This window comes from Jaculus jaculus, chromosome 14 (assembly GCF_020740685.1).
Source record: "Jaculus jaculus isolate mJacJac1 chromosome 14, mJacJac1.mat.Y.cur, whole genome shotgun sequence".
NCBI classification, from domain to species: domain Eukaryota; kingdom Metazoa; phylum Chordata; class Mammalia; order Rodentia; family Dipodidae; genus Jaculus; species Jaculus jaculus.
Window position 1 is genome coordinate 37,731,837 of NC_059115.1, and position 65,242 is coordinate 37,797,078.

Genomic DNA, 65,242 nt, shown 5'->3' on the forward strand with positions numbered 1-65,242 from the left:
GCACAGGGACCACTATGGTAGAGGTGGCAGAAGTAATGTAAGAGTCAGTGCTTATAATACTGTCTTCCAGCCGGGCGTGGTGGCGCACGCCTTTAATCCCAGTACTCAGGAGGCAGAGGTAGGAGGATCGCCATGAGTTCAAGGCCACTCTGAGACTACAGAGTTAATTCCAGGTCAGCCTGGACCAGAGTGAGACCCTACCTCAAAAAAAAAAAGAACCAAAAAAAAAAAATACTGTCTTTCAGACACAAAGTGACCATGATAGATATAACCTCACAGTGGCTGATGCTATCTACACAAGGCCTGCAGAATAGAAGGGGTCCAAAAATGATGACATCAAAATAGACCAGGGGTTGGAAAGAAGGGATTCAATGGAGGGGAAGGTTGGGAAGAGGGCCAAAGAGCAGTGGGAGGGGATTGTGTGTATATGTATGGAGAGTGTCAATAAAAAGTTTTTTAAAAAAATTTAAATGAAGGAACTGGAAAAACTAGCTTAGTGGTTAAGGCACTTGCCTGGAAAGCCTAAGGTCCCAGGTTTGATTCCCTAGTATCCACTTAAGTCAGGTGCACAACTCCATGCATCTGGAGTTTGTTTGCAGTGGCTCAAGGTCCTGGCCCATTCTCCTCCCCACCTGTCAAAATAAACAAAATATTTTTAATGAAAATGTTCAACATCCTTAATCATCAGGGAAATGCAAATTAAAACAACTGTGAGATTCCACTTTAATACAGTCAGTATGGCAATCATTAAAAATCAAATTAAAATAAATGATGGCAAGGATGTAGGAAAAAAGGAACTTTCATTCACCGCTGGTGGAAGTGAAAACTTGTACAACCACTAAAGAAATCAATATGGAGACTCATGAAAAAGATGAAAATAGAGCTACCAACTGACCCAGCCATTACTCTACTGGGCATCTACCCTAAAGGCTCCACTCTTCACTGCAGAGATGTCTCCTCAACCATGTTTATAACTGCTCAATTCACGGTCACTAAGAACTGGAATCAACCCAGATACCTATTATTTGACAAATGGATAATGAAGATATGGTACATAGACACAATGAAATTCTACTCAGCAATAAAGAAAAGTGATATACAGAAATTTGTTTTAAAAAATAGATGAACTTGGAACAGATCATACTAAACAAACTCACACATGCACAGAAAGACAAACATCACATGTTCTCCCTCATGCCATTCCTAAACTGGAACAGCTTGATTTCAGGCATACCTGACAGGAAATACAAGGGACAGATAATAGGGATAGAAAGGCATTGAGGGAGGGGAATGGGATGGCAGGGGGAAACATATCCACAAAGCTAAATCCAAATAAACTGGTACCATAGAAACCTTCTTCCTGGAGATCAGACTCAAGGATATAACCCATAGTAGGAGTATGGTGGAAATAAGCTGGTAAGAAGGACCCTAGAGAAGGTGAGATGAAGTATAACCCTAAACGTTTGGCTCTAGTTTGTAACCCAGTACCAGAAATTGGTTACAACCCACATTGAGCTATTGATTGGAGAGATTTACAAGATCCCCAAAATAAGACAGGCTTCTGTCAAAGCACTTGATTACCTGCTTGAGGTAAATAGTAAGACCCTATTGCTGAAGACACCACAGGCTGCTGACACAGAATATCAAGAGATCTGGCTGGAATCTTGAAGGCAGCCAGTTCTCAGAATATTAGCCTGTATAATGCTGGGTAGTGCTACATGAACTACTGGGGGAAATGGCCAAGAATATTGTGAGCAAGCAGAGGACCCTGTTATATGAAACCAACCAGCCTGACAAGATGTACACACCTGTGCAATAAGACGTACACACTTGGGCTGGAAGGATGGCTTAGCAATTAAGGTGTTTGCCTGCAAAGCCAAAGGACCCAGGTTTGATTCCCCAGGACCCACATAAGCCAGAGTCACAAGGTAGCGCATGCATCTGAAGTTGGTTTGCAGTGGCTGGAGGCCCTGACATGCCCATTCTCTCCCTCTCTTTCTCTCTCTCAACTAAATAATTTTTTTTTAAAAGATGTACACACTTGTGCAATAGTGGCACCCAGCCTAGGTGTACAGCCAATGGCTTTCTGATTGGCCAAGAGATCCACTTAGTAGAAAGGAACTCATTGCTGGAACAGGGAACCAACTCAGAATCCTATGGAGACCAAGATTATGGACTCCAATAAGAAGTTCCCACTAGTCTGGCCAAAAGAGAGGCTACACCCATCAAAATCTCTAAATTAACAATGCTCATCCCCTTTTTAACCTATGCTGATACCACTCTCCATAGTGAGAACAGAAGACAACTAAAATCTACCAAGACAAGACAAGATAGCTAACTCCCTGGCAGGAGGTGAACCACCCTTTGCACATCAGCCAGGCCCACAGAGGACCTGGCTAGATGAGCAAGAGTGCTGCTCCCATGGTGCGCCTGACAACCTGCAGCAGGGCAATGATACGGAGAATGCTCACAACATGCCAAAGCAGAAACCCAGAAGTTGCTGAGAGCTGAACACTATAGTAGACTTAAGCCACACACCGAAGTTCAGGGAATTTTGTGGAAGAAGGGGCGAAAAGCGTCTAAGAGCTACAGGGTGGGAGGGAATATCCAGAAGCATTGCTTGCTCGCAAAGTCTGCTGGCCTGGGTTTGAATCCCCAGGTACACAAAGTGGCTCATTTATCTAGAGCTTGTTTGCAGCAGCATGAGGCCCTGCCATGCCCAACTTCCTCTCTCTCTCTCTCTCTCTCTCTCTCTCTCTCTCTAGTAAATATATTTGTTAAATATTATAAGAGAGAGGGATGGGGAAACGGCACAACAGTTAAAGGTATCTGCTTGCAAAGCCTGCCAGTCCAGGTTACAGCTGCCTGGCACGCCCATCTTCCCTCTCTCTCTCTCTGTCTCTCTCTCTCTCTCTCTTTGAAAATAATAAAAAAAAATTAAGTTTTAAATGAAAAGGAGATGGAGAAACATCACCCAACATAGATACTGAGTATAGTGATGGTGGCCACAAATAGATGAATTACAAAAATGGTCTGTTTCTAACTCTTGGGTAGATTCCCAGCGTAGGTTCTGTTCATTGCAACTGCTTCCTCAGAAACCCACCCCAGCCTCATCCCTCCCCAGGCCGTCAAGGTTGCAATGTGCGCTGTGATGGGCCATTCTTAGCTGGAGAAAACACTTCCTGCCTCTTCTAACCTGAAGCTCATTTATGCACTGCCAAGCCATGTACACCTGCCCCCTAGCCTCCATCCCTGTTTTGGATATTATTAAAACCAAGACCTACCGAGTTCTGGGCTGAGAGAATTTGACTTCTTTTCTCCTTGAAATCTGTTTTGAAATTGATGGATGTGGTTTTTTTTTTTAAAAAAAAAAACAGACAATGTAAATTAGCTTCAGAATGACTGATTTTTCTGGAATTCTGAAAAAAGAGATAGTGTTGCCCTATTAAGGTGTCATCTATCTGCATACAATTTGAGTCAAAAAGAGAAAATCCTTATCAGTATCTTATTATATATTTCTCAAGCTGGTGCCAGGAAACACAGTAATTTGAGACAATATCATCAATGCTATGAATCCAGTGTAATTGTATTCCAATGACAAAAGGAAAAAAATGTCTCTCTACACGCTTGTGCACTGTACCATCTGCACTATAAGAATAGAGAATTTTAAAATCAAACAGCCGCTTATTATATCACTGGGAACTTAGTCATATGTTTCTTAAACATAAAACATGAAAAAGATATCAGCTTGACAGCTTACTATTTTCTATGATCCACCCACCTCTTACTGAACACCTATGAGGGGCAGAGGACTAAAGTACCTGCCTTGCGGATTCCCCTTGTTGAATCAATCCACTTAACCAGCCTTTCTTACAGAAGAGCTAATGGTGCAGCTCAATAGTGGAAGAGATGGGTAGTGAATGCCTAATATTATGATGCTTTGAGGGGTTTCTTTATTAACTTAGGATACTCCTACCCCAGCCTCCCAAGTGCTGGAAATACAAGTATGCACCACTATGCCCAGTTTTTTGGGTGCTGGGGACTAAACCAAAGATCTTGGTAACCATGTTATCAACTCAGTTACCAGCCAGTCCTTTCAGTTTGAAGGGACAAAAAAGCAGGTTCCACAAAAAATTGCAGCATAACCTTTTTATTTAAAAAAAATCATTAAATAATTTTAAATGCAGTACAATAAGATAATTATCTGACTTAGCACATCTAACATTTTGCCAAATTTTGCTTCAGTCTTTTGTTGTAAGAAATAAAATACTAATGTTAAGAGCCATCTTCTGCCAAGCATGGTGGCACACACCTGTCCCAGTGCTCAGAAGGCAGAGACAGGAGGATTGCTGCATATTTCAGTTCCTCCAGAGCTACACAGTGATACTGTCTCCACACACACACTCACTCACTCCCTTGTCCCACCCTCCATACCAACACCTAACTCTGCAGTTTGTGGACTGTACCTTCAGGATTTTATATTTATACTCGTAACCATTTTATTATATACGTATCTATCTAGAAATAATGAATAATAGGATTGTACCATGTCAGTTTCTTTTCCTTCTTTTTTAGATTTTATTTTTATTTATTTATTAGAGACAGAGAGAGGGAGAGAAAGAGAAAGAGAGAAAGAATGGTACACCAGGGACTATAGCCACTGCAAACAAACTCCAGATGCATGTGCCACCTTGTGCATCTAGCTTACATGGGACCTGGAGAATCAAACCTGGGTCTTTAGGCTTTGCAGGAAAGCACCTTTACCACTAAGCCCTCTTTCCAGCCCTCTTTGTTTTTTTAAGTTTATGCTTCTTCAAATATTGTTTGTTGATTCCCATTCATCCTATCCCCTGTCCCACTTCCCCCCAGTTAACCTCTCCTGGTATTTTCCTTTCTTCTGTTTACTTGTCACAGGCATCCTTTTGCCCATCTTCCCTTCCTGCTTCTAATCTAGACAGACAGATAGATAGATAACTTTAAGCTAAGACCTGTATATCACATAAAACATATGATTTTGGTTTTTCTAGGTTTGAGCCATTACACTTAATATGATCGTTTCTAGATACATCCATTTTCCTTCAAATTTTATTTTTCCAAGTTGGATATGGACTAGATGTCAGTTTGTTTGTTTTTTTTAATATTTTTTGTTCATTTTTTATTTATTTATTTGAGAGCGACAGACACAGAGAGAAAGACACATAGAGAGAGAGAGAGAGAATGGGCGCGCCAGGGCTTCCAGCCACTGCAAACGAACTCCAGAAACGTGCGCCCCCTTGTGCATCTGGCTAACGTGGGACCTGGGGAACCGAGCCTCAAACCGGGGTCCTTAGGCTTCACAGGCAAGCACTTAACCGCTAAGCCACCTCTCCAGCCCTCAGTTTGGTTTTAAATGCCAGATTTTGGAATAGGTTCTTTCACTCAGCACTACATTTCTGAGATTTACTCATGTTCATGTAGATCTAGTTCATTCACTGTGACACATTTTATTATCAATTATAATTTTATTTATTCATCCCCCATTAATAAATTTTAGTTTGTTTCCACATTTCACTTTACCTTATTTGTGATTACTATAGCTACAAGGTATAATTTTACTGTCTTATTTAAATTTTATGAACCCTGATTTTATTACACTAATTTAAAAAATTTTAAATATGTTTTAAAAAGTCTTAACTTGTTTGCTTTTGTCAGTCTTTCTTATATATCAAGGTTACCTGAACAATAATGTAGAAGTGGTTCCCAATTTTACTAGAGATTGTTAAGACTGTCTCCAGATGGTGGCACCAATTTACACTCCCACCAACCTTGCACAAAAGCTCTCGTTTAGCCATATCCTCACTATTCTTGATGTTATCACACTTCCTACGTTTTGCTAATCTGGGTATGATATAATATCAGTTGTTTTAATTTTCATTTGTGAGGTTTACTCTTTCTTTTCATTTGAATAATGATCATGTACTCTGCTCATTTTTCATCAGGTGAGTTAGTCTTTAAACTTATTGATGTGTTAGAGCCTTATTTATTATTTATTATTATTTATTAAGCCTTGGTTGCTTTGTTTTTTAGAAAGAGAAAGACAGAGTGAGAATGGGAGCACCAGGGCCTCAGCCACTGAAATCAAACTCCAGATGCCTGCACCACCTCGTGGGCATGTAAAACTTTGCACTTGCCTCACCTTGTGCATTATGTGGGATCTGGAGAGTAGAACATAGGGCCTTAGGCCTCACAGGCAAGCACCTTAACCACTAAGCCATCTCTCCAACCCTCCTTGGTTACTTTTTAAAATAAAGTGCAAAGACTGACCAAATTAAAATATCCAGGAAAAACTGTTTCAGGAATAGCTAGATCAAGCAGTTTCAATGACATGATCAGAACTCCCTCCTCTTCTCAGCTATACTTTCTCTGGGTGAGCCTAGTTTCTCTAGAAATATCTTCCCTGTCACTAGTTCCTGAAAACCCCACGACTAAATCTTCAGCCTAAGAACCAGCAGTTATTAAGAGAGAATTTTTATTTCACTCTTTCCAGTACTGTCTAGGAAAAGCCCCAGGTTGAATCTCCTTTACATAACGTGGGCCTATCCCTGATGCATTCAACAGTAAGGATAGGGAGATAAATGCACTGATTGGCCGCACCAGAGTCCTGTGCCTATTACCACAACTATGGATAAGGAGGATGGGGAAACTTTTGATCTGACAGATGGAAGGTGAAATCCAAGGTGCTTTTCCAGTACAAGGATTAAAGAGCAGAGAAACACAGACACAGCTTTACATTGCTCAAGGAGGAACAACCCCTCTTCTCCTTTCCCACTCTCTCCCTCATCCAAAATTCTACACTCTGATCCTGCTTGGCCCTCATAGCACTCACAATTATTTGGTGTTAGAATAGTTATTTATTTATGCAATGGCACAATCTCAGTACCATGTTTGCAGTGTCCGTAAGATTGCCAGGCACTTAGTATTTGTTGAATAAAAGAACACATGAGTCAGAAGTACCAGCCTGCCTCTCAGGCTGTGGCAGAGGGGAAAATATTAGCTAGCAATTGATCAGGACATCTAGTAAGATGCTTAAAATCTTCACTGTCATTCCCCACACACACAATGACTGACTACTGCTCTTACAACTCATAATCCACAAAACCCCATGGTAAATACCAGCAATCCCACTGAGGAGGGCTCTCACTGAAATGGGGGCAGGGAAGAGGGAAATGATGGTACCAACACATGATGTATCCATACAAAGTTCTTATTAATAAAAAGCAAATTATTTTTTTAAATTATTTTTTTAAATGTTTTTTAAATGTTCACTGTCTATGCACACAGGAATGCCGAACAACCCTCAACCTCTACCCTTATCAACTTAAGGCTGAAAGAGTCCCTCCTTATCCATAGAGGATACGTTTCAAAATCCCAGTTGAAATATATAAAAATGGTAGATAGTACTCAACCCCATATATACTGTTTTTTCCTATTCATAGCTATGATAGTTTAATTTGTAAATTAAGAACAGTAAATTAATAGCATAGTAAAATATGATAATTATAAAAATATATGTTAGTTAAACTTAAGAATTGCTTATTTTTGAATTTTCTATCGACTATTTTTAAGCACCAATTGACCCTGAGTAACTGAAACTGGGATATGGAAACTGCGAAAAAGAAAGGGGGACATTCTAAATAGATCCTGAGGTCTGTCAGAAGGCTCCCTGCTCCTCACAGGAAGGAAGCGTCTTCTCTATTGGGGACTCACCCAACCAACCTGTTACTACACAGGTGAGGAGCCCCACCTCTAGAGTTTCCCATGCAGTCAGTCTCCAGTGGGCCCATGTGCATTTCTAACAGGTTCCTAAGGTGTGGCAGCTGCTATCTCAGGAACCATATTACAAGAATGAAGTTCTGCTGCCAAGACAGCATCTTCTGTTATCCCAAACCTCGTGTGGCAGTTAAGTCCATAGGAAGGTACAGCCTGCAGCTGCCTAGGAAAGCTGAATCTGCAAGTGATGTTAAATTAGTCCCTGATGAGCCTTGAGTTTCAGGGTATGGTAAGGGTTCCCCAACTCCTTATACTGTGATCCCCAAAGGGTGATCTTCTGACTCCTTGCTTCTGAGTCCCCTGGAGAGACAGGAAAGAAAGAGAGTCTGATTCCCTGTCATCCAGAAATGCTTTCACAGTCACACCAGATTACTGCCCCAACTACCAGACCCACAAGAATTCTGTGAAGAACTCTCAGAACCATGAGATGCAACTATAGAAGAAGCAGATCTGAGTATAATGGAGGAAGATGAGGATTAAGCCGATCCATCTACACCTCATTGCTTGTATCCCATCTGTGGGGCAGATATAATTTGAACTGTTTTACCAATGAGGAACAAAGGCTCAGAAAGGTTTACTGATAAAGAGAAGAGTTGAGATTCAAGCCCACAGGGTTAACTCCAAATTTTGTCTTCTGTCTGCCAAACTAGATTATGAAAACTGAAGTCAGGCTAGAACCAGCAGAAGGTTCCAGGAGCATCTGCATGAGAGGCAGCAGGAAGAGAGGGGCTAGGGAAGCTGTGGTCTTGGGGGCTCCCACTTGTGCAGTGTTCTGGGAATGCTGAGTCAGTGGCGGCCTTACAAGCTGGATCCAGAACTGTGTTTCTACCCAATTTCACATCAAGCTGAAAGCATACCACCCACCCAGACTCAGGGAAAATCAGGTCTACATTTCTCCTTTTTCCTACTTATCCTGGAGCTAAAATACCATCACCTAACTAAGCAACTTCGGATACTTCCCTGACTCTCAATTTTACCAAGTCATGATGATACTGTGTCAACTGAATCCTAAAGACCCTACACAGGCACAGCGTCATCACTGGTCACCATCGCTTATTTCAACTAGCAGCACTTGCCATGAATTTGATACAGGATGCCAAAGAACTATGAGGTTCTATTTTCATAGGGCCTTTTTTTTTTTTTTTTTTTTTAGTTTTTTGAGATAGGATCTTATGTAGCCTAGGCTGGCCTCAAACTCACTATGTACCCAAAGATTACCTTTAACTTTGGGTCCTCCTGTCTCTATTCCCCAAGTGCTAAAATTACCAACATGCACCACCATGCCTGGCTCTGCCCTTAATTTTTATTTATTTTATTTTTGCTTTGTTTTCTGCATTGTGTTTAAAGCATGTAACATTATTTTTTCTGTATCACTAGGCTATTCCAACTCTATTTTACAAAGCACCATGAGAAAAAGAAAAGCAATAGTGGTCTCTGGTGGAGATGAAGGGTATTTGCAACAGTTTTTATAACCTGAGATTGAATACAGCATGTTTTTATGTCCATAATAAAAAATGACCTATTTTCAAAGTTGGTAACTTTTTGAAAGCAAGCCTAAAACTCTAAGGCTATACTTAGGGGCTTTTCCTTGGAGACATGAAAAGTTACTTTTTCCTGTTGGCCACCAGCCCTCTTGCTCTGTGCTCCTCAAGTCACCCAGATAAGCCTGAGGCCAGTGCATAGGGGACATTCTTTGAGATACCATGGTCCACCAAGTCTCATTGTCATTATGTGGAGCACATCACTGCATTTTTGTCCCGACCCGCAGGACCTAGTTATTCATGGGGGCGAGGAGGACCCTAACCTGAAATAAGATGGGCGAGAGAGAGGAAGAGACTCAAGCAAATGTACACTTGTCAAGAGTCCAATTTTATTGAGCCACAGCGGCCTTTTTAAGGGTTAGGGTTAGGGTTTTGGGTGAGGGGGGCGCTGGAGGAGGCAGGTGGTGAAAAGTTACAGAATCTTCTTGGCCTTTGGCCTAGGACAGTTTGCGGTTATTCCAAAAATTCACGGTACAGTTCTCACGTCTCTGCAGTTGCCAGGCAGGGTGTTAATTAGGTGTGGCGGGGTGGGGGGATGGAATCAGTTAGGTATGGCAGGGTGGGGGAATGAGGAAAGGTCAGAAGTTGCTCAGGGCAGAACTTGCTCAGGATAGAGGTTATCTCAGGGCAAAGGTCTGTTCAGGGCTCATCTCCTCGTCTCCAACAGCATTTTCATCAAATACCATTTTCATAATGGAACTACAATATTTAAAGACTTAATACCTGGGCACCTGCTCAAAAGATGCTCAATCTATTGACAACCATTCATCAAAAGGGTCCAAAATATTTGGTGGATTTCTACAAGGGTTGATACACCACCTTGTTTTGTTTTTGCCTCTTTTCGTGAACAGTTTTCCAGTTTTTGCACTTTAACATAACAAAGTGAATGTATGACATATTTTACAATTTGGGAAGCTCTTAAAATTTACCTATGAAATTTAACATATACACTGCCTTAGTCGATTCAAGCTGCTATCACAAATTATCATGGATTGTGTGGCTTAAACAACAAACTTGTTACTCATAGTCCTGGAAGCTGCAAATTTGAAATCAGAATAACAGTGATAATGCCAGTTCTGGTGAGGACCAATTTTTTCCTCACATAGCAGAAAAACTTGAGGTGGCACTTGGGCCTCTTAAACATAGCTTTTATTTTGTTTTGTTTTGAGGTAGGGTCTCACTTTAGCCTGGGCTGACCTGGAACTCTGTAAGGGCCACACTGGCCTCGAATTGCCAACCTCCTACTTCTGCCTCCCAAGTAATGGGACTAAAGAAAGGTGTTTGCAACCACACCTAGCTGAGCCTCTTCCTTGTAAGGGCCCTACCCTCATCACCAGGGCTCCTTTATTAACTTATCATCTCACCACCTAATACCATACTGGGCTGGATTTAAAATGTGACTTGGTGGGGGAGCACAAACTTGCGGTCTATAGCTACACTGAGACACGACTAAAAACGTGTGCATCCTATAAAGAATAAAAGTAGTGATCGCTTATTTAATTACCACACGAGCTAAGCAAAACTGTTACCCGTACCTTCCACAGAAGAACCCTACATGTCTCCCCATGATAACCTCTGCCCCAGGGATGACCTCTGGGTGTGAGGGACCCCATTTGAAAGAGGGCTGAGTATCAGAGCAGGCACCAATAGGCTCTGAGTTAACTAAAGGGGGACAGGAAACAGAACAGGTCTTCACGCGAGTCTTCCACCTGGCGACTGCCTGGGGCCTACAGCCAGTGCTCCTAACAGGGCAGCAGTGTCCGCGGAGGCGGCGGCGGCCCGGGGCTGGTCTTCTAGGCTCTGGTGCTGCAAGTCAGGCCCAGACTCCTGCCGGGACCGGGGAAACCTGGCCTGAAGCGGCCCCTGGCTCTTCAGGTGACAAGTGCAGATTTAATATACCACCACACAGGACGCGGGCTCGATGAGTTCTACTTACAGGTCCTGCACAAGGAGGCCTGCCCGCGCGCGCGGCCGTCCTCGTGTCCCTCGAGGCAGGAATGAAGGGCAGACGGAATGACAGGAAGTCCGCCTGCGCGGCAAGTAGCGCTTGGGGACCAAGGGTGGGGCTCTGCGCGTGCGCAGCAAAAGCGCCTGCGGGTTGGGAGCTCGCTGCGTGGGTGGCAGAGCCTTCCGCCTTGCCCTGGCGAGGACCTATGCCCAGGATAACGGAGCCCCGCTTGTGCTATGAGAAAGTATGCTATGAGCATATTGTCTTTCCACGCCCATTTATTGAATGACAATAAATTTACAAAATGAGTCAGCAATGGGTTGCAATTTGCCAAACTCTGATTTTGCTGGATGGTTGACGGTTGGCATTTAGTTTCTTTCGTTCTAATATTAATTACAAATATTCACGCTCAGATTATGTTATATGTCACAAAGTTTATACATATAATACATATAATATAGTCGTGTGTGTGTGTGTGTGTGTGTGTGTGTGTGTGTGTGTGTGTGTGTATTTGTATGTATTTGAATGGCTACATGAGCAGCAAAGCTCATAAAGGTTGGCTATAGCAGACAGCTTCAGGTTCGCTGAGATGAACTTCCAGACCAGGCACAGTTATGAAGGAAGGGATTTATTGAAGCTTACAGATCCAGGGGAAGTTCCATAATGGCAGAAGAAACTGGCCTGCCTTCACAGGCCCAAGCAAACAGAGAGAAGCACAAGCCTAAAGCCAAAAGCCACAGCACACTTCAGGAACTCCAGCTAGGCACACTTTGCATATCTATAGATTGAAATCTCAAATCTACCACCACACCTTAAGATCCACCCAGTGACACTGCCTCCAGCCAGGTGGCTGCAGATGCAAACTACAAACAAATAAAACACTGAATATATTGGGGACCATCTATTCAAACCACCACACTGGCCTAAAGAGGCAGGAAGCTGATGGAGGTGGGCAGAAAAGTCTGTAAGGGACCAGACTCGAAGTTTTGAGTCACAGGTGCAGTGCCGCATCAGGAACAAAAATGTCAGATGTAGGTCCAGGTGAGAAACCATTTAAAGGGCCAGCCTGAAAGTAGGCTGTAAGGCTCAAGCAGGTCAACTGCATTTGAGTTAGCCCTGAGGACAAAGGCAGCAGTCCTCCACTCTGGCGATTTTACTGGGTGACTAGTTCAAAAGCCTATCCTATCTCAGACCTGAGGTGTTGCTTTTATAATAGCCCCAGGTGAGAGGGTTACTTCTGGTGAGACTGATGAACCCGTGGGTCTGCTGTTTTTGATATGATTTCATACATTCACAGGTGTGTCATTAGTTATTGCACAAACGATCAGTGCTAGCCTATGGCGGGTGTTTACCTGTGTAAACAAAATATAGAAGAATTCCTTCTTGACATTTATACTCAAAGCAAACAAACCTTAGTCTAGACTCTTGCTTATAGAGTAACCAGAGTCAGCATAGCCTGTTCCCATGTATTCAAAATAGACATCAAATAGCAGTCAGAGAGATTCAAAGTCTAAGAGAATAGACAGCAGGAAGGTTCCGCCATGCTGGTTTTGATGAAGGAGCCCTTGGGTCAAGAGCCTGAGAGTGAATTCTGTCCAAGAGTCAAAAAGTAAAGGGGGCTTCAGTTCTATACCATGAAGAGCTGAATTCTTCCAAACAGCTTAGTGAACTTGGAAAGGCTTCTTCTCCAGAAACTCCTTTCAAGCATGCTCTGAGCCTCAAATCCCCTTTAGCACCCTGTTCGTCATAGACCATAATTGTCCCACATATTCACATGATTAGTCATTCAAGCCAAATTTCATCTCCTCACAACGGCCATCCTTATGCATCTAAAAAGTCTTTGATCCCTCTGTCGTTACCACAATTCATTTTTGTCGTTGTTGTTGAGACAGTCTTGCCAGGTAACTGAGGCTGACATCCAAGTCTTGGTCCTCCCAAACGCTGGAACTACATTCTACTTCATTTCCCTTTGTAGCACTCATCACTACCTGGCATGACTGTTTTTCTGCCACCTGCCATCGTTACATCTTGCTGTTAGAACCAAGCCTTTAGATTGTGCTTTCTTTCTCCAAGTCCTGGAAAGTATTTAGCAAATTCTAAATGAAATGAAATGATGAAAAATAGGTCTATGAATAAACAATTATTCATTTTTTGAAAAACTGCATCCCAAAGCAACATAAAATTAGAAGAATTTACTACATCCCTACACTTGTTTTAGAAACTGATGTCATTGTTATACTTTATAATTTTCCACAATATAGCCTGTTTCTTTCTCTAAACAATGGATTTAGCTTGTGTGGTTTTTGAACTGCCTATAAGTGGATTTGTTATTACTGGCTCTTTGCTCTACAATATTCCAGAATGGGTTATTGATTTTTAAAAATATTTTATTTTTATTTATGAGACAGAGAGTTAGTGAGTGAGAATGGGCACATCAGGGACTCTAGCCACTGCAGATGAACTCCAGATTCATGCAGCACCCCTGCCTTCATATGCACCTGATTTACATGGGTTCTGGGGACGTGATCCTAGGTCCTTAGGCTTTGCAGGCAAGTGTCATAACCACTAAACCATCTTTCCATCCCCGGGTTGATTTTTGATAGGTATTTGGGTAGTTTTCCTTATTTGTTTTGATTGGTTGCTTTTTTAAAACTGTTTTCCAATTTATTGCATTGGGCTTTTTTTGTTTTGCTTTGCTTTTAAAAACAATGCTACTATGAACTGTCTTATGTCACCTGGTTCCTTTGTTCAAGAGATTGTTAAACCAGAAGACAGATATAATGGTTAATAATAATTGCCAACTTGACAGGAACTAGAATTACCTGTGAGGGATTATCTTGATTATGTTATTTAAGGTGGGAAAACCCACCTTACCTGGGGCAGAACTATTTCATGGGCTGGGATCCTGGACTGCATTAAAAGGAGCTTATTGATCACAGTGTTCCCAGATCTCTGCTTCTTGACTGTGCACTGACTGAATGTGACCAGTTGCCTCAACCTCTGGCCACCATGCCCTCCCTGCCGTGATGGACTATAACCTGGAATTGTAAACTGAAATGAACTCTCTTCCTATAAGCTGATTTCTGTCATAGCAATTAGAAGGTAACTAATACAACAGAAACTGGAACATATTTTCTGTAGAGGGTTAGATAATACTAGTTGGCCCTTTGGAAATCAGAGTGTCTTTCTGCCTTTGTAGCAAAAAAACAACCTCTATGTAGCAGATCAGCAAGACTGCAGCAATAAAACTTTAACAAAAACAAAAACCATGGCCTACAACTTGCTCACTTTGTTACAGATGAGTTCTTTAGGCAGAGAACTTCCGGGGCCCTTCCTCCTTCTGCACCCCCAAAGCAAACTCAGATGACACACAACACAACCTAATGCTGGGTCAGAGGGCACAAGTACATTCAACCTTGTAGGATAATGCCAAATTGCTCCTTAAAATGGTTTGCACCTACATTCTCAACACTGATAGAAAAGTGCATTTAATACATAGTATACAATTCAGCCAGAGGAGGCTTTATCATCCAATTAATTTTTTCCAATAAAACTTTATTTCTTTTAAAAAATTGCTGGGCATGGTGGGGCACACATTTAATCTCAGCACTCCAGAGACAGAGGTAGGAGGGTTGCTGTGAGTTAGAGGTCAGCCTGGGACTACAGAGTGAGTTCCAGGTCAGCCCAAGCTAGAGTGAGATCCTACCTTGAAATAAAGCAACAACAACAAAAACTGTCTATATATTTATGTTGTATTTATATAAATTATAATATTTTATTTATTTATTTATTTTTATTTGAGAGCGACAGAGAGAGAGAGAGAGAATGGGCACACCAGGGCCTCCAGCCACTGCAAATGAACTCCAGACACATGCGCCCCCTTGTGCATCTGGCTAACGTGGGTCCTGGGGAAATGAGCCTTGAACCGGGGTCCTTAGGCTTCACAGGCAAGCGCTTAACTGCTAAGCCATCTCTCCAGCCCATAAATTGTAATATTATTACAATCCTAAAGAATATTTTAATACTTTAGAGCTTAAAATTGTAGAAATATATGTAACAGACAATAAAACTTTCAAGAATCATCCTAAATTAAATCACTATGAAATCCAGTCATGAGAGAGGAATGGAAAGACCCAGTGCAAGTAGAAAAAGCCATCTAAAGTTTCCAGTGAATGAGGAACTTGTTGAAATGCAAGTTTTCATAGACTTGGCAAATGCCAATGTTAAGACTTCTATAGATCCAACTTAAAAGAGTTACTTCAGGCTAAGGGTGTGGCTCAGAAGTGGAGTTAATGCTTACCACATACCAGGTCCTGGATTACATTTTTAGCACTAAAAATTTAAGAAGTAACTTACGGTGCTACTTTCAAATGTCAATATTTGGGACTAGCAAGATGACTCAGTTGTTGAAGATGCTTGCTTGCAAAGCCTGATTGTCTGGGTTCAATTTTTCGTTACCCACATAAAGATAGATGCACAAATTGGTGCATTCCCTAGCGTGCCCATACTGTTTCTCTCTCTCTCAAATAAACAAATAACATATTTTAAAATGTCGATATTTGCAACAAAAAAAAATGATAGAAAGAAAAGGGGGAAATAAAAGGAAATAGAAACCACTTTAGTATGATCCAGACAGGTTTCCTAACAATGGAAGCTGAGTCTTCACTCCCTTTTCAAATCTTTGTAAACAAGCTTTCAAATAATCAGGCCATTTTCTTTTCTTTTTTAAGACTTAAAGGGATTTTATTAGATCAAGAGAAGAAAAGAGAAGTACGGAGAGCTCCTGCCATGTGGAAGGCAGAGTGGGTAGAGAGCCCACAGGGAATAGGGCACCCTCTGTCTCCCCAACCATAGCCCAGCAGGACCAAGATGAGGCGATTACCAGAGCAGGATCCTGGAAGTTCAGGAAAGGTGAAAAGCCAAAAAGAACCCATTTTCTTTAAGAATCTGATTTGTTCACCAAAAAGGCCCATTCTCTTTCTCTTTCTCAAATGAATAAATATTTTTTTTTTAAAAAGATGGTTTAGCTGGGCATGGTGGCACACACCTTTAATCCCAGTACTCGGGAGGCAGAGGTGGGAGGATTGCTGAGAGTTCGAGGCCACCCTGAGACTACATAGTTAATTCCAGGTCAGCCTGGACCAGAGTGAGACCCTACCTCAAAAAACAAAAACAACAAAAAAAGATGCTTTAGAAAAAGGAGGGGGTTGTGCACCCAGTACTGACCCCTTGGCAGAACTTCTTTTTCTTTATTTTGGTTTTCAAGGTAGGGTCTCACTCTAGCCCAGGCCAACCTGGAATTTACTATGTAGTCTCAGGGTGGCCTTGAACTCACCGTGATCCTCCTAACTCTTCCTCCCAAGTGCTGGGACTAAAGGCGTGCACCACCATGCCCAACAGGCAGAGCTTCTTTGAAGTAGCCTTTAAGGAGATAAACTCCTTGAAAAGGTGATTTTGGAGGATCAGGCTATTGAAAGTGGGCTTATAAAAGTAGCCTCCTTCACACATCCCAAACAGGAACAGAGAATATTCCAACTGGAGAGAGAAAGGGCAACCACTCTGGCTTCTGGACTCGTTATTTCCTGAAGCACTAAGGGCCTTGACACCTGGCAGCTAGGTTCCAGAAGCCAGAAACAGTTCTGTCAACCACTTCCCCTCAACGCTCTAAGAAGGTGCCATTATGATTAGACCAAGAGCTTACCGACATTCCTGTGGGGATATATTTATTCTATCTTGGGACTAGAGACAAATTATTCAAAATACTATCTAAAAGAACTTGAGGTCATTGGTTCAGGTGGGATTACAGGTCAATACTCTCAAGTGTATTCATAGAAAAATAGAACTTACTTCCAAAGACACCATTGGGTATTGGATGTGAAAGGCCGTCAAGCAGCAGATGAGCAGAGGGAGCAGGGGCTCTTCACTCCTCTTGCCAGTAATGAACAGTGCCAGACATAACCCACAATGGCTGGTGATGTAAGGGCACAGGCTTTGCCTGTCACTGCTCTGACCTCACAATCTAAGCATCTGAGATAGGGGTAATAGCAGCACACTGCCCAGATTCTTCTTCAAAGTAACATATATAAAGACTTTAGATAACAATCTTCACCAGCAGTAGACGCAAGCTACACAGCTGGCCAGTCAGGTGAAAATGTGCCACTTGGTATAATGGTGGCTTGATTGTTATGGAGTAAACCAACTTCTCTGATTTTGATGCCTGCTGTAGGGGAGAGAATTCATGCCTGGTACTTAACACCTCCTCAAAAGACTGTGGCTGGGGAGGTCATAAGCCCTAGAGGGGGAAAATAGTACTGTTGTCTGGCTAACATGAATATATGCCCACCAAACTGCCCTCTAAATACTTACTTTTATCCTCATATATTAGTGCTACTCCCATTTATGGTTAGAGAAGCTTCTCCTTTCAGATGGCAGTGACAATAGAGTGTTCAGCACTAAGTGAGACATCTCTTATCACATCCTGCAAGGCTCAGAGACCATCCCAAAAGAGGTGGCATAAAAAAGGTAAGAGCCAAAGGAAGGGGAGGAGTGCTTTGGAATACTGTCTTCCAGATATTAAGAGGCCATCACATTCATGACTTCACAGTGACTTGTATAATATAAGGGCAAAAATAACATCAAAATAGAACAGGGACTAGTTGGAAAGACGTGGTTCAGTGGAGAGGGAATGAAGGGGAAGGGACAAGAGGGTGGTGGAAGGAGATTACGATCAGGGTACATTGTATATATGGAGGTCATCAATACAAAGCTAAAAGAAAAGGATGCTGCTGGCTACATATTCTGGCAAGATGCAGTTCACTACGCATCCACCCTGTCTTCATGAGAATCCTAGGAGTCAAGGTGCTGTGAGCTCTGTAGTTTTACCAACAAGGAAACTGTGAAGGTGACAATTTAACCCAAACCACACATTCAGAAGGACAAAGATGGCAAGCATTTCTATCCAGATCTTTCCAGGGTCAGTCCATGTTATCCCTCTTACAAAGTCTCTATGTAGACGCTTGAGTAACCAGGGTAAGATGGCAAATGTCTGCCGTCCCACCTACTTAGGAGGCTGAGGCAGAAGGATCTGAAGACCTGCCTCAGCAATTCAGTGAAATCCTGTCACACACAAAAAAAGACAGGGTACTGTGGGTAAAATGCTTCTAAGCAAGTATGCGAACCTGAGTTCAGATCCCCAGCACCCACATAAATGGGTGTGCATACTGGATATAATGGTGTACACCGGTAATCCCAGAACTAGTGAGGTGGAGATGGAATCCCTGGGGTTCACTCATTAGCCTAACAGCTGTGTACTACATTCAGCAAGAGAACCTGCCTCAAAGGATAAGCTGAAAAGCGATCAAGGCACCCAACATCAACCTCTACCTTCACACATGTACACACATATGAACACACAAAAATTTTTAAAAATTTTTTTGGTTTATTTTTATTTATTTATTTGAAAGTGACAGAGAAATAAAGAGGCAGAAAGAGAGAGAATGGGTGCTCCAGGGCCTCCAGCCACTGCAAACGAACTCCAGATGCGTGCGCCCCCTTGTGCATCTGGCCAACGTGGGTCCTGGGTGCCAGGCTCCTCCCCAGCGGGCAGATAGTGCTGAGGAGGGACCAGGCCTGCTGGTTCCTCCCAAGGGGTTGAGAAAGAGGGTAAACGTCGGACGACTCAGAACTGGAGAAATCACCAGAGAAAAACCACACTGAGTTGTGAGTCTTGTGGAAGCAGGAACTCACTGTATTGTTACAAGCAGTTGCCTATATAATGTTGGGAACGAAGGCAGGGATTCTAGGATGGGGGGAAAGGTAAGGGCCAATAGTAAACTGTGACTATTGAAATGATAATTACAACTCCTGCATGGAAGTAGCAGGCAAGAAGCCATTAGGCATCTTGCTGAGTCCTAGCTGGCCAGAAGCAGATCACCAAACTTCAGCTAGGCTCAGAAAGTTCCACGAGGCCTCACGCTTGGGCCTCTCAAGGACCCCTTTTGTTTTTGTAAGAGCATTAGTCACCATGGCCCCTGTCTTACGTTGTCCCCCTCTGGGGATATTACCCGTCACTGGGTACCATGTGTTTAGCTCACTGAGAACCCACTCCATGGCCTGTCTTAGGTTATCTCAGTCAGGCTGAGATCTTACCTGTCATTGGTCACATGGAGGGGAGAGAAGGTGGCAGTGGGTCATCTGAGGAACTTAATTCCTGAGTTGCCAGCCTGTGGTAATGTATCTCAACCTGATGGAGTTTTATTGTCTCTAGCTGCTGGTGAATGACTTGTGTAATTTTGTTAATTACACAAGGCCTGGCAGTGAGGATAAGGAGGAGGGGGAGGAGGGGACTAAGTAGAGGGAGGAGGTAGGTAAGAAGCCATGTAAGCCTGTCCACAGTAGGATATCCTGGAGGTCCCGCCGCCTCCTTTCCAAGTCTTCCTGGAGCCTCTTAATCTTGTCCTGGACAATTCCCGATTTATTGGCATAAAAGCATCATTTTTTCCTGTAAAAACAAGCATATGCCTCCCTTTTCGGCCATTAGTAGGTCTAGTCCCTTCCTGTTTTGTAGAACTACCTCAGCCAGGGAATCTAGCTGTTGTTGGAGATAGGTCTCCCTTCAATATAATCAAAAGAGGGCATAGGGAGGACCTCATTTCCAGGAATGATATCTACATCTGGGATTAAGGTGGCTGGGGTACAAAGGCCCACCCAATTGGTGGGCAGAAAGTCATAGGCCATCCCGCCTCTACAAACATAAACCATTCCAGAAGGCAGGCAGCGTTGGGCACTGGGCTCAGTTGTGTTAAAAGAACATAAGGAAGGATGAATGTACCCCACATATATATTGGAATTATTAGGGGAAATAGGGGCCCAAATGCAAGTTCCAGAGGAAACATTGGGAAAAGCTGGACGGGGATGGGGAAGGTGGCTGAGCAATTTTTAAGGTCGTATGGACAACTGTACTGCAAGCAGCTGGGGAAGCCCAAATCAGAGGCAAAGCCAGAGCAGGTTGAAGACCATTTTAGAAACAGTCCTCAGGGGTGGGGCACTCCCTGGAGAAGTGATTGTCAGTGTCCCTTTGTTGGGACAAATATTTTAGGTCTCTCACTGGTATCCAAATGTGTCTTTTTTCATCTTGAGGGAAGACACATCCAAACCTTCCCTGCTATAAGGAGTAGGTCTGGTCCTCTCCAGGCCCTGGTCAATAGGTCCCTCCATCTTCCCCAGATAGAACTGTAGGTAATGGATGAGGACCAATGTTTTTGAAAAGGGACTAATTGTTTATCTTCTTTAGACAAATTTAAAATATTTAGGGTAAATAATGCCTTTTTTAGTTGGTCGTGTGGGGGTAAGGATTCCCCCTTTTGTTTTTGTAATTGAGACTTGAGAGTCTGATTATATCATTCAACGATAGCCTGGCCCCAGGGGGTTGTATGGGATGCCTGTGGAATGTGAGATTTTTCAGGTCTGGAGAAAATCTACAAAGGCCTTGCTTAAGAAGCAGGGGCCATTATCTGTTTTAATTTGGTCAGGTAGTCCAAGGGTGGCAAAGCATTGAAGCATATGGCTAACTGCATGTTTAGGTTTCTCCCCAGAGCATGTGCCGATGCCCAGCAGGCACAGGAAAAGGTATCAACTGAAAGAAAAATATATTTAAGCTTCCCGAATGGAGAATAGTGCGTGACATCAATTTGCCAAAGATGATTAGGGTGGAGTCCTCAAGGATTGCTTCCTGTAGTTGAAGTGTGTGTGTGTGTGTGTGGGGGGGGTACTTGGAGGAAAGGCTGACAGGACTTACAAGTCCAGACAATTTTTTTGAGGTCTTTGACTGGTACCTGTGGAAATTTGTGCTTGAGACCTCTCCAGTTGACATGGGTCAATAAGTGGAAGCGTGTAGCTTCTGTAATAGTATTACACTGAGGCATTGAAGCCATTTTATAAGCCAAATTATTTCCTCGAGAGAGAAATCCCAGTAAGTTTTGATGACCCCTGCGATGTTGAAGAAAAATGGGGTTAAATCTTTGTTTGAGTAGGGAACGAGCTTGAATCATCACAGGAGATATAGGGTTGGAGTCCAGTCTAATAAGGGCCTCAACCAGGTTGGGTAATAAATTAACAACATAAAGGCTGTCAGAAAACAAGTTAAATGGCTCTTGAAAAGTGTCCAAAGCTAGAATGACAGCAAATAGTTCTTTGAATTGTGCTGACCCCTCAACCTCATGGGAGACTAACTTTATGGGCATAGGCTCTTTTTCCTGTTTTAAGGGAGGGGAAACGACTAGGGAAGCCCCCAGGCGCCCTCCATCGGTAAACATGGTAAGAAAGTCAGGGTTAGGTTGAGACAGAAAAAGCCTGGGGGGGGGGGGGCTTCCATTCTAACCTGGAGAAAGAACTCATCCATTTGTGGGGGCCATAATGGCAATCAATTTTACCTAGAAACCCCTCCAGAGCCATAGCAACTCTGTTATTATTTCTCTGAAGCCAGGTGAAATCTGATATCTTAAAGGGAGTGACAATAAGATGAGGTTCTGTGCCAAACAACTGAACAGAGGTGTCTCTGCCCTTGATAATGCAATCAGCAACCTGGTTGGTTATAGAATAAAACTCTGGGGACCCCACCGATTGAGAGGTGGACCCATTGGAGGGGCTCACCTTCCTGGGCCAACAGTGCGGTGCATAATGTTTCCCCAGATAAAATGTAGAGGGAGATGGGCAAATCAGGATTGAACCTCTTTAGGGTTGCAGCATTTATAGCCTGTTGTACCTTAACGAAAAATTTGTTGATGACAAGGGGACAAAATTACCTGAGAGGAGAAGTTAAGATCCTTTAGGAGGTCAAACAAAGGGGACAGCTCTTCAGTAATTATGGGTATCCAAGGCCTCATCCAATTAATTTCTCCCAAGAGCTTCTGGAGTTGAGGCAAGGTGTAAGAATCCTGAATATAAAGTTGTAGTTTAACAGGTGAAGCTGTATCTAGGGTAAGGATCAAGCCCAAGATCTTAAAGGGAGGCACAGTTTGAACTTTCTCAGGAGCTACTTTAAAGCTGTGAGTATGAAGGATAGTTAGACATTGGTGGGTAAGGTCCTGGAGTGTGGAGGAATCTAGGTACCCAAGAATAATATCATCCATGTAAATCTAAAACAGGGTATTGGGGAGATTGATAAGAGAAGAGAAAATGGATGACAGGTAATATTGACAAATGGGTGGGCTCTTAGCCATGCCCTGAGGTAAGACAGTCCACTCAAATCTCCTCTCTGGGCCACAAAAATTAACAGTGGGTACAGAAAATGCAAATTTTTCCGTATCTCCTGGATGGAGAGGGATAGAGAAGAAGCAATCTTTAATGTCAATGATAGTAATATGGTATATATTGGGAATAGCTGGGATCCATGGGAGTCCCCTCTGGGGGGTTCCAAAGGGGATGATGTGTTCATTGGTCTTCCTTAAATTATGTAAAAATCTCCAGGACCCAATAGGCTTTTTTATGACAAAGACAGGAGAGTTCCAGGGACTAGTGGAGGGATGGAGATGTCTGGCCTCCAATTGTTGATCAATAAGTATGTGGAGTTGGTTTAACTTAGGAGAGGCCACTGCTCAAGCCATATAGGATCCCCCAGTCTCCACTGGATTTTAAACGGGGGGTGGGGAGAACTGGGCAGTGGCCCTTAGAATGGGGGATGTTCATTGGAGTAATTGGGATGACATTCCCTCCCTTCCTCAAACTGTTGTTGATATTTATCTAACAAATCATAAAAGGCCTTAAGGTCAGTAGTGATGAAAGCCTTGGCATCTCCAAAGATGTCTTGCCCCAGTAAGTTAGCAGTGAGCCCAGTCACCATGAGAGGGCAGGCTCTTCCCCTGTCCCTACCTGGGTCAGTCCAAGGGAGCCACGTGGCAGTCTCCCAGGAGGTGGATTGCCAGCCAACTCTCAGTAGGAGAGAGCTGGGCACAAGCTGCCAGGAGGGGGGCACTTCTTCCTTTCTCAGGACCGTTCAGTCCACTCCAGTGTCAATGAGAAGTTTGAATTTTTTATTGCCAATATTTAAAATAATTTTGGGTCTAATGCCAGGGACCAGAGGGATGGTCCCATGGGCTTTGATGGTCTCTTTCCCCTTATTTAACGGGGCTGGAGGAAGCCCCGGGAGGAGTTTAAAGGCTTTCTCTGTATGTCAAACTTTGACTGACACTCCCTAACCCAATGAAACCCCTTATTGCATTTAGGGCAGTGGCTGCAAGGGGTGTTGGTCATTCCCCCAGAGTGTGGAGGAGGCTTTGTCTTGTTGGGGCACTCCTTTTTAAGGTGGCCCTCATCCCACACCCAAAACATATTGATTTTTTAGGATTTAACTGTAATGCACAGATCGTAGTGGCCAAATCTCTCTGTTTATTTTCCTGAAGGGCGGAATCACTTGAATTCAGGAGTTCAGTATCATTTTGGATACCATAAAGAAAACGATCTTAAACCAAAAACTAAGAACTTATCAGTTGCTAATCGGTAGATGTAGGGCTGCACTCGGGCATTGTGGCTAGAGTCTCTGGCTCTCAACCTGACACCATCAGTCTTTGCACTGGACTGCTCTGTCTCACTCACTACTGGCCTCAGGACATATGTGTTCACAATACTGAGGCAAGGCGTCTTAGGAGAAGGGAGGAGGTACCAAAACAGTTTTTCGATGGTTCATCTGTCCCCAGTGTACTGGAACCAGTCTGGCCTAGTCAGGAGAGTTTCAAACCCACCACCACACCTTGCAGTGGTACAGCACATTCATATTAGAACACTTCCAATGCTAGAACTCTCTCCTCCACACTATGGCACTCAGTGTTTGAAGAAGTCCATCAGAACTGCCTATGTTCCACAGACAGGACACTGCCATGCCAAAGGCAGAGTCAGCTGTCCTTTAGTATCCCATCAGGAACTAAGTGGGGGCAGTAAAGGGAGGGAGGCAGCCCTATGAAACTCCCCTTCACATTTCTTGTCCCCTGTATCACTGGCAAGGTGCCAGTGATCATTTTTAATTCTTTTTGACAAAGGGTTTTGTGACATAGCCCACACTGGTCTCCAATGATCCTCCTGCCTCAGCCTCCAGTGTCAGGATTACAGGTGTGTTCGAGCAATACACAGCCTAACTATCCCCTCTTAACCACCATGAAGACATGTGGTGCATTACTTAGGACAACACAAAGAATTGGTTCCAGAACACAGATATACTCAAGTAAATAGCCACTTGACTGAGAATGAATGATTGGAAGAGATGGACATAGTGGCAGAACACATTGTGAAATGAGGTTTGATCCCCATGTAAAAGGCATTCAGATGTAAGGGTTGTGACAAGACTACAAAGATTTTAGTTATCAAAATATATAATTTTCCTAAATGATTTTCCCATGTCCTGGGTGCAATGAATATATACAAGCATATAAGGAAGAAACACAGTGACAACTCAAAAAAAGACTCTTTTAATAAAAATTATTCATAAAAATCCTAATAAATCTCAAAGAGCAAGATATTCCTTAGTATATTTATAAAAGAACATTTGGTCCTTTTACAAAAAGCTCCCTTTTAATTTAAATACATTTCTTATTTACAGATTAGACATAAAGTATCATCTATGGCCATCAAGCATATTGCACATTACAGAGAAGCATTTGTGTATCTCAGTAATTTTTCCCAGTTTCCAACTCTTCATTATTTTGTAAAAACAGATTTACTTTTTGTATATATAATAAATAAAAATGAAGCTTGTCTTTACTATTTAACACTAAAACCAAATACTTTTAAAAAAATATTTCTCTGCCTCTCAGAAAGAGGGGAGTAGTGAATTAGAGAGTTCCACAGATACTTTACCAGAGTCTTATCCTAATTCAAGTGGGAGGGTGACCCTGAGCGCTGCAAAGCTGAGCACACACAGCCACTTGCTTGCCTGCTCATGCTCACAAGGGTCCCTGCCCTGCAGGGGAGGCACGAGAGTAGGTGCTCACGGTGGGGATGGAAAAGCAAAGGTTAGTCACCCTGTGGCTAAGGTGATCTCTCAGCCCTACCCTCTGACCGGTGCTAAATGTGAACACATCAAGAGCAAGCTCTCAGAGCCCTGCAGAAGAAAGGAATGTCTGGTATAGAGTCCACATGACCCAAAGTGAAGCACTGTAGTTGGCAGTTAATTAGATCTATTTCATGGTAAGGGAGGGGAGGAGGGATGAAGGACCTCAGGCCGCATAACTACACCCAAACCACACCACTCAACTCTGAACTCTCATACTAACAGTCACCTGACAGACCCCACCCTGATGTGCGTGCCCTTAAATACAAAGAAAATTGCCTGACTGCCTTGTGCAAAGGCCACAATGCAGGATAAGAAAAGCCTGGGCATCTCAGAAGTAGAAGTTCTGTTACAAACACCAAGCTCGGGCAGAAAAGCTAGAAACACTGCAGGGGGATGGAGAGAGGGGGCTCTGAAAACAGAACTCAGTTCTTGACAACAGACAAAGCAATCAGGAACAGTGTTCTGTCATCACATTATCTAGAGCAGCTAAGCCAGGCCTAGCAGGATTTGTTGTGGGAGAGTTGCACTCTACCAAGCAAGCCTAACCACAAAACAGCTTTCTACAATAGTTCTAAAACTTTTTTGAAATTATTTTTATTTATTTGAGAGAGAAACAGTGAGTACAGGCCCACCTGGGTTTCTTGCCACTGCAAATAAACTCCAGATGCATGCACCACATTGTGCGTCTGGCTTCACATAGGCAGAGGGGAACAGAGCCAGGGACAGCAGGCTTTGTAAGCCAGTGCCTTTAACCACTAAGCCGTCTCTCTAGTCTGAGCCGTGCAGCTTTGAACATGCTGACAAATCCTGGCTACTTGTGGAAACACAGGCATGGTCCAGCTTCACAAATGTTACAAAGGATGTTGTCTGTTCCGATTTGAGGCACTTCTGGGCAAAGATCCCAGCAAGGGAATTTCTCTGACAATCCTACTCAGCCCTCCTCTGCCCATTATTTCAGAACACAGAACAGAAGAAACAGCAAAGGCCCTGTAAAATATATCAGTTGCTGACATGATTTTCCGAAAGAATATCAAGTAAGCTTTGAAGTAGGCCTAAAGAAGCTTCTTTTATGACCGGTACAAGACAGTACTCTGTCAGCTGGTCCCACAAATCACTTACTGTGTCCCATCACACTTTAGGCTGAGTAGTCTGGAGGCTCAATAACAAAGATTTATAGGCAATATCTATCTCGTCTTTAGCATCACCAACTAGTCCAAGTCTGGCAACCAGAAGTCAAGGGGGTTGAGGCTTCATATGAAAGACACTGCATGTCTACCAGCACCTGAAATGCTCTGCGGCACTCGAGGCTCCATGGTGCCAGACTCCGGTCTCTGCTCTAAGAAAACATGGAGAAGAAATATCCAAGCTTGCTCGAGTGACAGGTGAGGACGAATACTGAGTGCTTACAGACCTCCATTGCTGTCACAAAAGCCAGACAAAGAGATGGGAATATCAGCAAAGGAGAAGTGAGATGCATGGAGAACTCACTGCCTTCCCTGATTTGTCTTACTACCCCAAACAGGTCAATAAGCCACACACCCTCGTGCCCAGAGAAAAAAATATAGGTGTGCAGAGACATGTATGCTTAACACTTTTACTGCATTAATAAAAACATGTAAAAAAGATAATCTTCTCAAAGAATGCTCTCTTATTTTGAAAGTGCTTAGAGGGTAGTTTGGTTGCCCTGGCCTATTTATTTAGTTATTATTTGTTTATTATTTGAGAAAGAGGGAAAAAAAAGGCAGAGAAAGAGAGAATGAGCATGCCAGGGCCTCCAGCCACTGCAAACAAATTTCAGACACATGTGCCACTGGCTTACAAGCATACTGGGGAGTTGAACCTAGGTCCTTAGGCTCCTTAATCAAGCACCTTAACTGCTAAGCCATCTCTCCAGCCCTCAAAGAAGGCTTTCTATTCAGTAGATGAGATGCTGTTGGTAAAGAGAAGCTTCTGAAATTAAGTCAGAGAGGAACATTTGATGCTTTTTACTTTAAAACAAATTTGTATAGTGAATGTTAAAAGATGGAAGTGACAATTACTGCTAAAAATCCCATTTCTAAAAACACTAAAGCACTGAATGATCCATCTATTTTCAAATACTAACAACTTTCAATAGAGAATAAAATGTCTCCCTTTTGACTAAAAATGCAACAGTTTACAGATGAGGGTTGTGGGTGGTTTTTTTCCCCCAATTATAGGAAGATTAAAATGAAATCATTTTAAGTGTGCAGATTTGGGTAAGATACATGACCATGGGTGTTTTTAAGAACCTTTCCACCCTTTCAACTTGGTATGGTATAGAGAGGCCAGAGTTGGGAAGAAGTCTGTCTAAGTTCACAGAGAAAGCCTTCTAATCAGGCTAAGGATACAGCAACAAAGAAAGAAAGCACTTTACCACAATTTCTTCCTTGTACCTGCCTGGATAAAGTCCCAGGTTAAAAGGCAAAAACTGGCCAATTTCTAGAGTTTTCCTCACCAACATTTACCCTATTCCCTATTGATCCCATTACATGCCAATATAAAACAAGCTAGCTGCAACCACAGCAGTGGCTGTGCCTGACAGCCAATGGCCTAAACAGAAACCCATAAGGCACTAATCTATAGCCTGTATTACACAGGGCAATGGCTCATGGACAGCAGAAATCCTGATCAGTGAGCTCTCCCTGATTAGCTAGTTGGCACTAGACATAGGCAACAAAAACAAAACCCTAACCTAAAGATGGCTGGAACTGAGAATACTTGGTTAAGAAGTATGAGAAAACTGGAAGCTCAAACAAACCTAGTTTTTCCTCTCCCTAAAAGCTACCTGGTTCTGGAACTACAGGAGTTCCTCAGGTATAAGCTCATCTTTAAAGTAAATATGAAATACATTTACTTTAAATCAGTTAACCTCTTATATCTGAGCACAACAACTTCAGAGGACACCTATCAGAATTCTGGTGAGACCATTATACTTAAGCAAAGAACATGTAACACTGTATAAATTACTTAGGGACATAAATGAATAACTGAGTGAATTCTGCACCCCCAATCATGTGATCCAAAAATCATGACTGGATTTCTAGAGGACAGCCTAATAAACCCAATGTAATCAGTAGTGATGCCAAGTGAATCTGAGGGCCTTTGTATAGGAATTCCCTTCCCAGTCCTCTAACGAGGTAGCAATACTGCAAGTTGGCAAGCGATGGCAAAGCACGGAGATTTGGGTTCTACTCTAAGTAAATAGCTGGGTAGAGCAATCCAAAGAGGCACATCTATTGTGCTTAAGAACATCGGCATGTCACAGGAAGCTAATTTCCTTCTTGTTTCTAATTATATCCTTCAGGAAAGAAAAAGGCATTTTATTAAACAGAAGGGAAACACTGAAGTGTGCAAGAGTTACCCAGAGGTGGGTGAGGAGCTAGACAGAAATTTCTACACTGTCATGATGGACAGACTCCACCTCTTCTACCTCCATGGGTACGGGTTAAGTTCAGACCATACTGAGGCAAGCAGGTCAAATCAAGCCAACCATCCGGTCAATCTGTCGCATGTAGATGCTCTTTAAGGGTAAGGAGTATCTCCTCTCATCAGGAACACGATTGCACTAGGAAGACAGAAACGAAAAAAAAAAAAAATGAGTTTTAAATTAAAAATACATGTATTAGTATCTTTGGAAATATGACTGGAGGACCCAATTCACAATCTCTCAACTTGGGCACTAAACATTTGAGTCAAATAACTCCTTTTGGGGAGCTGTTCTGTGAATTATGAGATGGCAGGCCAAGCAGCACCTCCTGGCCTTCCCCACTAGGGGCCAGCAACAATTCCCACCCCTCAGTTGTGACAACAAAAATGTCTCCACACATTGTCCAATGCTACTGGAGGGGCAAAATCACCCCTGATTGAAACCCCCTGATAGAAATTTATTATCTTCCCTTTATAGGTAGAGAAGCAGATCTAAGGAAGCTAAAAGACAACCATAGCAAGTGATTGGCAGCCAGAACTAAAATCTGTGGGCCTTAGAACGTTGCCCAGAATTTCATAAATCACGTTAGGTATCTGAGAATACTGAAGTCTATAGCAGAGCACATAGCTAGCATGCACAAGGCCCTGGGTTCAATCTCTAGTATTTGGGGGGGAAGGAGATAAAACAGGGAACTGTTATTTTTTTTCACAGTTTTGTTCTTACCTGTAGCTCCAACCTAAATGGTTTTTTTTTTTTATTTTAATAGGAGGAACTGGAGATTCCCTGTTCATATTTTTTTTTATTAAAAGCTTGTTACGCCCAAATTTAAGATGTGGGTCTTGAGAATCAGCCAAATGTTTTTTGGCTGGAAAGAACTGTGCACATACTTTCGCAAATATATGCTTATTCCCCCAAAGAACCTTTGCCCCGGAATGTCCACTAGACCCTGCTCCTTACACCCTGCCAGAGGGAGATCCGCAGGCCTACAGTGGCCTCACAAGGCTTCATACTGTTACTGCTGACATCCCTAGTGCCTAAAACTCCTTCCAGGAAGCTCCCACTCAGCTTCCTAGGACCTGTTCAGTGCATTCCTCAGTTTTCTTACAGGTCTTGCCCAACCCCTTATGACTTAGGGTCAGTCTCCTTCTATCAGGCCATGAGCCTCCCAGAACCCAGACCCTCTGACAGGACCTATATCCTAGTGCCTAACGTGAGGTCGGGTCTACTACTGAGTGTGGCAGCTTGAAGGACTTGCCTTCCTGGGTCCAAATCTTAGCTGCATCATGAGTCTCAAGACAGTGTTTCCCTTTATCTGTAGAATGGGACACACCAGAAGTAACCTTCACAAGTTGTGTGGGAAGTGAGTCAATCTAGGTATGTAAGCATTTGGAAGCACTATTGTAAGTGTTGTTTATTTTATGCTTATTTCTCCCTCCCCCTCCTCCTCCAAAACACCTCACTCACTCCATCAATATTGTGTACCTGGCAAAAATCTGCTCTGGCCCATCAATCTAGTTCACATGGTAGTAGAAACCTTCACTAAAGCAACAGTACTGAAAGAGTGCCCTTAACCAAGGCAACTGGGGTGGGAGGAGAGAGGACTTGACAAGAGTAAGTTTGTTCTGAGAAAACAGATGGTGCATAACATATCATAGGACCAGATTTGTGATTTCAACTGGTCCATGTCTTCCCCCTCACTTCCAAAACATCATCTCAATTTAAACCAGCACAATGCCTGTGACTGTCATGGAGGCCTCAGATACTGCCACTTCCAGGTGGCCCCCACTGCGTGTCAGGATCATCTAAGCATGATGAGCGAAGCCCTGCTTTACATGCTCAGGATACCTGCAGTGTTCTAAGAGCATCAACAATTGTAGGAATGTGACTGCTCTTCTCTCTGCCACTGGATGATTTTGCTGGGTGTTTCCATTCACCCCTGTGAACTGGTTCTCTACCCTCCTATCCCTGCTCTGGCACCCAGGAGGGTGACCTGTCCGACTATAGCAGCACACTTATGGTGGAGGGCACTAAGTACCAGCAAGATCAGGGGCAAGTGGGAAGGATTGGGTATGGATGCTGCTGGCTCCCTCCCTGCCCATCACTGAAGACAAATCTGAGCAGTGGGACCTGCCCATTCCACGTAACTCCTTCCAGGTGGCTGTGATCACTCTCTACGCAATCTCTGTAGTGAGGAGTGATGTCGGTGGCACTTTCTGGCTTCTCTACACCCTGATGACACTTGTGTTAATGGCTGCTTCATGAACTCTTGCTGAAGTGCCCAATGTAAAGGCGCTATCAACTTCCTGTTCAGAACTCTGAAGGCCCAGAGTATTTCCTCTTCCTACACCTGCACTGGACAAAGTAACTCACATTAGAACTGGAGTTGATGACTCTGAACTCCTGAGATTTAGGCCTGTGTGCAAACTTTCTCTCCTGGTCCCTTCCTCCATCTTCAGAAAAGAATTCCTTCCAGGGCAATTCCCGAAGATGCTTGTCCACAGATATGATGTGGCCTTCTGTGGTAAACATGTATCTGGTTCCAGATTTGTGTACTGGATTCTCTTCATCAAAGAGCTGAAGGGAGAGAAAAAGGAAACAGATATAACTAGGGCTGGGATATGTCTCAGTGCTAGAACGCTTGCCTCTAACATGCCTCTAGCCTGGCTTTAGTCCCCAGGACCAACCTAAGAAATAAATAAGTAAAACTGCAATGGGTAACTGGGGAACATTTGGAACTAATTCATAGGCAAGTGTCCCAGATACTCCAAGAAAACTGGGTTAAAAAAGGCATTTACTAATTACTCCGGTTCAAAACCCAGGATTGCAATGCAAGATGACTAATTTTGCTAGATGCCTGGACCTGCCCCCACACCCTATGCTCTGGCCAGACTGATTTAGAATTCCCAGGGCTAGAACCCAAGCACAGTAGGTCTATAAAAGCTCCCTGGATAATTTTTACAAGTCCTTCAAGAGTCGCCACAGTGGAATTCTGGAACTATCCCTAACTCACACGCTCCTAGACTAAGTTAGAGATAATGGAAATGCAGACCATATCCCCAGCATCTAGAATAGAACATGTTATATCTGCCAACCTTCCCCTCAGTTCTTGGGGGTGGGGCTTTGAGGCCACAATAACACATGGGCACAGTCCTAGAACAATGGGCTTAGCAAGGAATCAAGGGGTGCAACAGGGGCATCCAGAAAGAACTCCTAACTCAATATGGGACCGGCCAGTGGGAGAGAAGGCAAAAACCAATGCTGAATGATCGAAGTCTCTCCTTACCCATAGGGGGACTTTCAAAACATCCCCAAGATGCCTGAAGCCATGCACAGAACTGAACTTCTATGTACTATAGACCTTTTACTATAGAATCATTCTGTGATAAAGTTTAATATATAAATTAAGCAAATAAGATTAGCAATGATAATAAAATAGAACAATTATAACAACATACCATACTAAAAGTTTTTTTAAGAATATTTTATTTATATTTATTTATTTATTTGCAAGCAGAGAGAAAGAGAGAGAGGAGACACAGAGAGAATGGGTGTCCCAAGGCTTCCAGCTGCTGCAAATGAACTCCAGATGCATGTACCTCTTTGTGTATCTGGCTTTCAGCAGGTACTGGGTCATGGAAACTGGGTCATTAGGCTTTGCAGGCAAGAGCTGTAGCCGCTGAGCCATCTAACCGGCCCAAATTTTTAAACTTATTAGTGACTTTTAAGAATTTTTCATGTCATATATTCAGATTACAGTTAATCACAGTTCTCTGAAACTATGGAAAATGAAATGACATAATGGGGCGAGGGAAAACTGACTATTTTCTAAGTAATTCTTTTTTTTTGTTTGTTTGTTTTTGGTGGGAGTTTGAGGCAAGCCCAAAGACTGACCTTTTTATTATGTGAGACTGAGAGTCAGTGAGAGAGACAGAGAGAATTAGCACCAGGGCCTCCAGCCACTGCAATCAAACTCCAGACCTTTGTGCCCCCTTGTGTGCATGTGTGACCTTGCACACTTGTGTCACTGTGCATCTGGCTTACGTGGGACCTGGAAAGTCGAACATGAGTCATTAGGCTTTGCAGGCAAGAGCCTTAACCACTAAGCAATTTCTCCATCCCTCTTTCATTTTCTTCTAAGATGTGAGGTCTTAGTACATAGCCCTACTGGGTATGGAACTCCTTTCAAACTACTGCCTTCTGCCTTCCAAAGGCTGAGATTACAGGTATGTGCCACCATGCCCAGCTGTACTTGGAAAGTCTTAAGCACAATACTGGTCACTTAACCTAGTTCACAGATGCAAAAATAGGGCTTGGTGTAGGTAACAGAAGAAAGCAGTATTTTCTCATTCCAGATTGACATCTTTCCCATGCACACCCTTCAGAGTCTGCTTCCTTTATACAAGAACCAGCCATTACCATCCTCTAGGCCAATGGTGATGGATGGAAGAGATAGCAAAGCAGCACTGAGCAAGGACACCTGAGATGTGACAATGGTCTTCCCACTGACCAGACTACTTGGTCTGTTACTAAACACGCCTCCTCTGTGATCTGACACAAGACATAAAAGGAGTCTTGAGCCAGGCGTGGTGGCACACGCCTTTAATCCCAGCACTCGGGAGGCAGAGGTAGGAGGATCGCCATGAGTTTGAGGCCACCCTGAGACTACATAGTGAATTCCAGGTCAGCCTGAGCCAGAGTGAGACCCTACCTCAAAAAAAAAAAAAAAAAAAAAAAGGGCGGGAGGAGTCTTGAGCCGTGTATGGTGGTGCACACCTTTAATCCCAACACATGGGAGGCAGAGGTAGCAGGAACACTGAGTTCAAGGCCAAGCCTGGGACTACAGAGTGTCAGATCACCCAGAGCTCTAGAGAGACCCTACTTCAAACACACACACAAGCATGCATGCGCACATACAATGGAGTCTTAAAATGTCCAGACCAGCAGCTCCAAAATCTGCTGTGTACACAATCGCAGCGGCACTTGATGAATTTAGATTCCAGAGTGCACTTTATTCAAAGACACTTACTCAATGCAGAGAAGTCTTAACAAAGGTCCCAGGTTGCTCCATACCCAGATGACCCCAGACCAATATCTGGTGAGCCACAATGACACTAACCATTAGTGCTACAGCTGCTACTTTTCAATCCCCAGCCAAGAAGTTCCAACCTCTGTGCCTTCCAAGTGTTAGTGTGTGGCCAAGGGTGATAGGACTGGTGAGAGATCAGCTACACGCATAAGCACACAGGCACTTCACACGCATGGGGCCAAGGAGAGCAGCAGACAGGAGTCACGCCACGATGCAAGCCCCAGCCCTGCCACAGGGTCATCCCGAGACCTCAGGCAAACCACTTGATCTTGCACTGTGAGCTGTATTCTCCTAACTTCACATAAAGGCTTGAAGGAACAATGACTACATAATCCCAAAAGTATCTCCCAAGTCCACACATATACAAGGACATGCCTGAAGATATGCACATGGACAAAGGCATCCAGGTTGTGGGCCTTACTCAACACCACACACCAAGAGCTATAAATACCACTTCCAGGCTGAGAGTACAGCTCAGCAGGAGAGTACCTGTCTAGCACATAGAAGGCCCTGGGTTCAGTGTCATATATCCTAAGAAATATACTGTCCTCTTCCTCACATCACATTTGAACTGGCCTTCTATCAATCCTTAGTAGCATTTCCCACAGTTGAAGGACATCACCAATATTCTTTTGTCCTGACAAAGCTTGTAACCCTGGAAATGTACAATGTCTAGCACCAAGCAATGACCTGTAAATATTTGTCAGACAGAAGACTGTGCAAATGTTTGCTCTACACAGTACTAAGTAACCTCCAGTTAATGTTGCAACAGACATACCAGATACAAGTATTTACAGGTCTCACTGAGAAAGAAGCTCTCCATCCGGTCCTCTTTAGACTTGTCTATGACATGATGCAGCGTGGCGTACCCACATCTGCAAAACAATTGTCCAGTTAGTCCTGCTTTGGGTTCCTTCACTTATGCTCATTATAGTCAATAGTATTCTATTAGTGAAATATCCACTCAACTTCTCCAATACTACATGAAAGATAAACTGTACTATGTTGAGGGATATCCTATTTTTAGCCCGGGTTATCTATAAATTTGTCTTAGAAGTGGTTTGACTGCTTAATTATCAAGTCAGTTCCAGGCTGAGTGAGGAGCACAGGGCAGGGTGTTTGTTAAAAGAATACATAAAGAGAATGACTGGCAATAAACTTAGAAGGACGGTGCACAGAGCTGATTTATCTTTGGAGATCCCATGGCGTATTAGTGGATTATGCGAAGGAGCTATTCTTGTTGTGCTAAACAAATATGATGTGCCCATCAGGTCACCTTCTAATGACTATGTTGTGCAATGGGCAGCAGTGACTGCTGGATGGTCAGCCCTAAATGGGACATCAACATCGTCCCCTGCAGGGCTCAAAAACATCACATAAAAAGGGGGTAAAAAGAATTTAAGATCCAGAGGAAGGTTATTACATCAACAGTTAATAGGGTAGGAAAGCACTTTCTTCAATGGAATAGTGAATGGTAAGGTGCTCAAGCTCCTGTACCCAATCCCAATGAATCTTACTGGGTTACAAAATAAAGACATAAGTAGAAAGAGGGGCTAGGTGGGAAGAAAAAGAGGATTAGCAGGAGGAGGAGGAGGGTCAAGGGAGATGAATATGACTGAACTACTTTATGTACATGTATTAAGACATAACTAAACCTATTACATAAAATTAGTATATGCTAATAAAAACATTCTAAAAAATGAAATCTGAAAATAAAAAAGCAGTCTACAAAACTGAAATAAAGTTTTTTTTTTTTTTTGGCTTGTTTTTATTTATTTATTTGAGAGCAACAGAGAGAGACAAAGCAGCAGATAGAAAAAGAGAGAGAATGGGCGCACCAAGGCCTCCAGCCACTGCAAACAAATTGCAGATGCACGTGCCCCCTTGTGCATCAAGCTAATGTGAGTCCTGGAGAATCGAGCCTTGAACCGGGACCCTTAGGCTTCACAGGCAAGCACGTAACCGCTAAGCCATATCTCCAGCCCCAAAGTTTTTATACATATGCATACATCATATATAAAAATATATTTTAAAAATTCTGACCATATGTACTTCAAAGCTGACTATGATTATTTCTATAGGTATGGATCACAATATAAATCTGCTACAACTTAATATTTTTTGTGTTGACTAAATGTTTTGATGTCTTATTTGCATAAAAATAAATTCCTGTCAAAGAACATAGTCTGGTGAATCCTATCAGAAAGAAAAAAGGTGGGGAGACAAAAAAGTATTTGCACTACAATGAAGAAATTCTACTATGCCACAAGGTTAACCCCTTCCCCCATAAAACTGACATTAATGGTCTATACTACACATTTAAATGTAAAAAGAATAGTATTTCCCCAGAACAGCCCAAAATAAATCACAAATGGCTAAAGATGTAAAGAGAAAGGAAGTGGCAAACTGACTTGACTTTGGTGTGCTTCTCCAGACTCTGCAGAATATCCATTCCTACATGGAGGTAGAAGGGATTCTTGGTTGCCTAGAGAAAACAGGAGAGAATGTGATCCAGCAAGGGCCTGGGCTAGGAAGACATTTCATCAACAAACACCACAGGCTGCAGATTCCCTCAAGAGTTGAGTCAGCAGACAATGGAAGAAATGAGGCTACAGTCACATCATCGTAAAATAAAGGGTCATGAATGTCAAGACTGAAGTATTCTACTGTGATGGGTTCACTTTAGCTAGGGTGTGGCAATCTGCTGGAAGTTAGAACACCACTTTAACATTCTTTAGCCCCACCACAGTCAGAAATTAAACAATGCCCACCTGGGCTGTCTCTTGTCAGAGAACATTTCTACCCTGCCTCAGAACTCTCTTGGAACTTAAGATGTAGGCACAGGGAACTAGGATCTTGGCAAACTCCAACTGCAGTGCTATGAGGAGGTGCTATGGGAACAACAGTCCTTTAGGAGACAGGTATCTAAGGAGGCTTGCATGCTTCCCACTAATCATGCATGAAGTCAGTGCTGGGGTCCTTTCTCCTGTCCCAGGCTCTTAGGTGGGGTGGTTTTGTTAGGACAAACGTTCTCAAAGCTGGGGAGATGGGTCAGGGGTTTAAGGTGCTTGCAAGGCCTGACGGCCTGGGTTCCGTATGACAGCACCCACAGAAAGCCAGATGCACAAAGTGTCATGTGAATCTTGGGTTCATTTGCAGTGGCAGGAAGTCCTGACATGCCCACACTTTCTTCTCTCCCCTTTCTTTTTCTCCTCCACTCTCTCTCTCTCTCAAATAAATAAATAAATAAATATTTTTTTAATTTCTCAGTAAAAATCACCTTTAACACCTGGTTCTAACACAAACAGCAAAGAAAATAACTAGTCGGTTGGCTATTACTAGATGAGAAGAGCCCAGGCAGGGGGGCAAGGTTATGTAGCAGAAGATTCCTCCAGATGCTATGAAAACAGCCTGCAGGAGGAAGCTGGAAGTAGGAGAGGCAGTGACAGAAACAATGAGACACAAACTCACAGGCACCAGATCTCAGCTTTAGGGAAATTAGTCAGAAGGGAAGCGAGCCATCCTCAGAGTACACACACCTCACATGGTCTACTCTAGGCTCAGAGAGGCTACACCGAGCTCATCTCTTTCTTTCTTTTTTTTTAATTTTTGTTCATTTTTATTTATTTAAGAGTGACGGGGGGGGGGGCAGGCAGGCAGATAGGGAGAGAGAGAGAACAGGCACACCAGGGCTTCCAGCCACTGCAAATGAACTCCAGACACATGCGACCCCTTGTGCATCTGGCTAACATGGGTCCTGGGGAATCGAGCCTTGAACCAGGGTCCTTAGGCTTCACAGGCAAGCGCTTAACCGCTAAGCCATCTCTCTAGCCCTCATCTCTTTCTTGACAGGAATTCACTTAAGCTTTCTCTTCAAGCATGAAGACTAACACTGTTCATAGGATTTCCCCTGATTTTATTTACAAACAGGATTTGGCATGATAATTTTTTTGATAAGCTTGGACCAGAGTACTAACCCTACTATTAGATTTGTAAGACTTGGGGTCCACTTGCCAGGGCTTGCTGAGCTGCACTGAAACCAGATTCTTGGGTCATTAAGAGCTGGCACTGGCTGTGTGACACTGGGTGAGGATTCACACTGTGCACATGGATGACATGCACAGAAGTGTGTGGATGTGGCTTCAGCTGACTAAGAGAGGACATTTTACAGCTCAAGTGACATTTCCTCTGGAACTGTATTAACTTCACCAAAAAAACCTCTACTTTAATATTAAACAAAAACAGTTATTCAGGTGACTCTCTTCCTCTACAAGTAAGAAAAAAAAAATCCTTTGCTGTGAAAAGTTTTCATACAGACCAGGGCTATCTAGTACATTTGAATGTTAAATAAATATGAAACACACTGAGGGTGAAATATTCCCCCTGAATATTTTTTAAATATTTTTATTTATGAACACATACAGAGAGAAAAAGATACAGACAATGGACACACCATGGCCTCCCTACCACTGCAAATGACTCCAGACACATGCGCCACTTTGTGTATCTGGCTTTATATGGGTACTGGCGAATCAAACCTAGGCCAGCAGGCTCTGCAAGCAACTGCCATTAACCACTGAGCCATCTTCCCAGCCCTTGAGTACTTAAAAGAATTGAGAAATAAGCACTATAGTAAACACAAGATTCTTTGTAAAATGTGACTTCAGACACTTTCTGACCTATGGAACCAAGAATAACACTGAGCACAAAGGAGACTAAACTTGGTACGTGGAACTCTACCATGTCACTATGAAACAACAAAGGACTGTTCAGTAAACTCCAGTACCTGGTAGAGGAGATATGTGGATTCTACCAACTCGGGTCTCAGTGGATAGAAGAGAACATCAGGGGCTTGTAGCTGCCAGTTATACCTCTCAGGGAGGGCCCCATAACGTTTCCAGATGGCATAGTAGAAGGCATGGAGGCAGATGGCATCTTCCACATCTCCTATCAGAACCTAATGAGATGACAGATAAATAACCTGAAAATCACATGCAGTTACTTTCCAAGCAGGGTTTTGCATGTATCTTATATGATTGTTCAATACTCTAGATGCTGATTCCACAGAGTCACCAAGACATGTTGCTATTAAGCCTCCCAAAGCCAGGGGAAAATGGAATGAGGGAGTCCCTTTCCCAGTGACCACTTATTCTTGGCAAATGTGATCAGAAATACCTGCAGTCCAGGGAAGAAAGCCTGCAAAGAGTCAATCCAGGTGTTCATAAGCTGCCCGCTAAACATATTGACATTGACGTAGAGTGGGGGATCTCCTTCTCCTTCATTGCAGGCTTCCCGCCTAGAGACCCAAGCAGCACAAATAGGCATAAGCAGATCTGCACTCCTGGTAGTTCCATTTAAAGAAATCAACACTAACTTTTTTTCTAACTCCTTCCTTAAACCCTAGGAGATAGGACTGCCTGTTTATACTAGACTCTGGCAAAAGAGAAGAAAATTCTAAACTAAGCCTTCATAGTATACTAAGATTTCATTAAATTTTACAGAAAGCATTTCGGCAGTCAGGCTTCGGAACACTGCCATGTAACAGAATTGGAATGTGTTGGACTTTATGTGACCAGGAAGCCCAGGTTTTTCTGTCAAGACAGAATCAGTTTCCTGGTGAAGAACATGGTCCCATCACATTAGCCTGAAGGCATCAAGGCAGGACCCTCAGAAGTTCTACTCAATTTAGTTTGGGTTTTTGAAAGCAAAAATGAGTTAGGCATGGTAGTGCATGCTTATAATATCAGTACTCAGGAGGCGAAGGCACCAGGACAGTAAGTCCATGGCCAGCCTGAGCTACAGTGAGATCCTCTCATAAAAGAAAGAGGCATTCACTTCAGCAGCACAAACACTAAAATTCAAGTTATACAGAAAATATTAGCATGGGCCCTGTGCAAGGATGATACATAGATCCATCAAGCATTCCATGCTTTATGCAGTTTACAAGGGCTGTCTGACAAAACAACCACACATGAAGGAGAGGAGTGAGGAGAGGAGAAGAAGGGATGAAGACTTAACTGTAGCCAAAAGCCTTTTACTCAAACACACCATTCTCGCAAATGATCCCGGCAATGGCTAATGTGAAACTGAGTCAAATAAAATCCTGTGAAACAATCTCAGTGGCTACCACTTCATCAGCTGATTACTACATCAATGCACACAAAGAAGCACCCAGGGAAGAGTGACAGCTGGGTAGGTGTCACTGAAGCTCTGTGAGATCTCATGGATGCACTCAGGAGGTTGAGGCGTGAGGACTGCCATGAGTCTGAGGCCAGCTTGGGCTACAGAGTGAGCTCTTCACTGGGAATGATGGTTCCTGCCTGTAAGTTCAGCACTTAAGAGGCAAAGGCAGGAGGGTCACTGCACATTGAGAGCAGCCTGACCAACCTAATGAGTTCCAGGCTGGCCAGGACTACACAGCAAGACCCTACCTCAAAAAAAAAAAAAAAACAGGAACATTTCAGAACACGTACTCTACTTTCCGGAAGGCACTCTGTAAAGGCCAAAGAAGCAGTGTTGAGGAGACATACCCTCTCCTCAGGTAGCTCTGAATGCTCTGATACACAGCATTAAACATGTCTAGGTCTTCTTTTTCTCCAAAGAGAATGTAAGATTTCAAGAGGTATTCATAGAAAGAGTCCAGCCCAGCGCCCAAGCCACTTTGCTTTCCAACCCAACGACCCGTCTGGATGTTCACAACATTGCCTGTGGAAAAAAACAAGGCACTTCAGGTCCCAACCATGTCTGGGAGGGGGGTTAAAGGACAGGCCTCCCCTTCAACCCCCACTGCTCCTCACCATCTTTACCTTGTGCAGGCCATGAGAAGTAACTGGCTAGCTCTAAAACTATTCATCCCATAAGTAATTTGGAAAGCTTAAGAGATTTTTCTATAGTATATGTGGATGGATGGATGGGTAATGGTATTTAGCCACTGACAAAAAATGAGGATAAACATGTAATGCACAAGAAAAACAGGCTTTTCATTTCACATTCCCAGGATGATGATAAATTTCAAAACCCAAGGAGTATTCATAGTCTTTTACATAGTACTCTCATTCCTGGGAATCTGCCTTGAAAGAACATGTTTACACTGAGGATATAGCTGAGGGTAGCACAGTTGTAAAATATGTACAAGGCCTTGGGTCCCAAGCACCACAAAAAATAAATAGCCAGGCATAGTGGTACTTGCCTGTATGCCTAGCACTTGGAAGCTAGAGGCAGGAGAATCAGGAATTCAAGGTCATCCTGATTACATAAGTGAGTTATAATCTAGGAAGGGCTACATATCACAAAACATTTCTCAGAAACCAACAAAAACCATGAAAGCAAGATAACTTCGAAAAGGCAGACTGACCTGCTGAATGGACAGCAGAAAAGAAAGCCTTTTCATCTAGTAACAGTGCTGGGAGTGGAAAGGGACAAGTTATACATGGCTTCACAGTGACACTGTCTGCCACTTAGTGATGGACTGACAACTGGAATGACTACTTCATTGTGTATCTTTTTTACAGTTGTTTTGCTTTGAGAAAAGTCTCACTTATGTAGCCCAAGCTATCCTTAAACTCACCATCCTCCTCCTTCAGCATCCGGAGTGCCAGCATCACAGGTATGTGCCACCATACCTAGCTCAGGTGATTTTATTTCTACTCTTGCTATTTGAAATATTACAAATTTGTATATAACTTTTGGAATATAAGAAAATATTTCTTAAAATCACTTTTAGAGCTGGACAGATTCCTTAGCAGTTAAGGCACTAGCCTGCAAAGCCTAAGGATTCAGGTTTGACTTCCCAGAGTCCATGTAAGCCAGATGCACAAAGTGGCACATGCGCACAAGGGGGTACACACATTTGGAGTTCATTTGCAATGGCTGACACCCTGGTGAGCCAATTCTCAATCTCTCTCTTATCAAAAAAATCACGTTTAAAGCTGGACGTGGTGGCGCACGCCTTTAACTCCAGCACTCGGGAGGTAGAGGTAGGAGGATTGCTGTGAGTTCAAGGCCATCCTGAGACTCCATAGTGAATTCCAGGTTAGCCTGGGCTAGAGTGAGACCCTACCTCGAAAAAGAAAAAAAAAAAAATCACGTTTAAAATTGTTTAATGATCCACTATGGTTGCAGAATAACCAAATTATTTCCCAATACCTAAAACAATTTTATTTAGGTAAAACCTCATATTAAAATATCAGTCAGGGACTGGAGAGATGGCTTAGTGGTTAAGACACTTGCCTACAAAGCAAAAGGACCCAGGTTCGATTATCCAGGTCCCACATAAGCCAGATGCACATGATGTGCATGCATCTGGAGTTCATCTGCAGTAGCTAGAGGCCTTGGCACGCCCATTCTCATTCTCTCTCTCCCTCTCTCTATCCCTAATAAATAATCAAAAAATTTGCTTATTAAAACATTAGTCAGCAAAACATTAGCAGTGACTAAAGATGAATGTGAATACACAGTAGTTATTCATTACAATTTTTTAAAATATTGATTTACTTGCAAGCAGAGGAAGAGTGTGTGTATATATATATGGGTGTGTCATGGCCTCTTGCCACTGCAAATGAACTCCAAATGTATCTGCCACTTTGTGCAACTGGCTTTACATGGGTACTGAGGAATCAAACCTGGAATGCTCTACCACACCCGGCTTACTTTAATCTATTTTTAAATTAGTTTACAAAGTAACAGGTTTCCTTATGGCATGGTTTGAGCAAGTGTGTATGTGCGGCACATTTAGGTATTTGTGCAGATGCACATACAGGGGGCACGAGTGGAGGTCACAGAGATGGCAAGAGTCCTCCTCCGCCATTCATGTGCATGCTTCCTCTCTCACTGAACCCACAGCTACAGTTATATTCAATCAGACTGGCTGACCAATGAGGCCCAGTGATTCTCCAGTCTCCACGGTGCACAGGACTGGTGTTACAGGTGTGTGTGGCCACACACAGCCTTTTGTATGGGTGCTAGGGAAGCAAAGCCAAGGTGAAGCAGGCCCTCTCACGCCCTCGTGCTGGCACGGCAGTGCTCTTACCAGCTAGGCCACCCCCCAGTGCTCCTAAAGGCATTTTATACACACTTTGTTCTACATCATTCTTCTCCACTCCCCCTCTCCCTATTCCCCCATACCTGCTGGCCCTTCTCAAGGGGGTTCCCCTTCCACTTGAATATTGCGTGTGTTCTTCTGCCTTCCCTACTCCTCCCCCAGTTCCCTTAAAGCCTCTTTTTTCCAGTCTCATGGTCCCTTTCTAGTTTCCTGACCTTAATGTTTGAATTTTTCTATGATGTTAACATATGTTGCCTAAGCATTCTCAAGGGGGGGGGCATCTAATACATGGGCTTTCACCTAGATTTTTTTTTTTTTAAGGAGAAAGATGCTTCCACTGAAAACTCTAAATTCCTGTATTTAGAACCTTATATTGAAGCAATAAAATCTGCCTCAGAAGTGGTTCTTTTTATGGCATTTCCATTAACAATAATTTCCAAGTGGATTATATGAAGGGATCCAAACCAAAAAGGGTGTCTCAGACAACAAAAGTATTATTCGATTCCATCAAAGCCTATGGCACCCCTGCAAACAAAAGGTCACATGAAGAAACTGGACACAGCTAGCACTGAAGCCTATTCTCTGAATTGTCATATTCAGTGGTAAAGGCAAGATGTGGTCAGGGTGCGGTGAAGATAGGACGAATGATCAAAGGTAATGCAGAGCCAATGGTAGGAGGTACTCCCCACCTAATAATCCAGTATCATTGCTCCGAAGGCTCCAGAGGGCTTTCACTGCTCGTCTGGCAACCCATTCAAATGTGGAATCCCCCAGCAGCCGGCTCAGAATCCCAAATTCTACCAGGAGAGACCCGGCCCCTGCAGTGCATGTCTCATTATTACTGTCGGGAGGAACACCAGTCTTTAGATTCACCTGGGGGCAAGAAGAATACAAAGTTGTGAGGAAGTGGGAATAGTGCTGTATAACTGCAGTATTAGCACTCATCAGTCTAAGGTAGAAGGATCACAAGTTCAAGGTTACCCTGGACTGCAGAGTGAGGTAAAATCCAGCCTCAGCAGATAAGAAAAATTCTACTTAAAAAAAAAAAAAAAAAAAAGTCATAGTAGAACCTTGTCCTGTAAGTCTTTGGGGAATGATTATGATGCTATTCATTAAACCCTGTTTCTGGCAGGTTGTCTTTATGATTACACAGCACTAGGCTTTGAGGTTAGAGGCAAATGCAAGCTACAACAGACTCACTTAGCAAACAAGTCTCAGACTGGGAGAGAAAGACAGGAGACACGAAGCCAGAGTATGACAGCCAGTTTCATCACAGAGGCTCTGTGATCTGGCAGCTCTCCCCTAGTTACCTCAAAACTGACTCAATTCCCAGAGGAGTTATTTGGCTTGGCAAATCAAATGCCACAAAAAACATCATCTCATTCCAGACCTCGTACCTAGATGAGCAACTAACTTGTCAGCCTATGCAGGCTTTGACTGAGCTCCAACAGCATGTCTGAGGATCTCTTGGGTTATATGTACATGTCAGGGGATATAAATCACACATGAAAAAGGAGATATGGACACTGAATTCAGGAACTTGAATTCCATAAAGGAAAAGGCTAACTATCTTACTGCATGCCCAGCACACAGCAGGTACTCTCGTAAATGCTGAAAAAAAAAAATTTACATTATATGTAGGGTCAAATCCTTCCCAAAGACATCTTCTTATACCTCAGCCCCATTCCTTCTATCAGACGGTTTTAATTCAGGAAAATGGTAAACTGTCAAACACAAATGGACAAAACATCTGGATGTGGTGGTTCATACCTACAATCCCAGCACATCCCAGGATGAAATAAGAGGATCACTTCAAAGCCATTTTGGACCACACAGTAAACTCTAAACCAGGCTAGACTACATGGTCTCAAAAATAGCAAAACACAGGGACAAGCCAACCTACTTACACGAGGATAGGGGATCCCCGTCTTGGTGTTTTCGAAGGCAGGCAGGAGCCGCACAGCCAGGTCATGGGCCATGTGCAACAATTCGTTATCATAATTCTCAATTGTCATGTCACCAAAGGGTTGCTTGGAGTCAGTTATTATTCTATGAGCAGAAAGAAGGCTTCCCAGAACCCTAATGGAAGGAAAACAAATTAAATCATGTTGCTTGTAAGTATAGAATATCTGATTTAGAATGACACAAGTCTCCTGTGACTTATGTGCTCAGAGCAGCCTGGAGTCAGAGACCTGACCTAAGGGCCTCCTCAAGTTCCCTCAAGCTCCACCAAGTGACAGATGCTGAGTTCACTGCACTACAGACAGAGAGACGGGAATCGTTTACACAGGCCGCTGGGACACCTTCTAAAGCATTAACAGAGCTGGCCATCTTAATCTTAGGGCACTAGGGAAGAAGACTGTACTGATCCTGAGTGCCCAACTGTTCTCAGAGTGCACATGTGCATCATTCAACTACTGTGCACTCATTCCCCCAGCCTAGCCACATGAGAAACAGGCCACAGCAAACACTGTCAGACAACTGATGAGCTACTACAATGGTGGTAAGAAGCAAGGTGGGCAGTCAAAGGAGAGTGACCTACTCAGAGGCAGGAGGCTGCCCTCTCAGGTTCATGTCCCACTCCAATCATCCATTAACAGATTGTAACATTTTTAAAATAAATTATTTTTCTTTTTTTATAACAAATTATTTTATAACTTTAAATGTTATAGGTACATCTAGAATGTCATGTAGTAATACAACTGTCAAAATTATTTCAACAAGCTGGGCATGGTGGTGCCTGCCTTTAATCCCAGCACTTGGGAGGCAGAACTGCCGAGTGTTCAAGGCCACCCTGCAACTACACAGTGAATTCCAGGTCAGCCTGGGCTAGAGTGAAAACCTAGCTCAAAAAAAAAAAACAAAAAACAGGGCTGGAAGCAGGAGGGATGGCTTAGTGCTTAAGGCATTTGCCTACAAAGCCAAAGGACCCAGGTCCGATTCCCCAGGACCATGTTAGCCAGATTCACAAGGGGACGCACACATCTGGAATGGTTGGAAGCCTTGGCACACCAATATTCTCTCTCCCTCTTCCCCCTTCCTTCCTCTTTCTCTGTCAAATAAATAACTATAAAATATTAATTTTAAAATCAAAAGGAAAATACAGTCCAGAGTCCAGCAAACTTAAGAAAGCAATATATGAAATTAGGTCTAGGCTATGATTTATACACTTAACAAAGAGTAGAATCCAGAAAAAAAAAAACATGAAAGAAGTGTATCCACATGGGGGGGCTGGGGAGATGTCTCAGTGTTGCTTATAAAGCCTGCTGGCCCAGGTTTGATTTCTCCAGCACCCACCTAAAGCCAGATGCAAAATAGTGCACACCTCTGGCATTCGTCTGCAACAGTAAGAGACCCTGGCACACCCATGCACTCCCCACACATACATGCAAATAAGTGAGTAAAGTTTTTTTTTTTTTTTTTAAGGCAAACAGTGGTTTTCTGCATGGGGAGAGATAAGAAGCTCTGTATTATGCACACATTTTCCTAGGAAACTTAAAAATGGAAATGAGAGCACATATGAATGAAAAGCATGAAACTGCATCAGAGGGGGAGCTATCACACATACCCACTAAAAGTGTCTTTCTGTGCAATGCAAATACGAGTCTTAGGCCTCCAATGTTCCCATTCTGATAATACTAAAATGAAAACGATATGGACCCATAATGTCCATAGGGGCTCTCTGTCTTTATCTTGGGGCTACAATACCCTCCAGGGAATTCACATGCTTATATACATGAAAGGAAGCCTGCACTACATTTTATATACTATTTTACCTTATCGTGGCCTCAAAGACTTGGACGGTGGAATCTTTGTCAAATGAAACAGTGTCGATCACTAACTTGACTGCTTTCTGGAATTCGGATGAATTTCCCATTATCTTTAAACAGAGGAACAGAAACCATTACAGCAGCCTGAAAGGAAACCCATGCAGCAGCCATCCACTGCATCTAAATGTCTGCTCTGGGTGGTTTTATCACAGTAGAAAGAGAAACATAAAAGGTAGAAAAGCAGTCATTTTTTTATCACAATACATTCCAAGACAGATGGTGAGTCTATTTCCTGCCACTCAAGAATCCCATCTCCCAACTGGCAAAACTGTGAAAACATTTCTTTGCAGAAGCACTAGCATGCCTGTCTTCCCACTCCCTTTACCACAAGCTTCAGTCTGATGTTACTATACGAAGCAGTGTGTTTTCCTAAAAACTTCTGGAATGGGAAAAAAACAAATCAAAAATTAAGAAATAAAAATAAGATTTTATCACTACTCTTCAAATGAAGCCACAGCTTGGGAGCTTGGCTTTCAAAGGGCCAAGACATCTGGAAAACTGAACTTGCTTGCCAGATATGTAAACACTTAAAGAGAAGTAGTAGTAACATCTCTGGAGGCAAAGCACAGTGCACATGCGTGCGTCCATGGAGCATGTGTGCCGTGGTGTGTGATGCATGGTACATTTATGAGTGGCATGTGCATGTGTGAGAAAAGGCCAGGAGGATGTGGGTGTCCTTCTCTATGGCTCTTTCATGGGCTACTTGAGATGGGATCTCTCCCTCAACCCAGGGCTGCCATTTTCAGTCAGCAAGCCCCAGAGATTCTCAGGTCCCTTTTTCACCCACCCTTCCCCAGCAAATTGAGGTTACAGACGTGTGTGTGGCCACACCCAGCTGTTTAGGTGGGTTCTAGGCCTCCTAACCCTCCTAGGCCCTGATGCTTAAACAGCAAGTGCTCTGAACTGCTGAAACATCTTTCCAGCCCCAAACAAATGACATTTAAAACAAACAAAACACACAAATTATCAGCTCCATATCCAGCTTCGTAAGTAACATAGATTTACAATTCATATGTCTGTCAGGTATGTACATAAGATGCCACAACAAGCTCTTCTCTCCTAAAAGTGGTACAAATTGAGCATAAAGTTTTATATATGACCACACATGGAAATGATCTAATTCTGACTGACCAAAATTTTCTGACAATACTTTGCTTATAATGATATCATAAGGACTTACAAAACAATCAGGAAAAGATAAGTCATCAGAAACTAAAATATGTCATATTTTCTAATTGTATTGTATGCTACATGCTTCTCCTATTGTTAGTTGCTAACATACAGAGAAAATACAGACATTTCCTTTCTGCTTTCAATTCCTTTTAAAAGATTATGCAACAATGCTCACATTTTACACAATGGTCAGGGAACTGCTTACCCCTAAGAGTTAAAATGCATGCAAAAGAAAAGGAAAACCTCAACATAAGTAACACCTGAAAAATGAGCCTGATACAGAAAGGTATTCAAGATGAATATTCTACCATGAAAACCAGAGAAATGGGTTTGTTTCCTTACAGAGGTTCACCAGCAACAATATCTGGGTCCAGTGCAGTGCTCTTGATCTCAAATCAAGCAGAGAGTGGTGAAGAAATCCAGCCATTCTTAATTATACAAGCGTTATCACTTCACTCAGATTGCTACTGAGTACCAAGTAACCAGACTCATGCTTGAGAAAAGCTGAAGAGCCAAAGCACGCTCTTTACTGCAGGGCTGCTCAAAGTTCTTGAATGTGGGCAGCTCACATCTGTAACTCCATCACGTTGAGGTAGGAAGACTGCTGTGTGTTGGGAGACAGTCTGGGCTACATATTGACTTCCAGATTACCTTTGGCTAAAGTGTGAGACCATGGTTTATGAACCAAAAAGATAAAAACAAATGAATTAACTAAGTTAATTAAAATGCAAATGTGGCCAAGTAAGGTAGGATCACTGCCAATACAAGGCCAGCCAGGGGCTACAAAGTGAGTTCTAGGTCAGCTTGGACTAGAGTGAGACCCTACTTTGGTGAAGAAGAAGAAAAAAAAAGGCAAACGTGCAATGAGTCTCTTCAACAGTTTTTCCACTTCATTTGGAAATAGCATTCTTCAGGGAATATATCCTTGGAAATTGTGTTGGACAATACTGGATTAGTACAAATTCATTTAATCAACAATCTGCAGTCCTACTATGCAACCATTTACAATCAATTATGGAGGAGAGAAAAGCAAATAAAGTGATAAGGTCTTTTTATTTATAGAGCAAGAGTATAAGACACAATGAGGACTAATAAGAAAACTTATGGAGAAGTGAACTTTCGTAGGCTATATGAATATTGGGAATGTTCCTCTCAAACACCACCTGCTGCTGAGTCAGCCTCTACTGCCCTCAACAAGCAGCTCTAATCATGCCACCCTTGCTTGTCTGGGCACATTCTGAGAAGTGTTGGTGGGTGACTCAGTGGAGCCACATCACTGAGGAGAGAAGCACTGAGAAACTGAAACTGCTTTGCAACTTTAGCCTAGATGGAAATCCGGCAGCCCTCCTGGGACCAGGGCTGAGCCCTACTTTTGCTACTTACAAAATAAAGGCAGAATGCTCTCTCCATCTCTTCCCAAGAACTGGCAACTCAACTACTCATTGAATAGTTGTGAGTGTGGTGGCATACATCTTTAGTCCCAGCACAGAAGGCTGAGGTAAGAGGATCACTGTTAGTTTGAGACCAGCCAGGGCTACAGAGTGAGTTCCAGGTCAGCCTGGGCTAGAATGAGATCTTGCCTTGAAAAAAAATCAAACCAGGGCTGGAGAGATGGCTTAGTGGTTAAGTGCTTGCCTGTGAAGCCTAAGGACCCCAGTTTGAGGCTCGATTCCCCAGGACTCATGTTAGCCAGATGCGCAAGGGGGAGTACACATCTGGAGTTCGTTTGCAGTGGCTGGAGGCCCTGTTGCGCCCATTCTCTCTCTCTCTCTCCCTCTCCCTCTTTGTCTGTTGCTCTCAAGTAAATAAATAAAAATAAACAAAAACAAACAAACAAAAATTTGGACAGTTGTACTGTGAACTTAGCATTACATACAGGGGTGTGTGTTTGTGTGTATAGTACTTGAGACAGAGAGAAAGAAGAAGCAGATAAGAGAATGGACACACCAGGGCCTCTAGTCACTGCAAACCAACTTCAAATGAATGTGCCACCTTGTGCATCTGGCCTACTTCTTAGAATGCTCAAAATGATGAGATAAATAATTAATAACATGATCTGAGGGCTGGAGAGATGGCTGAGCAGTTAAGGTATTTGCAAAACTAAAAGAATCCTGGTTTGATTCTCCAGGACCCACGTAAGCCATATACACAAGGTGGTGCATGCATCTGGAGTTGGTTTGCAGTGGCTGGACACCCTGGTATGCCCATTCTCTCTCTGTCTCTCTTTCTCAAATACATAAAATATATTTTTAAAAAATAAATATTTTAAAAAGAAAACATGATCTGAGACGGCTACAAGAGGAGCATCATCGTGGTAAAGGCTTGTGGGACCAGGAAGGATAACAGAGGGGTAAAGCTACCTTTACTAAGGAGAATGCAAAACACGCTAGGCTGGAATAGGCCCCTGAACATCAGATTCTCTAGTTCCAGGTCATGAAAACCGAAGCACACAGACATGGTCTGACCACCTGTCCGAAGTGGCTGACTGTCTTTAGTATTTCTAATACTTATGTTCAAACTTCTCCCCAAAGTCAAGGAGGGACCCCATGGGATGAAGGGGGAAGGCAGCACCCAACCTGACAGCCTCATCTGGAATGGGCAGCGGCCTAAAACAAGCAAACTACACAGATGGGCACTAGGCACAGATGTTCTGACAAGCCGGCGGATAAATAGCATTTTGGATACCATCTGACCCTGACACCTTGTTTGAACTCCAGAAATACTAACTAGAGTACTAATGGAATTCTGGACTCCTTGGGGCATGAGATGGTAAGAACACTGGGAAGAAAAAAGGTTTCTTAATAATCAATCATGCATTTCTTCCCCATCATTAAAGGAAAATCACACTTGGTCTCATGACACATTTCTTGCTGTTCCCAAAAAGGTTGTTAAAATAAATAACAGTAATCAAAGCTTTCTGAGTACAGAGTTTCTTGGAATTCCCATTCCCAAAGGAAATAAGGAAATAAGCTCCCCAACACTTTATCTTAATTATCTTAATTAAGAAGAAAGAGCTGAACACTTACTGCAAGTGTGTCCAATGCATCAACAAGGGTCAAAGAATAATTCCCCAGGACATCATTGATGTTCAGATTTGAACTGAAAAATAAATAAATAAAATTGAATAATGTTATTTTATCTTAAAAGAGAGAGAGAGGAAAAACAAAGACCAGAAAAGTTAACCAGCCATCAGAAACTAAAACTACTGGCAACCCCAATTTACTCAGAAACTAACCATAGTTCAGTATGGTAAAGGTCTTTCTATCTCAAGAGCAAGTTTCTATTGTGTACACAAAACAGAACGGTAAAAACACATTTGCATAATGTTGGTGGAAAGAACTCAAGGTAAGTGTGGAGGTGTCCAAGTCATTCACACTCTCTGAGATAATTTACCACTATATGATCAATCTCTTTGACCCTGTACAACTCGAAAATTCTCTTAACTTAATAATCATCAGGAACTGAAGAGAGCCCATCATATGGCCTACTTTTCACTTTACTATAGAAGCCACACACCTGAGCTGGTCACGCTAAAAGAAGTAAATACCTGCGCTACACAACCAGTATGACTCATCAGGAGAGAAACCAACTTCTTCACACTAGTCTTCCACTACTGTCTCAGTTCTGAAGAGCTGTCTCTTCACATGAGCCAAAGCAGGGCCGAGTGCCTTCTCTCCCCTTCACTGGGGCTGCACCAGGGCTTCTGTCACACACCTTTCACCTTCATAATACCTCATCCTGAATGAATCTTAAGAAACCAACTACAGGGCTGGGATGTCTCACAGTGGCAAAGCACTTGTCCAGCATACACACGAACCTGGGTTCCAACCCCACACTACAAATACTAGAACTAATAGTGAAACACTATAGAATGATGTACAAGGAAAGACTCGTCAGTCACTCTAGTATTTCTTTATGACACAAACTACAAGGAAAACAATGAAAAATAATCAACTGGGTAAATAGGGCTGGAGAAACACAGAAAATAATCAAGTTGAGCTTAAGAAATTTGGACCAGAGTTCAGTGTCCTATTCCCACAAACCCAGAAATAATTCCAGAGGCTTGGGAGGAAAGATGATAGTAAAGTTAACAATATGACAACTATTTAAAGACCTCATTTCCTAGAGACCAAAATAGAAAAGCCTCATTTTCATTTCCTGCAAGACTCATGCCTACCTGATTTGTTCCATCTTATCTGCACTTTACCTACCCTAGGACCATCCTAAAAGTTCCTGGTCTCACTGCCTTCCCTGTGAAAGAAGCTTGTGGTGGGCAGCATTCCCCGAAGGTTCTGGAGGGCCGGGCCTGCTATATCCCTCTGAAAGGTCTTTCAGGCCTCCGCCAGAATAAAATGAGACTTGTATGAAAATGTAGGTATAATTTCAACTTCAGATCTTCATTGACCCTTCTAATTGTCTGTTTTATGTTGGGTTAGGCCACTTATTAAAAACAAGTAATTCATAACAAATTTTAGATATGTTTTGTAAAATAAGACACATAAAGGAGCCAGCCATGAATTAGACCTGTCCTGTCTCACACTGCCATGAAATCAGCCCACTGCATGGCTAGAACCTGCACCTGCTTCTTCTCTTTGTTGATTCTTTCCAAATAAACTTTTAAGATGGCAAAAGGTCCTCTCAAGGCAAGAGCTATGGATTCAAATATGACTGTCAAAAGCAGTGCCAATGAGAGTGAGCACACTTGTGCCGAGGGTTGGTGGAGGGTCAATGCAAACAAGACACTCCTCAGGCTCACTTCTGTCAACTCAAGAACCTTTTTTTCCTGGGCTTAAGTATTAAACTACCTTGGTCTGCTGCTCAGAAGCACAGTGAGTTCTAACATCCACCTCATCAGAAGACAGATTCCAAATTATTCAGCATCCAAGCAAAACAGACAGAGAACAAGCCACATCTCAGGACCCTCTCCCGAACCTCACCCTGGTCTGTGGTGTGCGTGTCAGCCTTTCCAGTGGCCTAGGTCATGGAAGGCATTATTCTTTGAGCAGTGCACTCCTTCCCATGCTTTACTGCACTTTCTCTTTAAGTCTACAACTAAAAGGGACTTGGTTTTTAAAGACTTCTCAAGAGCTGGGTGTGTAATTCACTGGTAGGAGACCTGCCTTGCATGTAGAAGGACCCAGTTTTGAACCTCAGCACTGAAGGGGGGAAAACAAAAACTTCTCAATACAATGCCCAAGCCAAACACTCAAACAAATGATAACATCTTCCAGCATAAAAAAAAAAAAAAAAAAAAAAAAAAAACATTTAAGCCAGCTGTGGTGGCACACATCTTTAATCCCAGCACCTGGGAGGCTGAGGTAGGAGGATCGTTGTGAGTTCAAAGCCAGCCTGAGACTCCATAGTGAATTCCAGGCCAGCCTGGGCTAGAGACCCTATCTAGAAAAAACAAACAAACAACACCATATATATACACACACATATATATGTGTATATATATATGTGTGTGTGTGTGTGTATGCACACACATATACATACATATCTGTAATAATGGTGGTAAACTCTCCATTCTCGTCAGAGAAATCCACTTAAAGACTTGGAATTTTCATTTTGAATATTCTACCAAATAATTACTATGCATTCTTTAAAATGGCCAAACTAAGGCCAAGTATGGTGGCACAGGCTTATAATCCCAGCACTCAGGAGTCTGAAGCAGGAGAATGTCAATTATAATACCAGCTTGGGCAAGATCTCATCTCCAAAGGAAAAAAAAGAGTGAAATACAAAAAAAAAAAAAAAAATGGTAGGAAGAAAATCAAGGACAAATTAAAGCACACGACACTGCCCTGGCCTAACAACATGACAGTCTCCAGACTGTCAGCCCATGATACAGCTAAGATGATGACTCTACTCTCGGACATTCTTGTGGATGTCCATTCCTACCCAATAGGGCTCAGTCAACAGAACAGTGAAAAAGGAGGTTCAAGAGTCCACACCTGGCTACATAAGCAGTCTTCTGAACCACAACTACACTCACCCCAAGTAACCACAAGTTCATGACACTCAGCACTTCAAAACACAGATGGAGAAAACGATGGCCTCTACTAGAAAATGTTTGATTATGTATGTAGCTAACAAAATCAAACACATGTGTTACCAAAAAGTCCCTCCATAGGCATAACTTGTAACAGCTGTTCAAAACTCTAACTGGTTCTGAGTGAACACAGAGACAACGTAGCACACACACAGTACCTGTGGCTCCAGGGACCGATACTCTGGGCAGAGAAGACAGAGTGAAGTGAAGGTGAATACACAGTGACGCTCCACGCTCCAGAGACGTTAAAATGTAAGGTAAGCAACCAACAGGACAGCAGGGCAAGTCTACGAGAATCACCTTCAAACTGTTCAATGAAAAGAGACTTGCGCCTGACTCTGAAGGATTTTGGGAAGAAACAGCAATTCTGAAGAAGGCCATCTTTTTTTTATTTATTTTTTTTTTTTTCGGTTTTTCAAGGTAGGGTTTCACTCTGGTCCAGGCTGACCTGGAATTAACTCTGTAGTCTCAGGGTGGCCTTGAACTCACGGCGATCCTCCTACCTCTGCCTCCCGAGTGCTGGGATTAAAGGCGTGCGCCACCACACCCGGCCTTTTTTTTATTTTTTAGGCCCTTGCACATCTGAGGCAAATGCTCTACTACTGAGCACAACCAAATTCCTGAAGAGGAAGGCACCCTAAATGAGAGCTGCCCCAAAACAAGCCAGGTGAGGAATCAATATTTAGTCTTTTCATTTGAAATTTGCTTTTTTTGCTTTAGTAGCAATATAGTTGAGGAAAAATTAGGAATGGTCACATACCAAAGGCCTGAAATTATAGTGCCATTCAAAGGATGACAGAAATACTCAAATTTATTCAAGGAAACATTTTGAATTTGGATACAATGACCCAAATTAAGCATGTGAGAGGAACTGACTTAACACAGTGGCCCAGAACCAAACAGAGCGATTTGCTATTTTTATAGTGTTTAGAATTTGTTTACTTCATGGTGACTTGTTACAGGATCCCAGGTCTACCAAGACCAGCAAGATACACCACACACTAATGTGCCCACAAAAGAAAAAGACACAGCAGGTTCACACCTGCAATCCCAGCACTTAGAAGGTGGAGGCAGAAGGATCTGGAGTTTAAAGTCATTCTTGGCTCCACAGCAAGTTTAGGACCAGCCTGGACTACATAGTAAGGCCCTGTCTACAAACAAATGCTACTTATTTATTGCAGTACTAAGTATTGAACCTGAGAGTCCTGCATATAAGGCAAGTCTCCTACCACTAAGCAATATCCCCAACACTCAAAACAAACCTTTTAAAAGGGTTAGGAGGCTGGAAAGATGGCTCAGTGGTTCAAGACGCTTGCCTACAAAGTTTGCTGGCCTGAGTTTGACTTCCCAATACCTATGTAAAGCCGTTCACACAAAGTGTCTCATGCATCTGGAGTTCATTTGCAGCAGCAAGAGGCTCTGGTACACTCATACAGATTGACTCACCCCCTCCCTCCCTCCCTTCCTCTTCCTCCTCCTCCTCCTTCTTCTTCTTCCCTCCCCCTCTCTCTCCATTTTTTTTAAAGGCTGGGGTATAAGCTAGTGTCCAAGCACTTACTAGGATGTACAAGCTTCCAGTTCAATTCCCAGTATTGTAATAAAAGATCTCAATGATTTCTTTGGTTTTCTGATTACAGGTTACTGACTAGGAGATGTAAACACACCCTACTTGTTGAGAGCCAGAATGAAATGATAAGCTCAAGCCTGAAGTTTTTCTAGGAAACATCACTGCACAAGGAAAGCTAAATCACAGACATGAAATATAAAAAATAAAGCCTCTCATTCTTTGTAAGTGGCAGTGTGAGAATCTACTCAAGGCCACAAAACTCCAGAGCTCTTTTTACTGCCTCAAAAACAACAGCTGCCAGGCGTGGTAGCACGTCTTTAATCCCAGCACTTGACAGACAGAGGTAGAAGGATCGCTGTGAGTTTGAGGCCAGACTAAGACTGCATAGTGAATTCCAGGTCCGCCTGGGCTAGAGTGAGAGTCTACCTCAAAAACAAACAAAAAATTTAGCAAGAACCATGAGCAAATGCCATCTTCCCAACAGCCTACGTAAGAGACCTGACTTCAATTTATACAGATGATCATTGTATAACCAAACAACACTCACAGAAAGCCTAAATTCATGCCATTGGGAGACCAGCAAGTGGAATCAACCATCATTATCTCACCTTGCTAAAGAGGAGCTCCCAATGCTCCAGAAAGCTCTTAAGGTTCACTAAGAAAAACATGAAAGCCAGATCTGGTGGCACAGTAAGCAATCCCAGCTACTCCGAGTGGGAAGCAGGATGATCATAACTTGAAGGCCAATCTGGGCCACAAGAGAGAATTCAAGTTCAGACTGCACAACTTAGCAAGATCCTGTCTCAAAAGAGAAAGTGAAAAGGGCTGAGGAGATAGCACAATGGTGGAACGCTTGCATGTCCTGTCGTGCACAAGGCCCCACAGCAACATGCAACTAGAGGCTGCTTTTGCTAAAAAGTACTGACTCCACCCTCAGCTCACAGAAGAACTAAAAGCAGGACGGAAGCCTAGCATCTGTGCCTTCCTTTGGGTCACTGCTTCCCTTTACACATTGACATAATAATCATTCATGGAGCATCTAAATCTACACACTGGTGGAACTTAGTCCCTCATTCCCCTTTAAGGCTGCAAGCATTATCCTAAACCTGCAGCCACTTTAGGTTGCAGGGCAGCAAGGCCTGGCCAAGCAGGAGAGACCAACCCTAAGATGAGAGACACACAAAGTTACCTATGGTAGAGTGTAAACACTAGAGCAGGTTATCTCCTCTGGCCGGTGATGATGGCAATTAACAGATTAACGGAGTATAGGACCATCTTTCAGGACCTGAGCTGAGAAAATGATACACACCTCTCACCCCTGTCCCAATCCTTCCTCTATTTAAACCCAAGAATCATGTCAGTACCAAAGTTGAACTTGGGGTTCACTACACTTCTTTGTTAATCTTTCCAACATGTTAATGTAGATTACATCTCCTTTCTTTGCTTTTTACCATTTCCTATCTTTAATGGGCTTCTTGGGAGGAGTGGCCAGGCCTAGCCTTTTGGGGCTGCTGGAGCCATGTCTTTGGCCCTAAAGCTCTGGTGACACTAAGCATAATCCCTAGTAGTGAGAAAGAAAAAAAGGGGGGGGGGATGTCATCAACTCACCCTTCAGTGTGTCATCACAATTCCCAATTATTTTCTTTAGGCCACCAGATTAAAAAAAAAAAAAAGCTGAAAAGTAATGTATGACAGAGAATACAGGCTGGCTGAAAGGGCTCTCTCTCTTCTTGTAACACCATGAGCAAAACCATTAAGATCCAAAATATGTGCACTTTGGTTACAACTATGTTACAAATCTGTGGACATATGGGCCACAGTTGGCAGGAAAAATCCACACACACACACAAAAAAAAAAACCTATCTGGTGGGATTTTTGGTCCCCTCTCCAATTTAATGAAGTCCATTCTCACAATAAAGTGGGAGGGAGGGAAAGATGACTGGATTAGAATTGAAAGAAAATACATTTAAAGTCCTTGGTATTCCTTTATGAACATGACAACACATTCATTTCAGGCAACTCATTCACTTCCTACAAACTAGAAAGAACCAGTAATTTTTTTCCCAAAATTTTTAGATTTCTTTTCCTCAAAGACACTGAAAATACATAATACAAAAAAATACAAAAAAAGAGTTGAAGAAACACATCAGTTGTAAAGAGCTGCATGCATGAGACCATGGGTCCTCCTCACAGTACTGTCAAATAAATATAAAGATATGAATATATACACACATATACACATACATGCATATTGACATGGCTAAGGAAGATAAGTAACTCATAGGCTTCCTACAATTCTGGTTCTGTTGACAGTAGCCTACACTGTGCTCCATCATGCTCTCAAACTGCAAATTAGGATATGAATTTGCAGATAACCAACCTATATTTTTTTAACTCTTAATGTGCCTTTGGAGCATAGGCTTCCTTTGAACCTAAGGAACTAGACTCGACTGCTTTTCTCCAGGTGAAGAAAAGTATGTGAAAAGTGTCCAAGCGTGGCCATGTGCGGTGTCAAGACAATGAGCAATCCAAGTGCTCCGCTCCCACCTAAGGGGAGGGAAACAGGAGAGTAGTCACTCATCTGGTCTGGCAGGATCTGTGGTAACACATACCCAGCCCTGCAGGGAGGAGGGAGGGCCTCGGCTGGGTACACTGCCCTCTTGGACTTTGAAGTCTACAACAGTAACCCAGGAACTCCACCTTCCCAAACATGGCTAGAGGGACGGGCTGACCTTTTCTGACAGCCCTAACACCACAGTGGTACTTACTGGAAAGATGGCACTATGCAATGAGGTCCTCAATCAACTAGGCAGGAGAAATCACACTTGGGAGTATCCAGACCCTACGTCTGACCAAAGCAGTCTTCACCCTTCCTCACTAAATTCTCCCGAGTTAAGCAGCAGCACCTGGAAGACGAAACACTAACCCTTTCTACCTCCACGAGGGGTGGCTTTGGAGAAACCCTTTCTGGGAAGCAACTCCTGAACTTTTACATTAAAAAGCCTTGGGTGTGGCACTCTGATGGGAAGGGCTGTTCTGAAGCTGCGTTTATAAAGGGAAGCCTATGCATTTCCCTTAATACGTGCATCTGGAGCGGCGGCGTCTGAAGCCCAGGCAGCCCTGGCCTGGGCACAGCGCCCAGTTCCTGCCAGTCTCTGACCCTCAGTTTCCCCATCTGTAAAAGGGGCAGACTGTCCTGAAGTTTGGAGAGTCCAGCAGAACCAAGATGAGACCAGTCACCAGCCCACCCCCACCCGCTCTCGGATTCCAAAGGGACCTCAAGCGGGGGCTTGGTCACAGGCGACGCGGACGCGGGGGCCCCAGCGCCCCGGGCGGGGTACTCACGGGTCCCCGCGGTCGGGCCCCCGGCCGCGGCAGTAGATGGGGTTGAGCTCGTCCTGGGGAAAGGCGTGCGCCATGTAGTTGTCGTAGCCGAAGACGAACATGCCGCGCGCCAGGTCGCGCATCTGGGCGCGGAGCTGCGGCGGGAAGGCGCCGCTGTAGCGCCGCTCGTACTCGTCCGGGCCGCAGCCGCGGCCGCCCAGCGCGTAGCCCCAGTGCGCAGAGCCGCACACGCCGGGCCCGGGGCGCCGCGGAGCCTCCAGCCGCCTCGCCGCCGCCTCCCCGGGCCGCTGCAGCCACGACGGCCCCGCGCTGGCCGGCGAGCCCGCGTCCGGAGCCGTCAGGCGCTGGAAGCCGAAGCTGAGCGGAAAGCGCTGGTAGAAGCCCATGCTGGGCCCCAGCCCGAAGACGAGCCACAGCACGGCGTGCAGGCCCAGGCGCAGCAGCACCAGCCCCAGGACGAGCGCTCGCCATTGCATGGTGGCGCGGCGGCCGCGGGCATTATTTTAAAGCGCGGGGGACCGCCCCAGCCGACCACCTAGCCCCGCGCTCGCTTGCTCGCCGGCCCGTTCACTTCCCCTTTAAGGAACTCCCTCGTGACGCACCAGGAACTGGCCCATTGTCCTCCGCCCCCCGAGGGCCGACCCGGTCCTGCGGGCCCCCGCGTTAGCCAGCAGGGTCACCCGGGATTGGCCGGGCCCGAGAGGGGCGCGCCCGGGGACACCCTCCCGCGCCATAGGCCGGCCTGGATCTCCGCGGCCCGCGCAAGGCCCCGCCCACTCCTCTGGCCCCGCCCCGCCGCAAGCCCCGCCCCTGGGCCGGGCCGACGAGGGCCGGGCTGGCGTGGCGAGCACTGGTCGCTCGGGCGCTGGACGGGAGAACTTCCAGCCAATGGGAGCGCGGCACGGGAGAGCACGGGTGCGGGACACGGACGTGGCCCCGGACCCGCCCAGTGTGGGGTAGAGCCAGGGACTAGAAAGCCGCTACGGCTTCAAGACCTAGCAAGAGTTAGGAGAGAACCACTTTTGTGCAGGAGGTACTTGTGCATATCAAGGACAGGAGTTTAAACTGTTCATGGTTGGGGGTGAAGTCCTAACTGTGGCTCAAAGAATACACAAAACGGTAATCCAAATTCTACTTTTTATTACAACGCCTCAACATGCCACCATCTGTCATGGTACTTCTAAAACACATGCCCGGAACCCATCAAATTCCAATCTGATCTATTTAATGGTCCTTCCTCTCCCACCCTCTCTAGTACAGGACTACAATGACCCACCTGACCTTGGAAATGTGGAGAAGATTCGGATTAAATCATCTCCCCCCTGCATCAATTTGCTATGATTAAGGACGCTGAGGATTTCAGCCTTCATAAGGGATGCTTGTCTTTGCCTCCCCTGTTTAGACCATGTCTATCAAACTCAGTTCCTTTGAAAAGCTTAAGAGGCAAACCCTGAGGGCATGCCCTCAAATTAGATAAATTTTCAGAGTCAGAGGACTTTGCAAAACGGGGTGAAGATAGAAACAAAGCAGAGAGGATTTTAGCCCACAGCAACTGAAACACATTAAGATCCTTTTGTCTGACTGAGCCTTTGTAAAATATACCTAGGCACAAAGAATTTGAACCAGGGTCTTCCTACAGATTCTGCCTTTTGCCCTTCTCTAAAGAATGTCTGGGGTCCCTCCTCAAAGCTGGAACCCCACCCCTTGACCCAGCCTCCCTAGAACTTAGAAACTGAATGCGAAATATTGTTACATATTGTTTCCTTTCCTAAGGTAATTTCTTGCAATGTTTAGCTTATTTTTGACCTTTCACCGAAGTAAACTGTCAACCTCATTGATGACAGCTCTTGTCCTCACATTAGAGAAAAGATCTACTAAAAAATGAATTCACTGGGTGGCAAAGGTAGGAGGATCGCTGTGAGTTCGAGGCCAGCCTGAAACTACATACTGAATTCCAGGTCCAGGTCGGCCTGGGGAGACCCTACCTGGAATAAAAAAAAAGAAAGAAAACGAGTCCAATTTATGAAAGATGCTTTTCCTGGTAAATCTGGCCATGAAATTTCACTATTCGTGTTTAATCTTCATAGAAAGCATTGTAAGGAAAATGGATTATCTGGTGTCTCAGATTGAATGTTAGGTGATAAAACTGAGTTAACACCTATATCTAATCAGAAAATTCCATCCTTAATTCTTTTAGGGGTTGAGGACATGGCTCAGGAAGTAAGTATACTTCCTGCCCACAAGAATGAGGGTACCTGAAGCTGCCCAAGTTCAAATCACCAGGCCCCACATAAAACAGCTGGGCAGAGGCTAGAGAGATGGATCCGTGGTTAAGGCACTTGCCTGTAAAGTCTAAGAACCCTTGTTCGATTCCCCAGTACCCACATAAAGCCAGATGCACAAGGTGGCACATGCATCTGGAGTTTTTTTGTTGTGTTTTTGCAGTGGCTTAAGGCCCTAGCGCACCCATTCTCTCTCACACAAAATAATTTAAAAAAAAAATATGTGCACACCCATGGATGCCTGGAGCCAAGATCAGTGTTGAAGGAGACTGGCAAGCTCCAGAATCATAAAAAGACTGGCTCAAAACAAGGCCAAGCAGAAAGGAAGAAAGCAAGACACAAGACATTCCACTCAGCCTACGGAGAGCCACAAGGACAAATACACACCTGCACTCCACACACCAATAGAGCGAAATATTTTACTTCAAGGTTGTCATTGAACTAGTGATCCTTCTGCCACAACCTTTCCAGGGGTGAAATTGCAGGGCTGTGCTATCTATACCTGACAAACATCAACTTTAAAAAGAAGAAATTATTTACTTGAAAGAGGTAGAGAGAAAATGGGTGCATCACAACCTCTAGCCACTGCAAACAAACTCAGATGCATGATCCACCTTGTATATCTGGCTTTACGTGGATACTGGGGAATCGAACCCAGGTCCTTAGGTTTTTCTGGCAAGTGCCTTAACCACTGAGCCATCTCTCCAGCTCTAAAATAAACTTTTTTAAAAAGCTTCATTTGTGATAAACTTTTCAGTATATAATCTCACAAGAGCATCATGAAACATTAAAAACTAAAAAAAAAGGCAAACTGCTCATTCTAACATTGCCTTCACTAGGGGTACTTCAAGCAATGACAGCTAAGAAACCAGACCCAGATCTGGGCATAATGACACACACCTTTAATGACACCCAGCATTTGGGGGCAGAAGGTGGGAGGATTGCTCGGAATTCGAGGCCACCCTGAGACTACATAGTGAATTCCAGGTCAGCCTGGGCTAAAGCAAGACCCTACCTTGAAAAACAGAAACAAAAAAATAAAGAAATCAGACTCAGAAGACTGGCTGCAGGTGTACAAAAGGTTGCTCTGAGTGACCTTGGGAAGTTAGTTTCTGTACCTGTTTCCTCATCTTCACAAAGTCCCATGTTTTAAGGTAAGAACAGAGCTTACCACAGCTAGGAGAATGAAGCTTTATACATACATAAAACGTATCTGTAACTGTGACATACACAGTGGGCTTTTTTCTTTGTTAGGTGTCAGGGATAGAACCAAGGTCTTTGCACATACTTTTTTTCTCCTCCATGTAGTCTCACTCTAGCCCAGGCTGACCTGAAATTCATCATGTAGTCTCAGGCTGGCCTTGAACTCAAGAGTTCCTCCTACCTCAGCCTCCTGGGTGCATGAAGACACAAGTTTTATCTCAGGGCCCATGTCAAACACTGAGTGGTGGTGCATGCCTGTAACTCTAGGACTGTGTAAGTGGAGACAGGAGGGCTGGGCTTCCCTGGCCAGCTAATCTGGCCTAATTGTGAGCATCAGATCAATGAGATCTTGTCTCAAAGTAGACAGAATTCCTGAGGATGACAATTAAGGTTGTCCACTCACCTACGCAAACATGTACTTACGCATGCACATACGCCCAAGAAGGCAGTTACTTTTATAGGGGTTGATCAAGACAAACATCTTTTTCTGTATTTTTAATATCTGAGTCATGTAATTTTATCTATTAAACGAGTACTGCGGGTGGGGGAGGGAGTGGTAGCCAGGCACAGGGGCACATGCCTAAGTCCTTCTCAGAAGGCTTAGCCAGGATTGCTTTGAGGCCAAGAGAACAAGACCAGCCTGGACAGCATGAGCTCACTGTCTCCAAGTAAAGCCAGATGCACAAAGTGGTGCACGCATTTGTAGGGGCAAGCCCCGATGTGCCCATATGTACTGTCTCTCTCTCTCTCGATTAAAAAAAACTTTTTTTAATGGGCTGGAGAGATGGCTCAGTGTTAAAGTTGCTTGCTTGTAAAGCCCGCCAGATCCCCAGCATCCACATGGCACCTGATACAAGTGCTGCATGTGTCTGGCACTCGTTTGAAGTGGTGTGTGTGTGTGCGCAAATAAATGAATTTAAGTATTTTTAAAATTAATAAATTTCTAAACATGGTGCACTTCCCTTCCACCTATTCTAATTCTCCATGAAGAACCAATACTCACTATGATTGTACTATGACCCAGCTTTCTATTATTGATGCTTCCACAAGGAGTCATAGCCTCAGTTCTTAACCCTTCTGTTAATTGCAAGGAGGTCCTGTGCTTTCCTTGGGCAGGCTAACAGTATGACAAATAATAGCAACTGTATTTCTCCTTGCAGACATTACCTAATTATGCACTGGGTAACAGTAGAGTCTCTTTAAACACAGAAACAAGATAGCATATTACCTGGTACCAACTGTATGCCACTGAGGGCAGACCAATGTTGCACATGGTAGGAAGAGTTGGGAGGAAAGAGTGTAGTTAGCAGCTGGCTAATAATGTTCTACTTCCCATGTTCAAAAGGGAAGTAGAGCATTACACAGAAGTTCATTTGGCTCCCCTCTCTCCTTTACTTTGAAAAGAAGTCTTTTCTGTTCCAGGTTTCTCCACATTTCTAAATAAACTCTAGCAGAGCCTAGCAACAGCACAGTTCTACAGTGCTACCCATTGGCTCTAAACCACTTACTTACAAAGTGTTAGTAGTGCTTTTCCAGTGTACAGCAGGGTTAACATTTTCCTGAAGTCTGAGAAAAATAAACATAAGCTTGTATTTTAACATCACTCCCTCCAAATGAAATCTAAGTTATTCCATCACTCTGTTGTGTCTGTGATGACTAGCATTAACCGTGTCAAGGTTTAAATAATGTAACTGTTCTGCATTGTTGATTAAAACACTAGCACAGCCTCTACATGTGGCCACTTCTCTCCGCTCTGCTGTGTGCCATCCAGCGCTCTAGGCTGTCAGAACTACAGCCTAATAGGAAGACCATCAGAAATCGTTCCTCCCCCATTTTACAGATACAAAACTAAGGTTCCACAGGGGCTTCTGCAATTCACCAGTCCAGCAATGTTAGAACCAGACTACATGTTAAGTTGAAGCCTCTTTCCCAGCTCCCTTGCTTTTTATAAATGGTTGACCTGAAGTCCCAGCAAAATGAGGCTAACTTGTCTTTCTTCCCTCCAGATTCCTGCTGAGAAGTCTGCATTACCTACATGAGGGCTGCCTTGTTGTTTGAAAATAAAATCATCTCATTCAAATGAGGCCTCCCTGTTGGGGTAATGAATGACTTCTGCTCTTGCTTAGATCAAGAAACTACTCACCATAACCATCTACCTTGTCAGTGATCTGCATTGTTTCACTGAAAATATTCAATAAGCAACAATGACTAAGGATACTCTCATTTTTAATCAATAGCTGAATTTTAAAACGGAAATCTGTGGAGGATATTTACCAACAGGAAACACCTGCAACGGGCCACCCACTTATAGAACACCAAGCTGACAGGAAGTCTGTGAGGCTACTGTCTGCTTTACTGTCTCCATTCTCAAGTCTCTACAATGGAGTATATTCAGTTCACAGTTTGCAATAAAATAACAATGTTCTAAACAGCATGATGGTTCCACTGAGGCCTAAAGTCAAGCACTTGGACAGCTGGATGTCACAGAATGGTGCCTGCTATGCCACATTTAAGCTCTACTTATTTTCAACCATTCAAGCCCCTTGAAAGGCTGAAATTACCAAATCACCTGGATTCCAGTGTGACTGAACCTTACATGACAGAATGCACAAGGAAACCACTTCCGTGGTAAAACATACTCATCTCGCTCTGCCTCCTGAGCTCAGATGCAACATGGCAGCCTCATGTTCCTGCTACCATGCCTTCCCTGCCATGATGGGACTATATTCCCAGTTCACTAAGCCAAAATAAACCTTTCCCTCCCTAAATTGTTTGTCTGCTATTTTGGTCACAGCAATGAGGGGGGAAAAAAAATAACTAACTCACAAACCTAGTCCATACCCTTCAATAAATAACCAATAAATACAGCTTGGTAA

General features: G+C 43.5%; 1 protein-coding gene and 1 non-coding gene across 2 annotated transcripts; one reads left to right on the plus strand and one right to left on the minus strand.

Annotated features, from left to right (window-relative positions):
- Positions 1-28,664: 28,664 nt before the first annotated feature.
- Edem1 (ER degradation enhancing alpha-mannosidase like protein 1) lies at positions 28,665-59,413 on the minus strand. Its single transcript, XM_045133796.1, has 12 exons — positions 58,882-59,413; positions 50,943-51,015; positions 46,690-46,793; positions 44,821-44,992; positions 43,603-43,786; positions 40,404-40,578; positions 39,049-39,169; positions 38,660-38,830; positions 36,285-36,358; positions 34,652-34,748; positions 31,158-31,361; positions 28,665-28,925 (listed from the first exon to the last, which is right to left on the minus strand). Exons 1-12 carry the CDS (start codon positions 59,355-59,357, stop codon positions 28,836-28,838), a joined length of 1,941 nt encoding a protein of 646 aa, XP_044989731.1. The 5' UTR covers positions 59,358-59,413; the 3' UTR covers positions 28,665-28,835.
- Positions 39,701-39,807, plus strand: LOC123454922. Its single transcript, XR_006633572.1, has one exon. It is a non-coding gene; the product is annotated as a U6 spliceosomal RNA (small nuclear RNA).
- Positions 59,414-65,242: the final 5,829 nt, after the last annotated feature.

Coding starts and splice junctions, on each gene's coding strand:
- Edem1 (XM_045133796.1), bottom strand. CDS start 59,357: ATGCAATGGCGAGCGCTCGTCCTGGGGCTGGTGCTGCTGCGCCTGGGC. Junction 43,787..44,820: donor CGGGGATCCCCTATCCTCGT/GTAAGTAGGTTG, acceptor TCTTGCCCCCAG/GTGAATCTAAAGACTGGTGT. Junction 28,926..31,157: donor TCATCAACTCCAGTTCTAAT/GTGAGTTACTTT, acceptor CTGTCTTCCTAG/TGCAATCGTGTTCCTGATGA.